The sequence below is a fragment of the Amblyomma americanum genome, chromosome 5, assembly GCF_052857255.1.
Source record: "Amblyomma americanum isolate KBUSLIRL-KWMA chromosome 5, ASM5285725v1, whole genome shotgun sequence".
Taxonomy (NCBI): Eukaryota; Metazoa; Arthropoda; class Arachnida; order Ixodida; family Ixodidae; genus Amblyomma; species Amblyomma americanum.
In genome coordinates, this window is record NC_135501.1 from 64,063,156 (window position 1) to 64,135,244 (window position 72,089).

Here is a 72,089-nt window from a genome sequence, read left to right on the forward strand (position 1 = left end):
AGGTATGTCCTTTGACAGTCACTACCGCTGTGCATCACCCTGATGGCGCAATGATATGGCCCCCTGCGGTGGGAATTTGTGGGCCGCCCCAAGCGGCCATGACTTTCCTCAGCAGCGCAGCGAATTTTCCATCCATCACTGAGTAATTGGCTCCTGTGTCGACGAGAGCGGTAACTTTTCGGCCGTCGATAGTGACTGCTAAGTCGGATGTTCTAGCTCTTGCATTGCACGTCGCCCTCAGCGTCGGGCCGCGGCTTCGTCGTGTGGCCGGGGTTGTCATTTTCTGCGGCGTCCGTGCAGCGAATGTAGCTTCTTCATGAGGCGTAGCGGGTGCATCATCTTCATGGGGCGTGGTCAGTGGAGGATCTTCGGCGTTTCGTTGGTCAGCAACCTCACCTCCAGAGGTTACTGTCCTTTGTGTCCCCTAAGGGGGCTGGGAGACCTTCCTCACACCGCGGCTGCGTAGCTGCGGCGTGGCGACGCAAAGCGCGAGGTTAACGGCGATGGCGAGCGCGAAATGCGCTTCGGCGTGTACTCTTCTCGACCCAGGTAGTCGTCGATTTTCTACAGACGATGGCCGAAGCGTGGTCGTGGGGCGTCAATGACAAATCCTCGAAGACGGATATGTCGGTACGGGCAGTGACGAAGAATATGGCCGGCCTCACCACAATGGAAGCACAACGGCCGATTGTCAGAAGTCCTCCAGGCGTCGCATTTCCTGGGGCTTGAGCGTCGCTCGTAGGCAGGGCGGGCGGGGGCAGAGAGGCGGCCTTCGGGAACAAGTTGTTCATATCGGAAAGGATGTAGGAGTTGTAGTTGGAGTGGAGGAATGCGTACTGCAGCAGCGTAGGTCATGGCCTGGGGTTCTGTTGCCGTCGGGGTGCAGAGTGTCTGTCGCACTTATTCCCGTACCACAGCCATGAGAGTCGCTTCTTGCGGCTGTGGGGAGGATAGCATTAATCGGCGTAGCTCTTCTAGGACGATTTCGCGGATCGCTTTCCGCAAGATCTCGTTGGTGGTGGCCGTCGTGTCCGAATTGATTGCACCGAGAGAGGAAGGGCGATTGTACTGCCGAGCCCGGACGTAGAGGGTCTTCTCAATCGTGCAGGCTTCTTGCATGAATTCCTCGACTTTTTTTGGCGGCTACCGGACGAGGCTGCCAAAGAGTTGTTCTTTTACGCCTCGCATTAAAAAGTGAACTTCCTTTTCCTCGGTCATCTCAGGGTCGGTGCGGCGAAATAGGCGCTTCATCGCTTCGGCGTAACCACGGACGTGCTCATTCGGAAGCTGGATACGGGACACAAGGAGTCATTCGGCTCTTTCTTTCCTAACGACACTGGCGAATACCTTCAATAGTTTCCCCTTGAATAGCTCCCATGTCTTTAGGGACGACTCGTAGTTTTCTTACCACGCGCCCGCGGAGCCCTCTAATGTGAAAAATACGTGTCCAATTTTTGCCACATCAGCCCACTTGTTGAATGATGCCATGCACTCAATTGGTTCAACCATTCTTCGGGGTCTTCGCCTAGAAATTCATTGAAAGTTGGCGGCTCCCGCGGCTGCTGCAGAATGATCGGTGTCGACATCTTCGGCGAAGTTTCGGTACTCGTAGAAGCGTGATTTCACTGTCTGGTGCGGTCCGGCAGGTCCCGAACTCAGGCTCCTCTCCCTGGAAACGTCGGCTAGCTCGCTGAGCAGCTAGCTCGTCCTCAGGTGCGAAGCGCCTAGAGGTGGCGTCACGACTTGTAGAGGGCGTCCGGAACATGGGAGGCTACCCCACATGTCCACCAGATTTCACGAAGTGGTGACTGCTATCCGAGGAGCAGAACGACAGCGAATATGGAGTCTAAATAAAATTTTATTTGGGACTGACTTGCGCCCACAATGGACTGAATCCCTCGGCGGTGGCGTAGCGACAACTGTGCTCGGCGGTCGTCGAACAGAATCCCTGCCGCTGTCGGCCGGGATCAATTTAAAGCTGATAGCGAACTTTCGAAATAAAGCGTACATAGTTACTAGAAGATTTCGGAACAACGTAAAATCAACTCTGCCTGGCTGCGATGAATCGAGATAAATCTAACCGCGTCTTGCGTTGCAAACAAAGCGATAAAATGGCGTGACGGCAGATATAAAGAATGAACAAACACTGCGAAGATTCGCGGCAAGATTCTCACTCTCGTAGAGTTTGCCAAGCGGCATCCCGACCCCGTGGCTCTGCCAAAGATACATTCAGCAACCGTGGCAGGAGGTTTTGTGCAGATGTCCTCACAAATAGGTTTTCCGAGAGAGATCCTTTGTGACCAGGGCTCCTGTTTCACTTCCGAAGTGATGAGAGAACAATGTTCTCTTGGTGGTGAAACATCTGGGCAAGACCCCTTACCATTCAATGTGCAATGGGATGGTAGAGAAATTTAACGGCACACTCAAGCAGATGCTGTAGAAGCTCAGACAGGAGCAGCCCAAAACATTGGATCATTATATCGCTCTGCTTCTGTTCGCATACAGAGAAGTACCGCAGGCTAGTCTGTCGTTTTCTCCTTTTGTGTTGATATTTGGGCATGTGCGAGGACCGCTCGCAGTGCTCATAGAGCTCTGGCCAAGGGAAGAGCTGGGAGAAGACACGAAGACGACATATGGCTACGTTCCCGATCTAAGGGAACGTCTCTAGCAAACTGTGAGAGCGGCACATCACAATTTGTTGCGTGCCCAAGAGTCTCAGAAGAGATACTATGAGAGGAACAGCAAGAAGCCGTAGCTAAGGATTGGAGATCGTGCCCTCATTATTTTGCCGAGTAGCCACAATAAACTCCTGATTCAGTGGACAGGTTCATTCGTGGTTTCTGGCATTATACCCCTCATTATACTTAAAGCCGTTATCTGCCAGACAAACTCGACATTACCACCCTAGTTTTTTAACCCCTATATTCGCCAAAACAGACACCTACAATTTTTCATTTTTCCCACGAACTATAATAGATTGGAATCAAATAAACCAACTATTGCCCCATGAGGTCTAACCAATTAGTGCTATTTCTGTCTATTTTCCAGTGTTATTTCTTTCTTAATTCGCTCACTTGTACGCCCACCCTGCTTGGACTTAGTGTCCGCAGTATTTCATAAATAAAAATAAAAAAAGAATGATATGGGTTATTGGATCGACTTGGGCCACTCTAAGCAGCTCTTCTACATCAATATGCTAAGGCAATACGAATAGCGTGCGCCCCAAGACACTGTGCAGGCGTCATCGTTTGTCGTACTCGAAGAAGGCGACAGGCTCGGAAAACGTAGGCGCTGATTGCATGAGTTGTTTATAAATTGCTGGAGGGTGATACCCAATGTACAGTGCTACTATCCGGTGTTTGCAATTGTTTCCTGCGCAAATGTAAACTGGTACTGTTTGTGGGTTATTTTTCTCTCTACTTCCTTGGTTTTCCCGTTATGAGTTGTTCAGTGTGTAAATTTAACCTTTATGGTACAGACAAGTGCAAACTGTGTCTTGTGATTTTTAAGGCTTCTATATTTTCTCTTGTGCCAGATATATAATGTTGGGCACCATGTTCTGTCTGCGTGCGTCACTATGTGCCTCCATGTGCCACTGTATACAGTGCCTTCGGTGACTTCGGCAGCGTTTAACTTGTCTGTTTACCACATGAACATAAGTGTGGTGTACTCCAACGGCAGTTATTCCTGCGTGAAAAAAACTTTTTCGAAAGGGGGCATATGTGAGGTGCACACCAAATCATCGTGGATTTTCGTACGCAGTGCGTCGACAGTAGTGCGTCGGACAGCGGAGTGCTGCGCGTGCCAGCCCAGCGGTGCGCGTGTGCGCGTGCGAAGGGTGTGTGTGCGAGGCAACGGCGACGAAGAGCGTGGCGAGCACGAGGAGCGGAGAGCTGACGTGTCAGAAAGCCGAGGTGGGAAGGGAGACAGTGCAGCGGAGGTCGTGTCATTCAAGCGTGGAGGTGGCATCCATCGGACGTTGGGTCCGCGTTGCTGTGACCTCCCTTGGATAACCGACGTAAGCCTCCTGCGTTCTTTGCAATTGTGGAGACGGCAGCCGATGGACTGAGGGTCCGTGCTGCCTAAAGGCTGAATACCCTGCTTTAAGCTTCTGGAGTTTCGTGACGCCGTCGGCGGGACCTGGCTATGTTTTCTCTGCTGCTGCCAAGTTCTTCAGGCTCTTGACGGGAGACCACCGGCGTCTCTCTGTGTTCCTCTCCGCTCCTACCACCACCTGGCTCCCTTCCGCCGCTTCCTTCGACGCAGCGCCAGCGACGCGTTGCGCTACAAACACCCGCGTCCGCCCTGTCTGCAAAGCATCCCCGCATCACCTGGGACGCTTAGTACCTGGTAAACACTTTCCTTTATTCTGCAGTGCTGTACGCGTTTTGAATGTGTGTTTTTCTTGTTTTCCTTTCTCATTGGCTCTTTTCCTTTAAATTATAAATACGGCTTCGTTTTGTTTTCTTCGATCTCTTTGTTCTCTTGTCCTCTTGTTCGAATCTGCACGCCATAGCGTTCCCCTTTGGACGGTCGGGTACGCGTTACCAATTCGCGACAATTTCCCCCAGTCAGGTGCTCTGCTTTTCTGGGGTAATGTACTTGGGAAAACGGTCGTAAACCAGTTGCGTTGACGGAGCAGTGTTTTTTTCTGCCCTCAAGCAAACCTAAGTCAGTCTCGAGCGGTAAAAGCCCACTTGTGGCCATATTTTGAGCGAAGCGATGGCCTTGAAGTAGAGCATCCGCCTCTCATGCTTGGGAAAAAGCTGACAGGTGGGTTTTTACCTCAAGAGGCGGATGTAAGGTTGTCCCTCATGCAATGCCCTATATCCGGGATCATTGAGGTGAAAAATAAATAACTAAAGTTTAACAGCAGAATAGATCACTGGCCCCTCAAAACAATTGTTTGGTCGAAGACGCTTTCCCAAGTATCTCACACCGTAAGAGCCGAGCACCAGGCCGGGAGAAATCCTGTACTATTATAAAATACATGGGCACCCGGCAGCACAGTTTATCACACCCATCACCTGCGAGGTGGATGCTCTACTACATAGCCACCGCTTCGGTGGGTAATAGACCGTCGCTATGTATATGCATACACTGTAGTTCGTGCCATAATAAACTAGCCCGAAACTCGCCCATCTGTCAGAAACATCTTTTCTTGTGAAAGTGCCGTCTCTCGCCATGTCTTCGACCTCCGCATGAAAATTTTCCTAAGAAAAACATGGACGATGAAGGGGAAAGCCTCTGCTTCCACAAGTAAGTCAAAGCCGTGTTTATGCTGATGCATGCAACTTCTCTGCTTTACAAGGATGTGTGGCAAGCCAGTCGCTGACCCATGCTGAAAAAGTGCTTCAGCGCGGCCAACAGAGATTAGCGACAGAAGAAACGCGCTAGGTAATGTGTGTTCTTCTGCCGTCTCGAACCTGTTTTCCACGGCCAAGCATATTTATAACCTTCTGTGATCCAGGCTCGAATGAACTGCACCGATAGCAGTTCACAGATAAACCATACACTTGTGCTTATGATCCAAGGTAGCTCGCAAATCCGCTCATCACTCAAATGACTTGATCTGTGCATACGCAGGAAGAAAAAGCGGATTGTCGAACATCTTCACTGAGACTGTGAGGCATCCTCCCAGGGGCCATCATTGTTTACGGGTAAAGAGAGTAAAGTTTGGTCACCGTCACTAGTCTATCAGGGAAGTACGCACCAAAGGGAATCAAAGGATTACTTCCGTTCCTGGATAGTACAGCTAGAAACATAACATAGGCAGATAAGCTCATACGAAACTTCAGGTGAAATAATTGAGGCTGTTCACAAAGAAAACAGTTTAGATCTTTTAATTTTACCACACAGACGCTCGGCTTTTACACCTAGGGATTCTTTACGGTAACGATATTGGTTGCACAGTGCAGTTATTGCAGCCTTCGATTGCTTCTGATCTGAAATGAACTGCGTGCGCAGCAAGCTAACCCCACCACCACAGAGCTCGCAAAAGATCAATAAAAACCAAACTGAAAAACCGAGAAATTCTATTCGGAGAGTAGGAAACAAGCCATCAGATGTCAATCCGAAGCCTCTTCTTCCTGGGATGTTTCAGGAGTCTTTGGTGGGTGATGTTTAGAGCCACCAGCTTTCTCACTATTTAATTGTAAGAAACTCGAGAGTTGCGACCGGCAGCATTGCGTCTCAGCGTGGTCGTGCACTATTTACCACATATGAGCGGTAACGAGGTTTACTTGGTGGCTTACAAGGCTGCAGAGCTTTAGGCGGAGACCCCGTAGAGTGGCACGGCATCTAACGTTTTGTGTTCGGCATTGATGTACGGACATGGCCCAAAGTTTACCAAATGCAGAACAATGAAAAAAAAATGGAGGGGAAACCTATGCCGGGCCTAAAGGATATGACGAGACAGCGTTAATTGGTTAACGCTCATAAATGCAAAATCGGTCATTCTCTACATAACTTTCGTAGATCCCTGGGAGTCCTCTACCACTCCTGCTGCAGTGGTGCAGCGCCAAAAGCTTGCGATGGTAGCTGCCGCCACTGGTGGGGCTTGTGCGCCCCAGGTTGCTCTTGCCGAGCAGCCTCTCGTGACCAGTCATTAATTTAACTATCATCTGACAAGGTGAGCAGTTTGCTCACAATTCGGTGGGCAGGTCGTGATGACGCCACAAGGTTACGTGACATCGGTTGCTCACCTGCCTCCTAGGTTGCTTCTTCGGGATTTTTTGCTCATGGTTAATGACGGTTATTTCTTTTTCAAATTTTCAAAAGCAGCAGAAAGTGATTTTTATTTCAGCAAAAGGTTGTGACCGTGCAAGTATACAACTGGATTATTTCTTGACTTTACAGTGATTTTTGATTTTTTGTAAAATATTATAAAACCTTAACTGAATGAATATGGCAGTGTGTGACAAGAATTTTTGGAGCATACATTTATGGTAAGATACAGTGTTTCCGTATCTATTAATCAATTGCCAATCGTGTGCTGGAAGTGAGTGGTTTCAAGCTTTAATTACATAATTTCTACAAAGACGGTCCTGGGCGGTTTATAATTTCGGTGTGTGACAGCACAGCACCCTTTTTCGCTCAGAGTGCATATTAGCTGGTAACGGTGAAATGTGCCACTGGCAACTTGCACTTTCCTTGGCAAGTTGTCCTAGTCATGGGTCGAAAATGAAAAGAGCAATACTAAAAATAAAATAGTTATTTTGGGCTAAAATTTCAACGAGTTGAAATTCAAACTATCGCAAATATTCCAGGAAAGGGCCTGAATTCGCTGACGAGCAAGAGAGTTTATTGCTTTATAGCGACAACTGTATGATCTTCACTCTAAGTGCTAAGTGCTCTAAGTGCAGAAAAATTGCTAGGATAAAGTTTTTTTATCACCTTCATCACAATATGTTCAATCTGGATTCCAGCTTGTACTTGCGGCCACCCGGAAGATTGTCATCGCGTACTAACCATCTTTATGCAGTTATGCCGTACATGCCGAGAGTGGATGTGTATAAGTTTTCGTTTCTGCCTAAAACAAGTACAGAATAGAATAACCTTGACCGACGCGTATTCGACAAAACATATTCACTTGAAACATTTGTAAAACAGCTGGAACTGTGTTGTATTGACTGTTAATTCAATTGTCACTTTGTAACAGCCCGCAAGGGTTACAGATTTGGAAATAAATAAATAATTAAAAAGTGCTCTTCGTCGGCAGTTTCAACGCAACAAAGCCGCGGTTCATAGAGGTTACACGAACTAGCGAGCGAGGAGGCATGGCAGCCTTGCCTCCTTGAACGAACCACGCCATTATTGCGGCCGCGTTTAAACGGAATGTGGACTAAAAGTTGATGCTCGCTGCCGTCAGCGAACCCACCCAAGCGACAACGACTGCGTCCAAAGAATGCTGCATCCGACCTTCAGTCTAGCGAAGAAATCCTGCTAATACTGTGCAAGATGCGTTTTAACTCATACGCTACGATGTATGCGAAACGCCAGAATTCTTTCCTTATTTTTTTTTCTTTTTAAGCCGCAGCGGTGGTTCAGTGGTTATGATTGCCGGGTGCTGACCCGAAAGACATGGGTTAGATCCCGGCCGCGGAAGTAGAATTTCGATAGGGCGACATTCTAGAGGCCCGTGCGCTGTGCGAAGTCAGTGCACGTTAAAGAACCCCAGGTGGTCGAAATTTCCGGAGCCTTTCACTACGGCGTCCCTCCATAGCCTGAGTTGCTTTCGGACGTTATACCCCCATCAACCATAAACCTCATTTTCTTCTTAGTTTTTGACCACATTATCACTGAAGTTTAATTTTCCAACTGCTCTAGTCTTATACTTAATATTTGAATAACGAATTTGCGAAAACAGAGAAAGGTCTGATAACCCCCGTTACCCTTTCAAGTTCAGCACCGCTGAGATGAGGAGTGCGCTATCTGATCATTTCAAGACAGATGAACCGCTTGCAAACACAATAGAACGCTGCCTGCAGTACAGCCTGCCAAGCCTTTCGTCTCTCGTAATCTTTCTCAAAGTGGGCCTCACACTGTATAATAAACAGGACTTTAAGAAGTTCTGGCAGACTTTGCCTGTATAGTGTTTAACTATCACCGGTACAGGTATATAATTTTTTTTTTCACCAATGGAGAGGTCACGTCTTGATATACGACAGCGCATAAAAAAGGGACAAGAAACATAAACGCACACACGACGAGCGCACTTTGTGTGTGCTTTCAAGTGTCTCGTCCAATTTTAAAAGTCAATACTTTTGTTTGGGAGAGTACGTTCATTTCAACTAAGGTACGTACTAGCGCGAAGATGACAGGCCACAGCGAAGGAACACATAAGAGAAGCTTGTTTACTTATCTGTTTTGATAATTTTAACTGGCTTATTTTATAGAAGCAGCTACAGTTTTACAAGTGACGGCAATCACAAAGATCAGCGTGCTGACTTTCCATCAAAATTACCAAATACCAGAATGTCCAAATTTTCACTCTTCTTCAAAGGTCACGAGCATAACTTCACCGACAAAAGCACGAGATTACTAGGAGAATAACACAGCTCAACGATGGACTAAGAACTGAGGCTTGATCGACAGACGGCCAACCTAGGTTACCAAAATAAGCATGCCTATCAGACGAGGTAAAAAGCAGCACAGATGTGGCGAGTCACCGAAAAATGAAAACACGTTCAAGTCCTCGCAAACAACAAGAGAACTATTTTACCTGACAACTTTACGGGTGCATACTTCTGCTCAGGAGATTAAATTCCTTGTTCGTGAGAAGCAAAAACGGTGTACTGACGAACGCGTCACTGCCTTGCAGCCTTATATGGTAGGCTTCCTGATTTTCCTCTCCTCCCTGTTTCTTTTTTAAGATTTCCAATGACTGAAATGCTATTAAAAGCCGGAACACAGTTTTCAAAATTCCTGCAGTGACTTGGGAGGTTATTTTGATCACACACATTTTTCAGGGAATTTTATGTTTCCGTGCCCGGTCACTTACGTAGCTGCTAGTTCGGATCGTTTGCACCCTACCACATGACGGGTAACTTGTAAAAAACACGAGTCGAACAAGCAGCGATCGTTTTGGCATGCTTCACAGAGAAGCCCATCACAATCTTCCCCTCATTGGCCTTCGCGATTCTTGAGCATAAACCAGGCAGCTTACAAAGTGCAGAGAAAACTGTCATCATGCCGTGCCGCTGTGCCCCTTTCTTCAGGTTATGCGAGACACCGGGAAGATAGCGCACTACTTCAATTTTCTTCCTCTCCAGTTTAACATATCACGAATCCCGTGAATTCTGTTTCTTAATTTTCACCAGCATCGACTCGCCAACTGCAGTTAGCCCGTCAGCCGGACAACCAGCGTCACTTAAACGTGGGACTTGCGGGTGAAAGCTGTCATTCACTGCAAGTGGGCAGCTTTTCTGCAAGGCATTCGTTAAGCCAAGGCTAGCTATGGCTCTTTTCATCAGCTTGGGGTGCGATGAAACATATAGCAAATAGCGCTTTCTTAGTTCTGGGTGAGTAGCTCAAGCAGGTGTGGCCTTCGTTAAACGTTAACATTAAGACTAGAAACCGAATGGCATTGTCAGTAGGAATTTCATGGGTAAAATTCAGTGCACCGACACACTCAGCACATTGCTGACGACAGTTGGAAGCGAATCACCAGGTGCAAGCTTCAGAATGATTAAAAAAATTAATGCGGATTAGCTCAGCTAATGCAGGATATACAAAGCGAAATAATAATAATAATAATTGGTTTTTGGTGGAAAGGAAATGGCGCAGTATCTGTCTCATATATCGTTGGACACCTGAACCGCGCCGTAAGGGAAGGGATAAAGGAGGGAGTGAAAGAAGAGAGGAACAAATAGGTCCGTAGTGGAGGGCTCCGGAATAATTTCGACCACCTGGGGATCTTTAACGTGCACTGACATCGCACAGCACACGGGCGCCTTAGCGTTTTTCCTCCATAAAAACGCAGCCGCCGCGGTCGGGTTCGAAAGCGAGATTGAGGTCTCCACTGACCGGTTGTGCGCCTTTCCTTCCGTGAAAATGAACGGCCTTTGCAAAGTTGTCAACGCCAATGAACTCTATGAACGCCGTCGGCACAGTTGTTTTGTTTGGTTTTCGAGGAAAGGAAATGGCACACTAACAATATCACATATCACGGTTGACACCCGAACCGCGGCGTAAAGGAAGGGGTAAAGGATTGAGGGAAAGAAGATAAAACTGAAAGTTGGATTTTCGAGGAAAGGCGCGGCGCTGCGCAGCGGCGGAAAACCCGTGGCTCGGTGCTACTAGTGGCGCATGCGCAGTAGTGACTAGGGAGGGACATGGAAAAGAAAGGTCAGGCGACGGAGTCGGCGGCGGCCACCTGCGCCGTGCGTGACGTCACTCGTGCTCCGACATACGCCAGCGCGCGCGACGCCCGGTGTTGGCTAGCGTAGTGAAGCTTTTCGCTTCAAAATTGTCAACATATCTGAACACATGAAGAACGTGCTCGTCGGTTAGGCTGCGTCAAAGAGAGTTGTCAAACTTGGCCAAAATAATCTGGCACAACACCGGAACAACATCAGCACCAGAACACGCATGCGTGTTTAGGTGACCTGGGCTAGTAGTCTGTCGATTAAACCTGAGTTGTTAGTCCAGAGTTGTCCTCTGTTCTTCTCCTGGTGGCCTCGTACTTACGCTGGTGATGTTATGTCTGATACACACCAACTAGCCCCCATGGTTACCCTGTTGCATATGTCACGCTTCTTTTTTGTTTACTGTGCGCAGAGCTTGCGGCAATATCTGGGTCATTTTCAGTTTCTTTCCACACTCTTTTCAGCTTCTTTCCAAACAACCTCTGCTATGATTTGATTACCATCATTGGTGTTGAAGACTGGTTCAATATGCGGGAACTGAATACCACTCACCTCGAAAGTAAAGCGCGAAATATACGGTGCTTAGAAGTGCGTGCAAACTACCTCTGTACACAAGTTATCTGGTCAGGGGGGCACTAAGTGAGATAACTGTGACATTCAAGCAACCAATTGTCTAAATATGGTTAATTATCTTTTTAGCGACACCTGTAAGCAGACATATTTATGCAAGGAACTAGGCGGCAGTCGTATTCCCGCACAATTCAATATTTGAAAGTATCCTCCTAGCCCGCTTGTTATCCGAGATATTCGCGTGAGAATTTCCAGCTCGATCCGCGTAATTGAGCGGACAAGGCGGTGATGGTCAAAGCGAAACTCCTCCCGGCGTGACATCCAGTTTCGTCCGCCTACGGCGTGGAGCGACAGCTGAAGCAGATAACCGTTTCCATTTCACTTTCGGCTGTCGAAATAGAAGAAACGCCCGACGTTCGCATCGGCTGCCACATCAGTGCATGCGTATTTACACGAAATTAAGTGGGATCTTTGACGCGCCCTGAACACGCGTACTCTAGAAGAACTCTACCCAACAGAGTAGCCTAGAAATTGGGCTGCCTCTATGTTTACAATATACATATCAACGCTAGCCGCTAGTGTCAACGGTGATGATCATCGCCTGACTTTGTGTCCTTCTGATCACATTGCTTCTATGGAGAAGCAATTTCAAGCAGACCCAGTGCCTAATTTTATGCAATCTGTAAGCTTAATTAAAAATACCCTGTAAGGTGGGCGTTCCATGTCATCAACGCAGCAGTTTAATTTTGAACACTAAATAACGAAACATCTATTACGAGCCGGCGCGGTACCTGAGTCGTCATGGTGCTCGGCTGCTGACCCGAAGGACGCGTGTTCGATCCGAGCCGCGGCGGGCGCATTTCAGTGGAGGCGAAATGGTAGAGGCCCGACTGTTTTGCGATGTTAGCGCACGATAGTAAGCCGTAGATGGTCTAAATTTTCTGCATCCCTCCACTACTGTGTCCCGGACAGCCTGAGATGCTTTGGGAAGTTATACCCCTTTAAAACAAAACCAGAATCAAACGAATATTACGAGAGTTCTGAGGTTGCAAGAGAACGTCCTTCCACACATACACATTAACATACTTAAACTGAAGCGATGCACAATTAAAACGACCTAAATTATTAGACTTTGATCGCAAGATGAGTTTTAAATGTCAAGCTTTTTTTTTAACAATTACCAAACTATATGGTGATAACCGAAGCTGTGGCGTTTTTTTCTCGCGTGCTTCCAAGATTTTTTATAAGCTGAAAACCATGCCATATAATAATGCCCTTATAGTGAAGCAGTGTAAGCCTATTACAGATCTCGCAATCAGCGAAATAGTATTCGTTGCTCCTTTTTAAAGCCTATTTTTCTACCTAAGTTCTTTTTTATATGAGCGATGGTCTTTACAGAGATACGATTGCATGAACATATTTCTACAAAAATACTTTCTCTGTTTTGAAGCGTGCACTGCTTTTAGCTGCAGTTTGCAGCAAACTCAACCAAACATCGACTGGGAACTATGGCTGACCTAAAGTTGCGGACTACAAGAATAGCATGACAGCCACACCTCTGGGGGAACTGTAAAAATGTTCGCTTGAATTCCATTCAGAAGGTGACAAATTGCCATACCAGAGTCCTAAGTCCCATAGACTCAAGCCGCACACCAGCGTGGTTGCGCATGCCTTGCTCTATTCCACCATCGCCGTAGCCTCTCACGCCACCTGTTGTAAGTCGTCGTCGCCTTCGGTTTTCATCCGTTCTATGTGACCAGTTCACGCCATCAGCATGTCATTAATAAAAGCCTCCACGCTGTTAGAAATCTTACCCAGCAGCGTTACAGCAGTTCCGTGCAGTAACGAGTCTTGGTATGCGATCATCCAACGCGTCCACCCTACACCTCTACTACTACCGGTCTTGGTTGGCGTGTAAGTCAACGTGCCTCCTGCAGGAAAGAAGCACTTTCGTACGCAAGGTCGCGGCTGTCTGCAGCAAGGTTGAAATGCACACATAGAGGGCAAGGAAGGGGTTTACGCTTGCATCATCATCATCAACATCATCATCAGCCTGACTACACCCACTGCAGGGCAAAGGCCTCTCCCCTGTTTCTCTAACCCTGTTCTTTGCCAGCTGCATCCACCCTTTGCCTTCAAATTACTTAATCTCTTCCGCCCACCCAGCCATCTGCCGCCCCTGCTACACTTATTTTCTCTTCGAATCCACTCCGTTACACTGAAGGAGCAGCGGTTATTTGCCTTCGCATTGCACGCCCTGCCCTAGCCCATTTCTTCCTCTTGATTTCGACTAGGATATCATTAATCCGTGTTTGTTCTCTCCCCCACTCTGCCCGCCTTCGGTCTCTTAACGTTACACCTGTCATTTTTCTTTCCATAGCTCACTGCGTTGTCCTTAACTTAAGCTGCACCCTTTTCGTTATCCTCCACGTTTCTGCCCCGTAGGTGGGTACCGGTAAGATACAGCTGTTGCACGGCTTATGGAAGTTTAACGTCCCAAAGACACTCAGGCTATGAGGGACACCGTAGTGGAGCGCTCCAGGAATTTCGACCACTTGGGGCGCTTTAACGTGCATTGGCATCGCACAGTACACGGGGCTCTAGAATTTTGCCTGCATCAAAATTCTACCGCCGTCTCCGCGCCCTAACACGCGTCTTTCGGGTGAGCAGCCGAGCACGATAACCACTGAGGCACTTCGGCGGCTTGCAAGGAAGAGGGAGACAGGAAGCACCGGTGATTGGGGAGCATACGGCGCCCTTAACACCATAATTTCGCTTAACGTACCAGGTCTTCTTCATATCAAAAAAAAGCGCAGGCAGAAAGGACGGAGCAAGTAGGGAAGACTGGTGCTGCGAGGATTGAAAGAAAGCTTACCTTGAAAACTAAAAAAAAAAATAGTCTCACGGCCAAGATGTCCTGTGCTAAAAGAAATCAAACGCAAGTGCACACGCACGTGTCTCGTTTCTGGTGAGTGAGAACCGCTTCATTGATATCTGTTGCTACTGTGCCATCATGTTTGCAGACGACTTTCTTCTCGTTTAAGAGTGCAGAGGGAGGGGGGGGGGGCTATATGGAGATTACGACGGTATGCCTTGTAAGCAAGACAAAGTTGGAGGACCGAGCATCTTTTAAAGAACCGCTATTCCCAGGCAGACGGCCACTCATACGCCTTATAGTTTACCCTATAGAGCTCTCTGTCTGTAATAAGGGAGTAATTACTCATTGCATCCACACCAGCGCAGCCATACGGCTGCAAAAGAAAGCTATACAGCTTTCTCAGAAACTTTGTACTTTAAAAAAAATTCGTCCTGGTCCGGGGCTTCAACCCGGGACTACCGCTTTACTGTAGCAGTCGCTCTACCAACTGAGCTAATCGGGACGGCAAGCGTCTGCTGTTGCTGGCTAGTTGAAATTCCATAAGTTCAGTTTTTGTACTGCGTTTACTATCTCTTTATATGGTTCTTTGGCTAATTTCATCATCAAAGTTTTTTGAGTTCTGGTGTCAAGAGCATAAAAATTGATGACGACCAAGAAAAATTCTTTTCGAAATCTGGAATCTCTGAAGGAGTCTTTAAATACATCTTTTTTCTTTCTTAAGTAAACTGTTTTTGACTAAAAAAAATAGTCTGTATGCGAAGAAAAACGGGGTTTGATGTCGGTTTGAAATTGGCTCCGGAGTTTAGTAGCGTGTTGTTATCTTGTGTTGACAAAGGAAGCAGTAATAACTTAGTGTCCGTCCAAAACTAATCTTCCGGTGTATCACGACTTCGCCGGGCGCATGGAAGACATTTTAACGATTTTTGATAATATGAAATACGACCTCAATGTCGCCTTTCAGACACTTCGGGGAATGATCAAATGTTTAGGGGAATCCCCCAAGGTGGAGTAGACTTGTAATAAGGAGTAATTACCCGCACCAGGGCAAATTTTTCTTTAACTGTGAAGTTTCTGTGAAAGCTGCATAGCTTTCCTCTGTAGCCGCATGGCTGCGATTGGGTGGATGCCAGTGAGTAATTACTTCCTTATTACATCAAGGAATGAGCGGAAGTTATTGGAAATAAGATTAAGTGTGACATCAGCGGTCAAACGCCCAGTGGTTTGGCCATTGCCTGTATGATCAATTCGCTCTCCAATACCAACTGCGCCGGCTCATCCTCTCTATTTTCTTAATAAAGGTTTCTCTCTCTCTCTCAACCACCGGGTATCTGTCGCTAGTACCACGGGGCAAGCCGTACCCTGGCATCGGGCTCACCTCCTTAGTGGTGCTAAGTCTCGAAAATTCGTCCTTTACAAAACAACATGTAGACGAAAAATCTTGTGTTTAATAGCATTTTCCGGCCAAAGCATCCCTTCGACCATTAAGATTCATCATCAGCAAAACTGAATATGCAGGAGGGCCACTAGGCCTACCTCTGTCTTGTCTTCGTTCAAATATTTACAAGTCAAGACCATATCTGACAAGTTAGTTTTAATTTGAAAATTAATAGGCAAAGGGCATAGGGTTCTTCGAATAGTTTCATAATACTTACTTGCCGCAAAATTCTCAAAATACTTGTCCTGTAGCCAGCTCGAGCATCACAGACATAATAAAAATGAAAAGATGTCCAGTATTGCTGTACCTTCCCCAAAAGGAGCACCGTTAAATAAGGAGGCGTGGTGTAGATGTTCTCATTTCTGTACCTAATTAGACAGGAAAGTAACTTGATATGAATAGAAAGAGTGTGTCAGGTAAAATATGACTTAGGGCTCCCTTGTGTGCAGGCGTAGTGATAGCCTCCCTGTGCCGTGTCGGAAGAACTATATATGGCTAACTGGAAGGCGCCCGAATATCCGCCAGGGTGAGCGCTGCACTTCTTTCAAAGGCACTCTGTTCTCGAACTTTATCTTGCATTAATAAGAATGCCGTCGTACTCCCCTGATAGCTCCCCCTTGCACTCCTCAACGAAGCTAAAGTCCTCTACGAACATAACGACAAATTAACAACAGAAATCACTGAAGTGGTTCGCACTCACTAGAACCGAGACACGTGCGCATGCATTCGCGTTTGATTTGTTTTAGCGCAGAATCACATGGCCGTGAAAAGATACTTTTGCTTTCTTTCCAGAAATGTCTTCACTTGATTGTAAGCTGCAGTCCTTTGTCCCTGCGCTGTTTTTGTCAAAGGATATATGGCGCGTTCGGTGAAATTTTGGTGTTGGCGATGCCATCCACCAGCGCTCCCCGTTCCCCTAATTCTTGCCCTCTTGGTCTACCTCTCTCCATGCTGCACCTAACGGAGACCTCGTGCGCAAAGGTGCGTAGCTTGTGCGCGACGCACGTCTGACGTACACTTCAACCTCCCCATGAAGGAGAAGAGGTGTAGGCCGGACGTGTAAAATTCCCACACCCCATGACTGGTCACTGCTAGCTGCGCGGATATCTTTATTAACAGTCAATAACACTTCTTTTTGTGTGACACTGGCTTAAGCTTTCGCTCAACGCCGTTGTACTAGGCCTTGTACAAGTGCGCTATACTACTTTTTGCGGACACGTTAACTGCTTAAACTATATATGTGAAGCCCAATAAACGTGAGTTTCTGCATGCTCTCTGCTCTAATAAACCTGAAGATTAAGCAGAACCGTAACCAGCTGACGACCACTGAAATAAATTAAAACAGTATTTTTTTGTTATTTTTGAATCTTAAATTCACAACTTACTGGAAAAAAATTCGTTGCTCACACAACAAATTCGTGTTCAAAAACCCAGCCAAAATCGAACGCCCTTTCCTTCCTCAGACTTCCCCTCCAGGACTACATAGCAAATTAAACTGCAGTAAGGTGTTTGTCTGGGCTAGTCGGTACATGGTACTAACTGAAGGCACAGCGCACGAAGGACGGGACAAGAAAGAGACAAAGACAGCGCTGCAGCACAATGCAGCAAATTGTAATTATACAAGAATTAAATGGTCTACAGGAAACTTTCCCTTGAGTGCGATCTATCTGTTGATGCCACCTCTTTCCTCCAGTGAAGAGGAAAAGTACTGGCAGGTTTTACACGCCGTAAGAAATGTTGGTTATAAATTACCATATGTTTGCTTTAATGAAAGACTGGAACGGTGTATTCTTAAGGTAAGGTCAATCGAACGAAACGTGAAAAAAGTTGTCTTTATTGCAGCAACCTAGCAAATATCGCCGGGCAGAGTATGCATAATGATATTGGAGTGTTCGCATTACGAAAGACTTTCCTAATGCAGGCAGAACGTCTGATAAAGCAACAAAAAACCTTTTGAGAGAACTTTTGCACTCCAACGTGTTTATATGTTTGTCTACCACGTTCGTATTCGAGTGAAAATATTGTAAATAAAAGGACAGAACGAGAGGCCTTCAGTGACGTCAGGGAAAGGTTTTTTCAAAAGATCACTGGGAGGTCGCGTTGTGGAGCGCTGAATGTTCTTTTAAGGGTCAGAAATGCCTCATGAATTCGACACTGCATGCTATGGTAGTGCCGAAATAATAGTACTCGAAGGGCTCTCCAATGCTTCAACACGTTCGCTGGTGGGTTCATTTAGAAAAACATAGTTGACTTCTAAGGTTCGTCTCTATAGCGACCACTTCAGTCAGGAGCGAGGCGTGATGTTCTGCCTCGGACTACAGGCTTGATAGCACTGGCCAAGGCTGGCGAAGTTGTTGGCATTGCCGCCACAGCCACCGTAGGCAAATCCTTGGCACATTCTGTTGCTCACGTCGTAGTAAAATCGTTGAATGAGTCCAGAACACATCCCACGGACCGGGGGCAGTAGGCAAGCCGGATTTGTCAGCACTGGCATGAAAGAAAAAAGCAGCAAGTTATCACAACAAGACTCCATTTATTTTCTTCCATCCCAGCCCTGCAACTTGTGTCGCAAGATACGCGCTCGACGATTTAGCTATGCTTCTATGAGATGGCACCGCAGTTTATGACATGACATCTGACTCGGCTGGTGCCAGTCTTCACTGTAACTACGGCCAGGTACCGCGAGGAGCTCTGCGTTGTTCATGTGAAGTGTTTGTTCTCAGTGAGCATGTGAGCACTTGACACGAAAATGGACCGACAAGTTTTGCGTAGTGATATAATTTTTTATCTGAAGATGTTTATGGTTTATGGTTTAGGGGGGTTTAACGTCCCAAAGCGACTCAGGCTATGAGAGACGCCGTAGTGAAGGGCTTCAGAAATTTCGACCAAATGAGGTTCCTTAACGTGCACTGACATCGCACAGTACACCGTTTACCTGAGGATGTGAAGGGGCTTCGCACACCGAAGGTGAATTCGGTGACGTTCACTGCGCTTATGCGACAGCTTTGGAAATAGCTAGTTTTGAGGAAAGAAAACTAAAAGCATGGGCATGCGTGACAGTAGCTTATGCCGTCGAAAAAGTCAATAGCATCTTCACGAAGAAGCCCTAAAAACGACTTTAAGTGAACTTATAAATCACATGTACAAGCCAAGCTTTCAGGGACATGGCCGCTTAGTTCGGCAAACTGCCACCACGGGCCGCTTCACCCTGAACTCCTTCTTTCTCTTTTCTTTTCCCCTTTCCTGCCTCGCATAGCCGCACGCAGGCAGACGGGAGGGCGCACAGCTGCGGGGTTGGATTGTGCGGTTAACCATTGTTCGGATTCCACACTGTAGGAGGAGGAAGGAGCAAGTAGAGCTTTGCGGGCAAAAAAAAAGTATCAATGCGGCGTGAAGCCTTCGCTGCGCCTGAGGAACGCATGTTCAGTAGCAGGATATTGAGAAAGGCGCCCAGTTAGAAGAGAAAGACGGGACGGAAAAGGCAAGATGGCTGAAGGGCTTGTTGAGGCCGTTCGATAGGGACGCTGTGTGGAGTGAAAACGCGTGGTTCTTTTTGACGAGTGTAAGGTAGAGAAGAGATACACCGCAGCAGAAGCAGGACGCAGTGATAAAGTGTGTTATGTCTCACCGGCGCCGTATCTTTTCGCTGCATTATAACTAGCTCAAAGTGCCAACTTAGTGAAGTCCTGGATTTAGGCTCGTGATTAGAAGCCAAATTAATATGTATAAAAATAAAAAAATCAAGGACGGCGAATGCAGGGATGTCAGATGCTTGTAGAAGAATTTTTTGGGCGAACGCAAAGGAAGCGTCTAAAAGGCCAATCTCAACAATCATTTGGGCAGTTAGTTGCAAGATGCCGTCTTGGTTGTGTAATTTCGGTCGCCTATCTTTGTGGCGGATCAGAGAACCAGCTCTTTTATTGGCGTAATGTCATGTACAGTTTTCAGAAACACGTCGAACTCCTCCTCAGCATGACTATAGTTCGGCGCTATATTTAGCGAAAAGTAACTGTTATAAATTTTCTTTCTTTTTGTTTCCGAGGACGGTTACTGACTGCAATGCTCTCCTTGAGAGAGTGATATCCGCTGTTGACATTCTGAAGGCCTTTGATGATGTATTTTAGTTACTGTATAGAGATATTCTTCACTTTTATTTGTCGGGCATGCTTTTATTACTGACTTATTGTCCTTGTATGCTGTATCTTTGTGCCCTTCCTGCTTGCACCCAAGCAAGAGGTCTGCAGTATTGGGTAAATAAGTAAATAAATAAATAAATATAGGACTTCGTGTCCAGAACTTAGCGTATCTAACATCAACTGGTGAAACCACGAATAGCGGCGCACTCCAGGTTTTTTTTTTTTTTGTGACCGTAGTGAGACACTCCTGTGCAATCTGAGGAGACTGAACGTTCTCTTGGACACCGTCTCTCTCATCGTGTACCCTCAGCGTTCATGATCTGAGCGGCCAACAATGGCTTTGCGGGACAGTGGTAGAAACACATTGTTTAAATTAAGGGGCTCAGATGGAGCAATTGCCGAAAGACCACAGTAAGGGTAATCCCGCATGTACGTTGAAACCACCACCACTGCTCTCCCAACAAGCTGCACAGAGCATGAGTAGGATTGTTTCTTGGTTCTGTTGCGTATTTATCAAATCCATGTACCATTGTTTGCGCTTGTTTGTTAAATTATCCTAGCCCGAAGAGTCGCCGCGGTGGCTAATTGGTTATGGCGCTCGGCTGCTCGCTCGAAAGACGCGGGTTCGATCCCGGCCGCGGAGGTTGAATTTCGATGGAGGCGAAATTCTAGAGGCCCGTGTACTGTGCGATGTCAGTGCACGTTCAAGAACCCCAGGTGGTCGAAATTTCCGGAGTCCTTCACTACGGCGTCCCTCATAGCCTGAGTCGCTTTGGGACGTTAAAACCCAATAAACCAAACCAGACAAGCCCGAAGCAAAAAAAAAAAAAACTAACCGTCCTCACCATGTTTTGTGTACTACAGCTGTTGTACATCGTAATCGGACCGGACAGTTATTCAGAACACTGACTTCAGTGTTGCGACAATATTAGAAGTGCTGCAACGCCATGCGTCGGGTTCCGACTTTATATCCCTCTATGGTTGCCTGTCTAGGTCTCCCACTGCATGCAGTTTGCACATTTGCAGCATAGTTTCAGAAGGGAATCTGTGCATAAAATTGGGACATGCAGCAGCGCAACCTCCCGAAAATAGACACAACGTAGCTATACAGAATACGCGGAGTGTAATACGGCTCTTACCTGCGCAAATGTAACATTTGCATCGCAGTCTCAGGCTGCAAACAATTATTACGTTACGTTAGAACCAGAAAAAAAAATTCAGGGGGCACTTTGTTGAACTAAAGTGCGGCGAGGCGAAAGCCTTTAGCGCGGTGTTGATGCTTGTGTCACTGATGTGGGGCTAAGATGTTAATTAAGTACACAATTCCTTGTGAATCATAAAGGCTGGAGACACTGCAGGGTATTTGGGAGGCATCCATCTGATTCGACGCCCTTCTGCAAACACTCTCCAGCGTCCTAGACAAGCAGAACTACATATGCGTTGGCAGGAAGTAGCGTAGTCGTTAGCACGCTTGGTTGCGGAACGGAAGGATGGGAGAACTACTCTCTGAGTATTTGCATGCTTGCATTCATACTATTATGCTCCTGCAAAAGTGATGAAACCGTTTGCTGTATTAGTCGCCGGCGGCGACACCATAGCAATAAAGTAAAGACTTCGAAAGGTGATTCCTTGTCAATGCACTGCTATCAGTGAGTGTTTGCGACCCGATTTTAGGATAGTGTCTCGCGTGTGAGAAGAATTCGTTCTTAACTCACTCTTGAAATCTTTTAACAAAAAAATAACTAAACAGATAGCCTCACTAGAGAGAATACATGGGTAAGCATTTGCCCTTCATCTCGTTATGAGAAGCTGAATTCGCGTTCTTGCTTGTATCATAGTTTTTGCAAAATTTTTTGCGTGTATATTGAATTTTTTGGTTTTGTGCCTTGTTATGAACGCTGCCAAGCTGCAGACGTGACGGACGTTCATTAATATTGCGTTGGCTGCAGCAAATAGCGCGTGCTTTTTTTTTTGTAATGTATACAGATTTTTTTTTTAAAAGAAGTAAAAGATGCATCGTCGTGGTCCGTGCAGGTGGATTGTGTGCCAAGGCGGACATTATGTCCGTGATAAAGTTCATTTAAAAGACTATTAATGAACTATAAATTGAAGGCTGTAAACATCGAAAGTTAACCAAGTCTTCAAAATTCTTTAATAGATACAAAGTCTTTAAAAGGATCCAATTCCCAAAGTCACTCGCGAAATGCGCCGGTAGTAGCACATCTCCACTTTATGCCATGGGGATGAGTTTATCGCCGCAATAACTAAACAGCGATACTTAATCGTCGGGCCGGCCAGCTGCCTTCTGTGCGCCGCGAGAGATTTGGGGAGGCAAAGCCGCTTGGATAGTGAGAATTACTCGCCCACATTCGACAGTACTAGTATATGACTGACGCGCCTGACAGAGTTCCTGACAGAAACGCACCAAAAAAAAAAAGAGGAAAACCGAGAGCACGGCAATAAAGAAGAAAAAAAATGGCGAATAATAAATGGCGTCGGCAACCAGCAGAAGAAACATGGGCTGGGAATGAGGGGGACACATAGGTATTTGGCTTTTCCCGTAGCCACCTTTGTCGCTTCGACTCAGGCGGCTGGAATGCGCGTTTTGACATGGATGGGTAGCAGGTGCTCGTCACGTGCAAAGCCAGTTTAGAAGAAAAACTTGACGATTCTGCTCATCGGGCCTTTCCCCTTTGACGTCACGCTGTGTACCCCAGGGATAGGACTCTCCCCGCTGTAAAAGAAAGTGACAATGCTTTGGTTTACACAACCGGTTTCGTCGGAAGGTAAAGCAAAATTAAAAAAAGGAATTCTTTCGCGATGTTTAGTTTCCGGGAGGCGTCTTGGGACAAAAGGGAAAGCACGTGAGCCTTGCACGTGATCCCGAATCCTTGACGCTGTTTTATGCTAGGTTGTTCGCTGGCGTAGTATAAATACAGTACCATCGAGATGCTGAACACCATTCGTCGACACCCAGCAACTGCAGCCTCACCTTTCTGCCAGAAGCAACTGATGTACCACTCCGTCGAGAGAGTCATCGCAAAAACGGTAAGTTTTTAACTTTTTTGTTTGAATATTGTAACATTAAAACCTTTTTTTATTTGTAACGCACTGCTGGGTACATTTAGTCATTACCTGTGGTTTGCATTTGGTATGTGCAGCCATATACTTCATCAGAAAAATAAATTGCATTTATTCCATCTGCAGCACTAAGTTTGAAACCTAAGAAATGGTCTTTCAGAGATTGTCAAAAAGGTACCCTGGAAAACTCGCTCCATTTAAAATAACGGCAACGCAAGAACAAATATAATTACGCATAGTAATAGATTATCTGCTTTAAGTGTGGATGATTCATCTATCACCGAACACACAGACTTGTTAAGGACAGTATGCATATGGTAGGGAATAAAACAACATTGAGGGTCACTTATATTTGCTCTGCTCACGCATCATTTAGTCTAATAGTTGTGACTGTTTTCACCCGGTTTAGGAACGAGGTGCAAACTGCATTCCCATATTCAAATGCACTTGCTCCACTTTGCACCGGACTAGTCCCGAGAAAGACAACATCGTATCATTCACAAAAATGTACAAGTTCATGTATATATCGTTTTCTGTAATGTTGTTATAAAAATGTTTGTTGCCCTTCTGTTATAGGTCACAACATTTTCGCGTAGTATTGCGTGCCGGCAAATAGTTGTTCAATTTAGTATTTGATATTAGTAAGTCGCACCGACCTTTGTATACCGAATTTAGTATTATACCCCTGCTACGCGGGCGCTTCGAATGCCTTCCAATCTAATGTCATTCGACTCGACTGCCGAACTTACGCTGCTACATGATGTTTCTCAACGGCATTCGGTTCGGATGACATTCGAGTCGACGGAGCTCGGCGGAGACATTCCAGATTTTGGAATGCCGTCGAAACGCGAACGCAGCCCGAACCGACCAATAGGCGTTGCCGCCGCCATCGCTTCGCCCCGCCCACAGCCGCGCGGGTGCTTTCGGCACTGTGGCTGCTCATTTTGATACCTGCTGCTCGCTTTTTCCTGCTCTTTGCTTAGCAAATAGCTCGTGTTCTGTCTACGTAAGTGCTTGAAGATAACAGTGCACCAAAGAACATTTACCGCGTGAGCATGAAATTTCTCCAGCAGTGTGCCGATGAGGACGCCTGCGCGCATATACTATTGTTTACATCGCTGCGTACGAACAGCTAGCGCTCGTTTGCATGACTTAAAACACATTCTGCGCTTTAGTTCTATTAAATAATCTCATTTTTTGTACTGGTTGTACCCGTGGCTTGTTAAGGCAGTGCGACAATCTGTGGGAGGCTACTGACATCGTGTACGATCGGCGCATGTCGCTAATTGTCCCGACTTCGTCCGACGCGATCAGTAGTTTATTTTAAACTGCTTTATTCAGAAGTATGATTGGGGACCGTTCGCGGTAATTGAAAAGGCATAACTTGTTATCCACAAAATAGCAACGGCGACGACTGCTGCAGGTCGTAAAGCAGTGCTCGGCGGTTTTCGTCACACCGGCGCTTCCCGTTCATCGTATGCGCGCCCTGCGATGTGACCAATAGTTTATTTGAGGTCACTGTTGTCAAAAATACACTCGTCGATCATTTTCGTTGGCTCAAACTTGTGAATTCGCTCTCCACAACCGCCGAATTCGAAGACGTAACCCTGCGGACTCGCTAGGCCTAGTCGTCGCGGAAGGGAAGGGAGTCGCCGTCGATTAAAGTTAATTTGGCAAGCGCTTATAGCTGGTGAGTGTTCGAGTGTGCACATGTGAAATATACCCGTTCCTTTCGCTTAGTAACAATATGGGTAAGGTAGAAAGGCGAATATATTCACACCGTCGCCTCATCAGCGTGTTTTCGCTCAGCCGCCGGCCTGCCGAGGAGGACATGAAGGTTGACAGCCCGCCGGTCGGATTCGTCGGTGTCGTTGGCCTGAAAAACTAGTCCCACTACACTCATATATGCTGCTGTTGACCACGATAGTATCGTTGTCGCACTAGTGTGACCACCGCCGTCGTCGTCATCGTACACTGAAAACGAGCTGAGGAAATTTGAAATGCGTTTGGAAAGTGTCGTGTAGCGCCGCGGAAGTCCGTCGAGTCCGAATGCCATTCCAAGTTGCGAATGTCATTCGACTCAGGTGTCATTCGAACGTGCCCGTGTAGCGCAGGTATTAGCCTTTCTCGCGATTGCCAAGGGCGATTTCTATTAGCGTTTGTCGTGATGACGCTCTGCCGCCTTCCTATTAGCAGCAGCATTTTTTTTTGTTTCATAGAGATAACATGCCAATTTTCCTCGTAATAAGGTGCACGTGCGCTTGCGGATCTTATAAACCTAATAAGTACCACAACAAATAAAATCCTGAGACTCAGTTTCAGTTTACCTACTTTTGGTTTCACCCCCCCCCCCCCCCCTCCCGCTATCTTCAGATAAATGAAATCGTTTCCTAAATTATTGACAAAATGTCTCCATTTGTCTTTCATTTAGCGCAAAGGATACCTGATCCATTGGAAAGGGTACTCCAAATGACTTTGTACCCTGGAGACTAAGAGGAATCTCAACGAGGCCTTTGCGCGAGTTCATATCCCCAAGAAAACCATCGAATCGACGCCTCCAGTCTGCCTCTGAAGAGATCGTGTACGAAATTAAAAAAAAAGCTGTCCTACTGCCGTCGATCAAGCGGTCTCCTGAAGGTGAAACTTGACCAGGACATTTATCGATGGGTTTTTCACGGGAAAGGCCAACCATTAGAAAAAAAATGGCTACTCTGTGAGGAACAAGACTTCTCCAGGCTCCAACTTCCGTCTGCATGGTTGATACGGGAAACGAAACTTGGGAACACGGTGGCGATTGAGTTTCCAATCAGAATTAAGGGTGGGGTAACACTTCAGAAGTCCTGCAAGAGGTTTCCTTGCGGATTTCCTTGTGAGACCTTGCAGGTTTTTATCGTGACAAAGATCATTGCTGGCGCATCGTAATACAGTGATAAGTGTTTATTCCCATGGAGTTATACTTTTGTTCTATTTGTTTTGTTTTAGCGTTATTTTGGCTTGTTTTGTACAATGTGTCACCTGTTTAGCTCACTGAGTGTTACTGTCTCTATTCCACGGCTATGACTTCTTGTTCATCAAATTTTCTAGTTTTTATTTAGTTTGTTGTTTAAGCTCCACGAAATGGCCACGCCAGATAACCATATAATCTTGTCTGCTGTCTTTGACAGTTGCAGTGTCACATTCACGCTGACCAATGAGACAGCTATAAAGACAAGACACGAGAAGGACCTTCTTCCAAAGACATACTTTGAAACTGTGCAATCATTTTTGCCCCCGAATCTAAAGCTTCCCATTATGGGTAAATATTTTGGAGACCTGTTTACGTCACTGTGCAATATTGCGGATAGGCGCTACAGGAATTTGACAGGCCGTGCGAAAGCGTCCTTCTTAAAAAATAAAAGGTTCATAAAGATTCACTTCGAGTCTCAATCTAGCCCACCTGAAACGAATACTGGAGAATCCATAGAGAACATCACAATTTCTGCTCTGCAAAAAGAACTCGAAACAGTAGGAACAGTTTCAGAAAAGGCCATAAATGGGCTCAGAGACACCGTGTCTGCCTATAAGGCTAAGCTTCTTAACCTAGAGCAGGAGGATGAAAAGCTGAAATCCGCAAAAACTACAAGGCTACTGAACAAAGGAATAATGGTCGGCGAGGGGTGCAAAAAAACAGACCGAAGGAAGCTTAATGCCGCTGGATATTCCATCGCGCAAGCACTTGACGCTGTACTGGAGAGCTACGGCTTAGATGCATGCCAGCTTCTCGTAAGTGACTTAAAACGTCTGCTGCATGAAGTAACATTCAAGGAAAATGAAGAAATTATTTGTAATTGCAGTGTAAAAAGAGGTTTCTGCAGCAATGGTCAAGTTAACTACAATGCCCTTTCTTCTCCAAACAAAGAAAGCTTGCGAGAAGTTGCAGCCCTCTTGGACGTACATTTTGTCAGTAACGTTTTCTTGGAGTACCTCTCCCCGAGCGTCCCGAATCTGCCTACCATAAGGCTAATAAATTATTACAGAGAGCACCTAGATAGCAGGATAACTGTCTTCAAGACACCAGGTACCTCACCTGGCGCTCAGGCTTCATTTCAGGAAGACTTGGCGTTAGCTGCGCAAGAGCTACTAGCTAAAGATGTAGGCATAAGTGTGACAGACATCTCCACCGAGGCACTCCTTGTAAAAATAGAGGGTGATGGCTGCGTTGTGAGTAAACGCACGACCTGGACAACATTATCATTCGTCATCATTTGCAAAACGCGGCAGCTACAAAACCATAACCTTCATCGCCTTCTCGGTGTTGCGGAGATCTCGGAGGCTTTTCGGGATTTGATAAAAGAAATTAATGTTGTCGCACGAAGGGGTAGCATATCTGTAGGAAACCACGAGATTCCGATTCGCATCTGTCTAGGGTCAGATTTGAAATTTTTGCTTGTTGTTCAGGGTCTGCAGTCTGCTGCGTCACACTATCCTTGTCCATTTTGTCGAGCAAACGCACAGACAAGGTGCTCAGTTGTGACAAGTAACAGGAGCTTTAATGAGCCTCCTTTGATCCGCACTCTTGAGAACATGAAAGCTGATTGCTGCGCAGAGGCGAACGGGATGAAAAACGTGCCAGTGTTTAACTTCGACTCTGATTTAATAATCCCTGACGTATTGCACATGAAGTTAAGAATAGTTAACCACCTTGTAGATGGATTGCTTTCAGAAGCAGAAGACAGAGATTACCGTGAAAATGTCCGCAACCCACGTTGTTTGACCATACACGTTCAGGACATCGTTGACGCCATAAATAACTGTGTGAATAAATTTCACGTCTGGGAAGCCAATGAAGGAAACAAGGGAAAAACATTCACGTTGGTATCGGGGGGGGGGGGGGGGGGGTGCGATTGTGAGCGCTTGCTGAAGGCTTTGCCTGAAAAACTGGCCGGGAAATCGAACCCTCAAACAGAGGAAAAAACTTTGCTCCTTTGGAAGCTTATGCGGAAAATTTTGTACCACATGGAAAATGATGTTGAAGGTTGCAGCATAGAAAGAGAAACCTCAGAATTCTTTCACACGTTCTTAGAATTAGGAGCCCAAGGTTGCAAAGGCTATGGTGGCGATAGAGTTACGCCGTACATTCATATTCTCGCGCACCACGCTTCCGAAAAGCACGAAAGGTTCAAGTGCCTTGGTTGGTTTTCAAGCCAAGGGTTAGAGAAAAAAAACGACGTGCTAAAGCATCTACACCATGGGAAGTCTAACAAGTGGAATGCAGCCGCTGACGCTCTCAAGCTGGCGAAAAGGCTTGAAATGAGTGAGAATATCAGACTAAGCCGTGCATATAAAAAGCGGGACCAAGAGTATTGGTTTGAGGGACTTTTTCAAGAGACACGGGCGAAGAGGCTACGCTGTGCAGAAGAAAAAGTCAGCGAAGGAAACTGTCTACAAAATGTGGATGACATGGATGCCGGAGAGTTGCGCACGGAGCTTCGGGCTATGGGAATGTCGACAAAAGTCAAATCAATAGAAAAATTTCGCAACCTTGTCAGGAAAGAAAGAGAAAAGCAATGATTGTAGCGATAGGAGGAGATAACAGTTATGTGGTGAGATGTGCCTTTTATTTTTGCGTGTTTCCTCCTATATTTATAGTGCTGTGTTGTACCTCTACTTTAGAAAGTGCATCACTGCTTGAAGATGAAGAGTACTGTTCCTGATTCCTTATGTAACCTGCCCCTAAAGGAGTGTTCGGTGTGTACTAAAAATAGTGTATTTCTATTATGTGACTGTTTACCTGCCATATATTCCCTGAGCAATTTTTTGGTGTAATATAAATGTGATTTGCGTGTTTTGTAAGTATTACCGTTGTCACATTTAAAATGATCTTTTGGCTTGTCTTTCGCGTAAGAAAATTCTTTTATGTAAACAAACCATGGATAACCGATTTATAACGCAATCAGCACAGCTAGAAAACGCTTTTGGGGGGGGGGGGGGGGCGTGCTTTGAAAATGAACATGCACACACGCCTTTAAGTTCTGCGGGGCAGCAGGAAAAAATTTTGCAGCGAATTTAAAAAAACTGATTGGGCGTATCGGGCGTAGATCATATGATACTGGCATCAAGTATACAATGCGCACAAACAGGCTCGAGAAAAGTGACGACAGCAGCACTACGCACATTCAGTGCCATCATTTATGTTCATTTGTATGTCCTTCTTTGCTGACTCATATTGTTTGGCAACCGATTAAATGTTTGCCTTGTTCTTTACTCTTTTCGCAAAGTATTGCTTCTTTTGTATGCCATGTTGCTGTAAAGTGTGTTTAGTTATATTCATATTCGTTACGTTTGGAGTGCATCGTTTTGGTTGTATATGTAACATGAACACAAGGTAATGACGCTATGTGATTCTGACTGTACACATTTTGTTTCCAAATGTTGTATAAAAAGTGTATAATAAAATATTTTATGTCCGCACTATAGCCCTTGTCCTTCCTTGCCTTTTTGCGGGGAAGTTATAACCCCTTTCGCACCAGCTATCAGATAGTGTGACAAGTGCAAGTTTATTGACAGCGACGCCATGAAAATAGACCTATTACATTTGCTCGATTTCCTCCCCAAAGGTGCAAAGGAGAAAAGAAATATAACCTCCAGTGCTTCGAATATTGCTGTAAAAGTAACAGATCACTTCCCATGAGTGTTATCGTTACGAAGGCTTCCCCTTCATTCATGGTAATTTGCTGACATTGTGCTTTCCGCTACGTGCTATAATGACATCCCCGCCTACTTGATATTCTCATTAACTTTGTAACATAGAATGCAATTCGTGACTTATTTTATTGGTATACATTTCTTTTTAGCGTCTGGTTATTTTTGTTGCGCTCTACCTCTCTATTACAATTGTATTTGGTTTGATTTACCTAACGCTGCTGCTTCCAAAGTAAGCGATATTATTGTTCAGTACAGTATAATTAGTTTTCCACGTGACCACAGAAATCAAAGCTGCTGCAGGCAGAGTAACCTGGGAACTGGGAAAAGGTACAATGAAATAATACAAATTCGTTCCATTACGGGCTATGAGGGACAGCGCACTGGAGCGCTTCGAACTAATTCGACCCCCCGGGGGTAAACAGCCGGAGCGTTGTTGCATTTCGCGTACGCTGACATGTGGGCATAGCGGCTGGGTCCTGAGCCGGCCTTACATCACCCGGCACCTTGTGCAAGACTTTGCCACCCCCCCCCCCCACCCGCCTCTCTCTCTCTCTCGTTGAATGTATTTGTGGGGGTGTTTCTCTTGATTTTTATTGGCCGTCCTAACGGGGGGCACTTCTAGTTTTCATTCTTTTAACAGTCTCAATGTAGTATTTGTACTGGCGTGGGCAGGACACTTAGCTGTTTTTTATTTTTCTTCCCCCTCTAATTTATACCCCTTGATATCCTTTGATCTTGCTATTGGCGGTCAATTTTTTTACACGTTTTCATAGCATTTTGAAGAAGATGAATCTTAAAAGCAAGCTGCTTGCGATAACGCAACTCATCTATTATACTGGTGAAATAGAAAAATTTATTGCTTAAAATGATTACAGCCCAGCCTCAAAGGACAGATGCAAACGTTCAACAAAGGAGGCTCTCAAGACAGTCGCTTCAGACGATTGATATGACATCGCGACTAACCCTGTTAATCCGTGGTTAACCCTCTTGCACCTGTCGGCCCTTTGCGATGTCACTGTGGGATGTGCGGAAGAATTAACTGCGGTATCATTACAATCGGCCGACGAAGCAGAGTAGCAGCCACTGGCAGCGTCGCAAATTGCGACAGCCACCATATTTACCATTTATATATACCGTTATGAACTGCTTCCTCGATGACGTCCATGTAAAAGCTCTTTTTCGTAGCACAGAAGTGGACACAATTAAATTCACCAATTTGTTTGCAAAAATAGAAAAAAGTTGGCGGTATCTTGCGGTATCTTTAAAAGCGAAGTTTCGTACCTCAAAAGCGAAGCCTCATTTTTTCAGTTGTGTTACACAGGATGGATCCCGGCAATACATCATGCATGCTTATTACAGAAGTCAGAATGAATGAACAGCAAAAAAAAAAGTAGCCAATAGCTGCAGCAATAAAAGTATGAATAGTGATCATGCGTGAAATTTTTCATTCGTACATTCATACTAATATATTTTCTATAGAAACGAGCACATTTATTAAAATTAGTTGACCAAAACAAAAGGTTCTGAACCCAGGTTAGAACACTAAGTGCAAACTCGAGTCACCATATTCGGACAACGCTAGAGTCACTAATTTGGAAGCATTACAGGTGACGTGACAGTAACAACCTGAACGTCTATCTAGACGCTGTTTGCTTCTAGACTCCAAATTCTGTGTTCTGCCCGGCAACAGCTGAACAGCTTCAGAATGTTTCTGAGTAAAGCTATATCAAATTTTATTAAATAAGCATTAAACGAATAAAATAAACATTTAAATTCGCGATTACTTTTTGATGTCGGCCGTTTGAATGCCGCTACGCTCTTTAAAAGTAACAAGAATAGCTAAAATTCAGGCGAGCTAGCTCTCATACCCTAATATATCATGATCACACGCCCCAATAAACTTTTTAGATAATAGCAAAGGGCTGCCAATTTGTAAAGTTGCTCCACGACAAGCATATATGAACAGCCGCGAATACTTTATGTAAGCTGCGTTAATGCATGGTCATCGTAACAACCTTCTTTATTTAAAGCTCCGGTCGAGACACTGGGTTCGAGCTCTCACATGTGTTCTTGTCTGCAAGGCAAAAGTCACCCGATAAAAAGGTAAGCGTCGAAATGGACGCAACTTCAGCAGTCCGAACCATTTCTGCAGCGTAGCTCGCTACCGGGCGCCATCTTTCATATTTTAGGCAATATCAGGTTTCAATTAAAAGGCCTCAGGAAGCTTCTTGATCAAAGCAATGCCAGATCGTTGCACACCATTTTAAACACCATATATTTGGGTACCTAAAACCGGGAAGCATTTTCGATATCTATCCGTGTTACGGTGCTATACGGTTTCAAAGTCTGGAAAAATGCCAAAGCTTTGGCCCCCTCCCGTAGGCAGCATCGTATAATATTCAAAACGCGCTGGGAAGCTCGTGTATTAATAGCACAGGACTGAAACTTCGGCACATTCCTCAGCTAAGTGTATATTACATAAATCCCCGAAGTATTTTTTGTAGATGCTTTTGTTCACGTTTTACGATTTTTTTGGTACCCTTTCCCATTCAGTTACGCTCCCTGTCGCTGCCACTGCCGGTAGATGGCGCAAGTAGTAGATGTCCCAGAAAGCTGGGCATGCCAAAATACTTTGCATAAAAGAAATCGACATAACTGGTGCCGGCGATTCTCTATTGTCGTTCAAATCACCTATTCAACAATATTTTCGTAAAATGTTGCTTATTTGCTTAACCTTAATTTTAGCACTGTGTATATTGATTAGTGTGCGCGTGGGCGAAACACTCTCCACCACTACAACCAGGGACAGAAACGGCCATGAAGGGGTGCACGCCGCTTGGTCAAAATGCTTTGAAGACAGGTCAAATGATTTTCGCCGGGCGCGAAGGGTGCGGGCACTCTTGCTTGTGCGCTAGTCATTCTTCTCCGTCATAAAAAAAAGCAGCAATTATTCTGTGCTGTTTCAAACCAGAAGTGATAAACAACGTTGTCTGCTGTAAATAAAATATTATCTCTCCTCAATTTGCTGACCTATAATGATTGTCGTTATGGTAAAATTATAGGTGATGACGATGAATCAACATTTACTGATCCCGAAATAATTCGAGGGTGCACGCAGGCACCAGACGGGGTGGTTCCCTAGTTCCGGGACCCATATGTTTCCAGCAGCTCCTGGCCCCTGTCCGTCAGTGCGAGCTGAATATGTAAGGTGGGGCTGAACAACAAGGTCTCCCATCGCTCAAGGGGTTGGGAATTGGGGGTGTTGGCGGGAAGGGGAGGAGGGGGTCTTGAGTTCTGCGCACTCTGCCAAGACGTGCGGCAGGATGCCCTTTTCTCGTTTTGCAAAATGGACACAGCATATCGTGTTGCGTGGAGTACATGCGGTTCATCAGTACGGGATGCGCAAGCGATCCCGCCTGCGCTCTACGCAGGATCGTCTGTTCTTGCCTGGTTAGTTTGGGGTGCGGTTCTGGCAGTCTGCACCTTTCCTCGCGGTACATCCGGGTAATGTCTCGAAAGCTGGTGACCGGGTGCGGTAGCTCTTCCGGCTTGTGCTCGGCCCGGATGGACATTTCTCGGGCATGGTAATCGGCGATGATGTTGCCTGCTACCTGCGAGTGAGCCAGGGACCCACACGAGCTCTATGGCTCTTCCCGGAGGCTTGCACTTGGATAGAATGGCTCGGGCCGCGGAGGACATTGCCCCCCTGCGGAAGTCTCCGTAGGCTGTCTTGATGCCGCGATTCTCTATTGTCGTCGGTGACCACGGTGTTCACGATCGGCTGTGCGAGCGCGAGGGCCACGGCCGCTTCTCCGGCAACTGCGGGGTCTGTTGTCTTCAGGGACGCGCTGACGATCAGCCTGTCTTTTTGACGTAACCACCGCCGCCGCATGGTCACTGTGTTTTTCAGAGCGAGGACGTCCGCGTGGTGGACCCTGGAGTTCTCTTCCAGCTTCCGGGCTATGGCTTTGGCCCACGCGATGCGGCTCTCGTCGTCCTTTGCCCACGGCGTCATGTTCCGGGGAAGGGGCTTGGTCTGAATAGTCGTCTTCCAGTCCTCTGAAAGGGCCGCTTTGATGGGTACTGGCTCCATCCGCCCGTCCTATCTTGCGTAGGAAAGCTCGTCCGTGTTTCGTGTGACTGAGCCGATTCTCTGATCAGAGAGGTGGACTTCGATGAGCTCCTCCACCGTGTTGTGGGCGCCCATGTCTAGCAGTCTTTGCGTGGACGAGTATATGGGCATGCCCAGTGCTTGATTCGTTGCCTTACGAAGTATCGTGTTTTAGGGTGTCCTTATTCGCCTTCGTCAGCTGGAGATACGGGACGGAGTAGGTAACCCGCGACACGATGAACGCGCGTACCGGGTGCATGGCATCGTCCTCTTTAGGGCCTCGGTTTTTGTTAGATACCCTCCGAAGCATACTACGTATCTGTTCGGTTGTAGTATTGATCTTTGTGACGGCGGCGTGTGCCTTCCCGTCGCTCTGAAGTAGTAGGCCAAGAATCCTAATCTGCTGTGTTGGCTTGATGACCGTTCCGTCGATGGTGATGATCACGTTCAGCGGCAGCTCCTTCGTGGATTTTCCCGGTTGGATCATGAGCAGCTCTGATTTCTGGGGAGCACAGCTCAGTCCGCATGACTTTGCGTACTCGTGCACGGTCGTTGCCGCCCGTGCAATTGTAGGAAATTTTAGAAAAATGTCAAATTGTTGGAATTTGGGTTCTGATACCTTCCTGGCACCTTCAATTCTCTCTGAGTAGGCCTTATTTCTTTGTGTTCGAAAAAGTGTGCAGTCTTGTTTTCCGTGAATGCCTTCTTGTTGATATTCTCAATATCACGATGCTGCAAAATGATTCGCTTCTTTGCCGGGAGATGAACACATGGCCGCTCTATAGACTTGTGTTGCCATCAATGTCGATTGTGCGTTACCAGAAAAGGGCGTTTAACTTGCATTTTACCTGACTTCTCAATTAAACTTCGAATCCAAAGTTTCTCAAGAAGGTTTTTCTTTTTGTTGCTGTCCGGTTTAGTAATAAAACTCATTAACTCTACATACTTATACGGGCTACCCGGCCGCTGCCTCAAATGTGTTCCCTTCTTTAGAATTGATATATACTGCAGCCTGAAGCCCAGCCAACCAATTTGAACCTTTATATAGACGACACTTAAAGGGCCAGTGATACCTTACTAAAAACACTATTCTTAGAGAAACAATCAATAGAGGTAGCGTGCATAGCTGCGAGAGGTATGCTGATCGACACTCAGCAAATCTGTCAGATTGTGACGCACTTGTTGACGAAGGGTGCTTTAATACCAAGTAGGAAGAGAGGCAAGGCAGGGCTAGCTGAGGCAGCAATGGCGACCGGTCCCCGACAGCACGAGCTACATCGTCCGTCGTCAGCTATGCGCCACCTGGAAATTATGTAGCGGTGCCTCTGCATGCCACACTCCTTAGGGCTGGGCCATGCCTCAGTGCACTCGGTGATAGTTGGAGAAAAAATATGAACCTCACACCCGCATCGTCGTGAAAGCGCTGGCCCTCTCAGAAGTCAAAGTGTCTCTTTTCGCCTTTCGGCTGGTCCACGCACACCCCCCCTTCCTCCCCACGCACGAATAACTTCGCGAAGGTAGCTTTACCAGTGCAGGTGCCGGCGAAATACTCACCTAAAAGAACGGTGCTCCTACAGTTCCAACATAGATGAGAAGAAAGCAGTTGCAGAACGCAGCAGAGAAGCTATATAATATAGGCGACCAACATCAAGTTAAAACGAGAAACACTACCTGTGAATGTACGGAGTCACGATGGTGTGGGCAGAACAGACTGGAATAAAAAACGCAGCCAACAAAAACGAACCATGAAATGGAAATGCGCTCAGGTTGCCTTATTATTCGTAAACTGTAATATGCGCAGCCTTCCGAATGGGCAATTTTCATTAGGTAGCAGAGCAAATTGGAAGTTGGACACACTAATTGTGATTTTGCACCTTCGGACGAGGCCCCGCCGCGGTGGCTCAGTGGTTAGGGCGCTCGACTACTGATCCGGAGTTCCCGGGTTCGAACCCGACCACGGCGGCTGCGTTTTTATGGAGGAAAAAGGCTAAGGTGCCCGTGTGCTGTGCGATGTCGATGTCAGTGCACGTTAAAGATCCCCAGATGGTCGAAATTATTCCGGAGCCCTCCACTACGGCACCTCTCTCTTCCTTTCTTCTTTCACTCCCTCCTTTACCCTTCCCTTACGGCGCGGTTGATGTGTCCAACGATATGTGAGACAGATACTGCGCCATTTCCTTTCCCCCACAAAACCAATTATTATTATTATTTCGGACGAGCGCGTCATCACTATACCTCTTCTATAATACTCACCTTTTGCAAGTATGAAAAAAAAGGAAACCATGCTATTTTATGTTTTTAAACATATAGCAAGCCTTTACATATCTGCACGAATGCATTTCATCAGCTCAAACACTATCTTAGACACTAAGGCTCAAACACTGAGTAGCTTAAAGGGGCCATGACATGGTCGTTCTTCATATTGCATTCTTTGCGCTTCAGTAACTAATACAAGAGCTTGTTATTCAGTTTCCGAAATTTGGCTGTCATGGACGCGCTCTTTATTCCAAAAAGTGTTATCAAAATTAAGAACGAGAAACTCCTCCCACTGGAAGCGACTGCGCCATATTGAATGCTATCGTGACGTCAGCAGGGAACACGCGGAGCAACGCCGTCTGCTCTCGTTGCTGCAATGTGCGCAGCGAGGTCCCATTCCCCCCTGTACTTTCGCAGGCGATCGAAGTTGCAGTCGTCCCCCATATATGAGTCACTGGGTGTCTTAAAGCGTTAATAAAATTAACACAGTTATTCTTCGGAATAGGTAGGGTCCGGTCACACTATAGGCCGATGCAACGGCGATCGACGGTCGGTGGGCTGGCGGGTATGCAAATGTCGTCGCTGACGCACTGGTCCGTCACGTTAGACCGACAACTACTCCAGCACGACCAACGACATCATTTCGCAGTAGTGTAAAGAGTGAACTTAGTGGGAACTAGCACAGTGTGGTGGGGGACTAGTTGGTATATGACATTCTATAAACTTAAGAACTTTAAAACTTATTGGGCCTGACGCTAGCCACGGTGACATACGCGATGTGCGTGCACCAGCAAAGATGTGCTTTCATTCAGTGCCTGCTCAAAGAACCTATCGGAAGACAAGCGACACGGGCAGAAAACGCCGCACGACGGTGCCGCTCAGTTGCTCGCCGCCGTAGCCTGGGCGTGTGCGGCCGAGCGAAAGCTTCACGCTCGGTGAATAAAAGGCCCAAAAAACTGCGCTTGTGTACCTTATCCGTACTCAAAAAAGCTAAACGAGCAGCTGCATTTCATGTCTTCACAGTTTGTTACTAATCAGCGCGGAACTCTTGGCAGATTCTTGAATTACGGTAGACGGTGGACAGCCGGCCCCTTTCGTGACCAGGCCTAGCGAGTACGCAGGATTCATGTGTGCGATTTCGGCGATTGTGGAGAGCAAATTCTCAAGTTTTAGAGCCTGAAAATAGCTTTCAAGCGTATTTTTGGCTAGTGCCCTCAAAGCGACGACTGTCTTCATCGCAGGGCGCGAGTACAATAAGGGGGAAGTGTCGATATGTGACCCGGTCTTCACAGCATGTGCTGAAGGCAGCCGGCAGCAACCGCCGGCGTCGACCGTGTACAACAAATCTGTTTTTTTTTTTCATTAAATTCAAGTAATGTCGGAACTTATTTTTCGCAAAAGCGATTTAAAAACAAATACGAATGACATAACAGGAAGCATATAGAATTAGCGGGAAGCGCCGGTCCTACGCCAAGCGTTTCCCAAGTAGCGATATATAGAGTCAGCGGCGCTTATTGCAGTGTTTTCATAGTATCTAAAGGAGTAAAACTACAATTTGTGAGCAATACTACGTAATATTTAAGATAACGAGAGCCCACTTCGCCCTTTATGCCAAGCAAACAAGCAGTACTGTTTGCGCACTTCTATGTAAACAACCCCAGCGCGGGGCTGCAGTTGTCGTAATCGTCGCATTCCTGGGCCACAATGCGTACGCAGAGTAAACGCTAAATAGTGTACTATTATTTTCAAGCACTCATTTAGACGGCTGCGACTATTCCTCGGGTGGGCAGTGAAAGCATTCGAGTCGCGTAGGGTTTTGCAAGCGGCTTGGTTCCTGCAAAAGGGTTCTACAAGCCGAAGGGAATGTATGTTCGACTTACAAATGCACACATGCAGCGGGGAAGTCGTCTCAGTCGGCACTTTTCTCTGCTCCTTTCGTGCCTCAAGGTTACTCTAGTGCCACCTTATGGTAATTTGAGTTCAATTAACGAGCCGATGAATAGCGGACAAGAGCTTGATAGCCAGCTGCAAAACGCCGCGGCTTTTACGGCGCACATCGACGAAGGCATGCACGGCACGTGCCGCTTTTCACATACGGGAGCACTTTACTGCTCAAAAGAGGCCACGCTCATAACATAAAATTAACATGTTTCTGAGCGTAAATAATAAAGCAGTGTTCAATCGATTTCTGTTTCCTCAACAATCACAAAACGGGAGCCACGAGCAAGTCCGCTTTCCCAAGGATCACTCAGCTCGCGTACTATGTTGAAGGCTTTCGAAAAGAAAACACGGAAAAATGCTTTTTCTTTCCATAAGCCGAAAAGATAACTTTTCGAGCGACCGCAGACTACGGTGTGCATGCAAGCACATCAAAGGGCGCAGCCGACGACGCGGGGCGGGCATGCCCCCGTGACGTCAGTGATCAGGGGTTGCCAGACCAGCAAGCTGTTCATAGAAGAAACGAAAAAAAAACTCGTTTTAAAAATATTTACCGCACAGAATCAGCTCAAACATGGGGGAATTTTAATTTAACGTGTTCAGAATTAAATGCTTAAATGCGATAAGCAGGGTATGTGTGAAAATAGGCTTTCATGACCCCTTTAAACAAATGCTTTGCTCCGCGCCTCAAATTCCACAAACCAATCGTCTCTTCTGGGGCTATGCTGGAACAGTGGTAGGCACCTGTCGGCACTGTGAGCATCTTCGGGCTGGTTTAAGAGACAAAATTTCGTGTTCAGATATCTCTGATATCTCTGGCACTCCGTAGATACTTTACAAAAATTTTGAGCGCCTAACTAACATTTCGAAGAACGTATATCATCACTCTGTAAGAAAAACTAGTACATTCCGCTCAAATGACTGTCTGCTCTCACATCTCTCATTTTCATTTTTAGAACACAACTCAAACAATACATAACAAAGTAAAAATGAAGCACTAAAACGCCTGTTGGTTTGGCTTATAGGGGTTTAACGTCCCAAAGCAACTCAGGCTATGAGAGACGCCGTAGTGATAGGCTCCGGAAATGTCGACAACCTGGGGTTCTTTAACGTGCACTGACATCGCACAGTAAACGGGTCTCTAGAATTTCGCCTCCATCGAAATTCGACCGCCGCGGCTGGGATCAAACCCACGTCTTTCGGGCCGGCAGCCGAGCGCCATGACCAATCAGCCACAGCGGCAGCGGCTCAAAACGACTGTTTGTGTGTGTAATAAAAATATAAAATACTATGTACCCGCCTGAGAGCTTGTAGTTGCGTGCAATCTGTGTGCTCGACCACAAAAGCTCATTGCCTTATTTTTAGTAGTACGCACTTCACAGAGGGCCTGAACAATGGGACGATTGAAAATATACGCAGACTTTAAACATCTTGAAAAATAAGACACCAAAGGGCAAGAAGCACATTTGAGCAGAGAACCCTTCTTGAGATTCTCAGAGTGTCTATGCGTGAGCGAAACACGCGGACAGATTACAGTGTCATAAAGTGACGCACTGCTCCGGGGTTAACTTAAAATTGAAATTGTTTGTCTATTACAAAAGTGCTTTTTATAGGGTTTTCTGTTCCCATGACAAACTGGGATGCTTGCAGTGCTTGTGAAGGTGGTCCTTAGGGCAAGTGGTGTTTTCACATTAGATAATAATAAAATAGCGGTAACGTAATAGCTTAGACGTGCACCGAACTAATCTATGACTGCTGAGCCTCCACTGAGGAACACGCGAGCCCCATCTTGCTCCGCGCCGTGAAATTGCGTATTCGCAGCACGCGTACGTTGATCCCGCGTGCGTCTAAACTAGTACGCCGCTGCTATTCTTATATTATTCCATTATTTAGTACCACAGCAGCGCAAATGCCATGCCAGTGACGCACATCCGAGCAAAGGAAGAAAACTCCGCACCAGACCACATCAGGGAAGGGACCTGCGGCGGGGACAGGATTTCCATGGGGCCCTCTCGCAACTCCTGGGGCCTTCCCGGGTCATGTGAATCTGCGGAGAATAATCAGGTACGAGAACTTCAGAGACGAATCTTGATTTGGACAGCAGCTTTTTTAGGTGCCGTAGTAAGCTAAAAATTCGTTTTTGTCGCTCGCTTCCTGCTCTGGTTTAGCAAATATTTTTTTTTCTATTTGGTGGCTCACAACCACGCACCATCCGTTTTAAAGGAACCTATAAATGCCATTCCCGAGGTTAAGCGAAGCAGACGAGCGGTAGGTATTCCATTACTCGTCACCTAACCCCTCCATCCCCCCCCCCACCCCCCCGGAAAGAATTTCTGAACCAGCTTCCTTAGCACAGCAAATATCTCCACCACAAACTCATGCAGGCTGAGACACCCACCAGTCTTGAAAGAAGAAACTACTTGAGATCTGCGGCCCGCCCATGAGTACGTCATGGACAGATACATGGTTTTCAGACATCTGGTTATCTCACCCGGTTTCCCGCGCATATGTCTTCGCCTTCTCACACTTACGTTGCTATTTTCTATTCTCTTGCTTCTCCTCCGTCGCTTTAGGCAATAATAGATCCGAAGCATCAGCCGCAGAGGCAATTCGGAATCATGTTCCTAGGAAAGGCTCAAAGGCCTAGCAAGGCGCACTCCCGAGGAGTTCGCGCAGGAAACACGAACAGACTATTTTTGCGGTTACCGGACGTGCGCCTGTGCTTTCGTGGCTGCAGAGAATGGCAGCATCAGGTGGTCTGTCGCTCACCATGTCACCATTGTAGTCCCTACGTATACCGTTCAAACAAAAAATTTCAAAAACGCAGTTATCAATTAGTCCGCGCAAATAAAAATCATGATTTTTAGAAGTTATTAATAAATAGCCAGCTCATTTTCAAGCATTCTTGCTTAGTGTTAATGCTCAAAAGCATTCGTTCTAATGAACACATTTGTCAGCAATCGGCCACCACGGTGGCTCAGTGGTTATGACACTCTGCTGCTGACCCGGAAAACAGGGGTTCCATCCCGGCCGTGGCGGGCGAATTTCGATGGATGCGAAATTCTAGAGGCCCGTGTACTGTGCGATATCAGTACAAGCTAAAAGACCCCAGGTGGTTGAAATTTCCGGTGCCCATCACTACGGCGTCCCTCATAGCCTGAGTCGCTTTGGGACGTAAAACCGCCGTAAACCAAACCAAACCATTTATCAGCAATCCTGGAACCCATTTCCTGGACGGCAAGTGACAGCATAGTCTTCTGTGTGTCTTGGACGTTTTTCTTTTTTTTCAAATTTATTTCCAGAAATCAAACTTGTAAATATATGGTCCTAATCAAGAAATAAAGCGTAAACTAAAATGCAGCGCTTGTGAATGCATTGTCTCTTGTCACGGCTTCGTTTGAGCATTATGTTTTGTTCTGAAGTACCAATTAGTAGGTTGATAAAACGTATTTCCATACGGTTGTATTGGATTCATATCATTCATTTATGTCAGTAACTGATCCGTATGATACCGAAGACAAGGAACAATGCAATGATTAACCTCGATAATCAGGAGAATCTAATAGGACACGAAAGAAACCATTATATCACACTCTCTACCCCTCCCTCATCCTTCTCTGTGGATATAAAAGCACCGCTTTACCGCATGTACGCCTAATTAGGGCCGTCACTACGGAGACCTTCATGAAAAAACTCTTCGCGCTTCATTTCAAGCCAATCAGCCGTCTGGGCACGGCGATGTTTAGAAACAGCGCCTCTTATTTACATTTCCCCTTCTAGCCCGGTAAAATCACCATTCTGGAAGCAGGCTTGCTAGCTCTGAAGGACGGCGCTGTCATGGTGCACGCAACCACAAAATTTTCTTTCATTTGCCGAAGGTATAGTGGAGAGTAAAAACACTAGTTGCAGCCATCGACTACCGGAGAAGCGATATCGCACCTTCCGGCGCTGCAGTTAAAGAACATATCGATAGCGATAATGACGGGTCGTTCGCACTTTCGCAGCAAAATAAAGTAGGCAGAAAACAGCCTTTGCCTGGTGTGCCACTTACCAAGCGTCTGTAACGCCACTTTCCTGATTCGTGTGCTTGTCGGTCGTATGTGAATGAGCACGTTGCCTATCTTTTTAGTCCTAAAGTAATGAGCAGGGATACCGTCATTTTTCACTGTTATATTAATACTACGTTGCAAAGAATCCGTTACTGAAATAAAAAATGAAAGAAACTTCTTCTGACTGCCTGCTCAACTCCCTTTAGACAGGATAGTAGAAATATACTGGCAGCCTCGTTAGCAGCGTATCCCTGAAGATCAGCACCATGCGTTACCAGCCCACCGCTACGGTAATATGTTATGTGTGCGAATAATTTTTACTAGGCATTGTGTAAACAGGGTTTCAGGACGCTGCAGTGAGTGGCTACGGCGAAAGCTTCACGCCCCTAGGACTTTATGCAGCAAAATATTTCTACCTGATAGTTTTATATGTCTCAAACATGGAGTCCAGCAGGCTTTGCAGTTGATGTTGAAGCCACGAACTCGCGTTCTATAAGAGGGCTCTTATATACTGAGCGACCTCAGCGCCTGTTACTGGACAAATGGAAATAAATGTGTCCACGAGACTTATTTAATCTTTGAAGCAACACTACAACGGCACGGAGCTCTGCTTCGACTGCAACCCACATAATTTAGACGGACATGGTGCTGGCATCACTTGCTGACCGGAAACACACCGATCTGCAAAAGTCAAGAAACAAGGTCATTAAATATGGAATGGGTCTTAACTTGCAATTACCACTACCCTCTTTTTATCAATATTTATTGTTCCTCTAGGTCTTAGTACAATATGTCATAGCTATTAGAACTGGTCGAAGATTGCCTTCCAACTGCGACGGCATTTTAAAAGCGAAGACACCGTTCAGGGTGAAACCGATAATGAAACTAATTGTCAGGAGAACATTTCCAGTCGGGAAACGCCCTCTGCTGGTGAAAATTCTGTGGGGGTCCGAGGAAACTTACTCTTCCCAACTCTCGCTCTCTATATCGCTTCAACCAGACAACTCACGCAGAGTGGCTTGGCAAACAGCGGCGTATAAATGTGCCCAGGAACCACTCATGCGGTCTAGCAAGCTACTAGTTCACGGCACTGCCACATTGGGAAGTCTATTTCGTTAAAATCGCCAGAAGTGCTCCCACTATAGCATTGTGTTTTTTTTAGTCTATTCAAGCTTGAACATCATGATAGGGCTGCATATTCCGGCATGTTTTTATGTTCTATTTGGGTTTCGTGCTTGTCGCCATAACGAGGTAACAATCGATTTCTTGTACGCTTATCCGGACTTTTCCTAATGACTTAATGTCAACTTGAATCGATTCGTCTGATGAAATCCTTTTCGCTAGCAAGATGCCCCTGGCACGCTTTTCCAGCGTTTCTTCAGTGCTGTTTTTTTTTTCGTGCACAACTCTTCAATGCATTTTTGACAACAGGCGGGATATCATAGTAAATGTTGCTTTCCTTATGTATTTGCCACACCGTCATTGTTTTATTGCTAGCTCTACCGTCAGAGCTTATATGCAGCAAACAATCGTTCACGTCCACTGTGATTTTAAGGTCGCTCTAGACCGATTGGTAAGTACTGAAACACGCGGGGGGAGGCTGCACTTATTGATATTTCGCCGCGCTAAGCGTGGGAGTGTGCACATAAATAGGGTGGGAGCAGCGGAATCAACAGCATTAACAGTACGCCATACCATAGCACCGCAAAAATTTTCTATGTTGCTTTGGTTTGTTTGTTTCTTTACATATCTGGCTTCATTTTAAAAGTCGCTTTTATGCACTGGGAAGACTCGGTGGTGGTCCCAATACCAAAGGCTGGGAAACCTCCCACAAGCCTACAATTTTTGCGGCCGATCTCGCTAACGCCCACAATTCACAAGATGTGTAAAAAGATAACTGCTACGCGCCTATCATGGTGCTTGGAAAATGAACAAAACACAACGCTCGAGAAATTCGGTTTCCTACAAGCCTTGGTACAGCAATTGGGTTGGCTATACTGGCTGAAGAGGTCATACATGTGTAGTCTCACAGCCACGTTGTACGCAATGTGGTGGCTACCGACGTGGCGAAGGCATACGACAATGTGTTACATTCCAAGATTGTTCACAACAGGGAACTTATGGGCATTCCCCTACAAGTCATAAAAGCAGTGTATATACTGCTCAAGCATAGGACGTTTTCTGTCCGACTAAAGGGACAACAAGTCGTTCATTACATCTCAAATAGATGAGTGCCAGAAGGTTCAGTTTTAGCACCTTTCCTATTTTTATCACACTCATGCCATTGGCGTCCAAATTAACTCATACACCAGAAGTGCAGTTCATTACTTACGCAGACGATGTCACGATTCGGTCTACTCGTAAACAGCTTGAGACACAGACTATTTATCTGCAAGAAGTCTCAAATACTATATATGAGTATGTCCGTAATGCAGGCCTGGACCTGTCACCGCCAAATTTCAGCTACATTGGTGTTGCAAACAAGAATGCAAGAAAGAAATTGGCTACTAAAATAGCCAAGCTAAATATTTGAAATTCGTCATTACAAGAGGTAGATGAGTTGAATTTCCTTGGCCTAGACATACATAATTCTGGCAAAGGAACAGATCAAAATGCAACAGTGCGTTCCTTGAACATGATCAAACTCATTTCACCGGGGAGGGGGCAATTCATGTCCCCTCTGGACAGGAATATTCAGCACCCATGTTTTCATAAGCACACATTGTGTACACAGCTACATTTAGTGTGCACTGGACACATGGTCTGGAATAAACCACGGGGGAGGGGGGGGGGGGGATATCCACGTTGTCGAGGTGAGCCCGGAAAAAAAACAAAGATGGAGGAGCGTTGGGAGTAGTACGAAGAACTAGAACTCATTGATACCGCAGCGGTGGCCTAGCGGTTCGAGCATCCTTCTCGCATGCGGGTGGTGCTGAGTTCGATCCCCAGTTCCGCCGGGTGCCCACAGGTGAAACAATGGATACAAGCTTTCCCCTGGCCTGGTTCTTGGCTTCTTTAAGGTGATATGCTTGAGAAATGGGTCTCTGACCACCCACCTTGAGAAGAAGAAAAACACCTTGTGCCACGGCGCTCTTTGGCCCCAGATGCCCTTGCGCCATAAAAAATCACAATCACCAGCCATCATCATCGAAATCCTTGATATAAAATTTGGATTCCTTTGGACTGTCGCACAAGAAGGTGCAAAACACATGAAAAGCGCGGTACTCTGCAACCAATGGCAAGCCTAATTAGCGGGGATGTATTTCTGCAGCAGTTGCACCCGGAGTTCTACCAGATGCATGCAAAAGACTTTTGTTCTTCTGGAGAAACCCTTACGCACCCTTAAAGATAGGTGTCTGCTTTTACCGCACCAGAGTTAACAAATACCTACGATGGAAGTGACGAATTAAGGTACCAAAGCTCCACCTTTTGAGCGCTGGCAGATCTGCTCGCAGGCCGTCTTGGTGTGGTATTTGTTCTGGTTGCCGTCGCAGCCGCCGTAGGTGAACCGCTGGCAGCGTCCCTTTGTGACGTTGTAGGCCCACATGGGGATGCGGGCGCGGCATGGTCCTCGATCAGCTACTGGAGTGCATTTACTGTGGAAGTTTGCGAGCACTGCAAATGCCAGTCGGTAACAAGACGGGTTCGCAAAACGAGCCCGCGCCATCAAAGGGTAAACTCGGCTGGTATTTTGCACAACAAATTACAAGTACAAGACGAAGCTACCGGCAGTCATGAAGCTGACAGCGCTTCTTTTTTTGTGAAGTTTGATGTTTATTTATTTTTGAAACAACAAAATGCATCTATACACTGATTATTAATGCAGAAAAAAGATCCCAGAGCCATATGCTGTAATGTAACCTCCCATAATAAAATGGATAAACTAATGACAATGGTTAGTACCAGCAACCATGACAACAATGAGTTTAGAAACATGAGGCATCTATTATGAACTATACAATTAAACACGCATAGTGTAATATAAAAGAGATATAATCAATAGAGGAAACACTACACACGCATAACAAAAGAACAAATAACTTGCCATGAAACATGTACGAAATAAACAGATGAAGTTGGCGTTTAAATGACGATAGAGATGAAGCTAGTTTAGTAACATATGGTGAATTCTAAACTTCGCTAATGAAACTCCAACTGTGTTGATTCCAAATCTAGTGCGAACTTCGGACAGCAAAAAATTATTCCTACGTTAAAAGCACGTAAAATTTGGGTTAATAATGTATTTCTTGAGTGTCAATTGCTAAATATTACGATCATCAACTAGCCACCGCAATGGTTCAGTTGTTATGGCGCTCGGCTGCTGAACCGAAAGACGCGGGCTCGATACCGGCCGCGGTGGTGGAATTTCGATGGAGGTGATATTCTAGAGGCCCGTGTACTGTGCAATGTGAATGCACATTGAAGAACCCCAGGTGGTCGAAATTTCCAGAGCCCTTCAGAACGGCGTCCCTCATGGCCTAAATTTAGTTCAGGGTGTTAAACCCCCCAAAAACATGAACCATATGATCATCAACTGTCAATAACCAATTACAATAACATTGAATGTAAAGACGTCATTACTAGGCAGTTAAGCTCGTGATGTAAAAGGTATGTATGAAAGTTCTGATTATCCCATGTGAGAATTATGAGACCTTGATCCTGAATAAGTAGGAGGGACGATGAATGGGAAATGTATGCCAGTAGTACTCAAGAAATTGTGCAAGAACTTAGGTGGCTCTGAATGAAAGCATAGAGAGTGATTAGAGTATGCCAGTAGAAGAAACTACCCGCTTTCGGTAATCCTCTAATTCGAAATGAAGTTTTTTGTGTATTGTTTAAATATGCTGGTCGAATTTAAAACAACACTCTAAAACGATTCCAAGAAACACACAATGTTCAGTTGGTCATAACTCCCGGAGCCATTCACTACGGCATCCCTCATAACCTGAGTTGCTTTCGGATGTTAAACCCCATAAAGCAAACAAAACGGACACCGCTACGTACAAGTTTTTTATGCTCTTAACATATATATATAAGAGAATTGATTTATATCAGCGTGACCCTGGTTTGTTTTCATGCCGGCGAAGTCTCTCCATCGCAGTGTTTTTATTTTAGTCTCGGATAGTTGTGCATGAAGCCAGTCTGTATGTTTTCTCTAGCATTGTCGCAGAATCGTAATGCCAAAACAAAGTGAAAGAGGAGGTCCGTGCCGCATCCTGTAAAAAAAAATTTTCTCCAACAAAACACTCTTCATCGCAATCACGAATCCGGCCTACATAAGCATAATGCTTCAAGCGTTGAGAGCTTTTCCATTCCTCCGTCATCGCCACCAAAATATGCGTTTTGGGGAGAACGTATATCTGTCAGTCACAGTACTCCACCTCGGCCCATGCTGAAAAACCTGCACGGAGTACCTATGTGCCCCGACGACAAGCGCTCGACGTGTCTGAGGCCTCAGGCAATACTTGCAGCTCTGTAATAATGGAGTTCTATACTAATGTACTTATCGCCATCCTAACTATGCACACTGCAGGACAGACTCCTCTCCCGATGACCTCCTAATAATCGTTCTTGTGCTAGCTGCAAACCGGAAATGAATTCTACATTTAAATTGCACTGATGTCACTCTCTTGCTAACCTAAGAAAACAACCTTTCCGGTATGCACCATGCCTGCCTAGCAAGCCTATGCTTTACAGAACGCGGACAAGTATGACCACCGATCCCGTAGTCCAACTTTCGACGGAAGTCCATATGGCCAGGCTGAAGCATTATAGCAAGACAAAGGTTTGTTCACTGACCAAGTCAAGAACAAACGGAAATGGCGTTTCGGGTTTGTCACTGGAAGCCGTCAGTATTTAACTTTGTCAGTGACCTAGTCTTCGCCTTGTTATTATGACCGCAGATCACCATCTTTTCTTTCACCTTTAAGCTCATTTTAGAAAACGCAGGAATAGGTAGTTTTGACGGAGCATAATCATCAACTTAGAGAGTTTTTACTGTTACTATAGAAGAAAAAATGGCAACCTAAATGACGCCACCAGTAAACCATTCCGTTCGAATGCCCCGCCTTATTAAGAACTGCGTGAGGTAATATTTATAGTGTTTAACGTCCCATAGCACCTCTGGCTATTGGGGACGCCATACCAAGGGCTGGAATAATTTCGGCCAGAGTGTTTTTTGAACATTCACTGACATCGCACAGAATATGGGTCTCTAACATTTCGCTTCCATCGAAATGCGCCCGCCGCGGTCAGGATCGAGCCTGCGTCATTCGGATCAGCAGCCGAGCAACAAGACCACTGATCCACCGCGGCTGCTCCTTAATGATAACTAAACCAACGGAAACAGGTACGCTATGAGGCCAATTATCAACTTACATTATCATCCGCCCGATGTTACCCCAGATTCTGTGAAGATAGATGCAGTTAGAGCTAGCAGTGTGTTTTTAAATGGTGCCCTTCAAAATTTACCCTCATTTACCGTCGTTAGTACGCCAGTCTGATCAGTAGGCTATTGTATTTGGGCAACAGTGTTCGGGTTTTAACATTATCAGATCACTCTCAGGCCTGAATAACTGCCATGAATGGCGTTTTGATGCACGTATTGACAAATAGGATCGGTAACAGTGGCATACGTGATACGTCGCTAGTGCGGCTTTCAGTAATTTTGTTTCTACAGTTTATGCAGTGTGGATGTAAGCAAACATTGTTTGGTTCTTCTGCATATCATTGCATGTAGTGACCATGAAAAGGGCCAATTATATTTGCTAGTCCAGTGCACAAAAACAAGGAGAAAATTTTGCACAAAAGTATTGCTAGCGGCTGTGAATGATTTTAATGCAGATGCATTCCCATGACAAATGCAGAGGTAGCTCGAAAGGTGGCACAGGCACTGCTCTGTTATAGTTGCCCCATTTCCGATGTGTTCGCAAGTGCTCGCCCTCACGTTTCCATATTCGTGCGCTCGCACGGCCGCGCCGACACAGTGGCCTTCGTCCGATCATTTATGGCCAACAGGCCGTTTTTCATTCCTGCGTTCAAGTATCACGATTAATATTCTTTATTCCTCTCTGCTCTCCACTTTTCTTCAGCTGCAAGCCGCTCTGCCGTCGAATTGTTAGTGAATGGCAGCCAGCCTTAAAAGCGACACGACCACTATATTTCTATTGAATGCGCATCATCCGCACTTTTTCGCCGAGGTATTCCCTCGAGCAGGCTTTTCTGAAGAGCAGTAACGCCAAGAACTCAAAATATTTTAACAAATGTGGCTATACAAATCCAATTGAAGTCGCTAGTTGCATTTTGTGTTATTCAGGTTTGCAATGTGGTGCGGATTCCCTCTCTTCGAATAATTTATGTAATTTTGTAAAGCTGCCTGTGCCGATGCCTCAGAGACTACTGTCCCATTCTTTTCTACAATTCACAAGGAACATCGTTTTTCATAATCATTCGAGTAATACCTTTGAGATGAAACTTCGGGTCTGCTAACAAAGGGTGTTACATTTTCAAAATTTCAGTGTACTGGGCAAGTTTTTTGCGCTTCACTTAGCTTGTGAAAAGACGGCACCTCTGTCAGTACATAAGGTAATTAAAATAATTGCAAATAAACAATTGCGAAATACTGAAGGGCACACGCTGTCTCTATATTGTAGTAACACTCCAAACACTAGACATCAGCATTGTGTGCCCTTCAACCATATTAACTTTTGTTCAACACTCAGAACCGTTATGGAAGTATTCTGAAAAGGATACTCACCAGCCACAGCGAAGAGAAGCGTCAACGAGACAGTGACCCGCATAGCGTCTGCAGGTGTGATGCAAAGAACTGGCAGAGAGCCCTGACCCAGACAATGATATCCTTCTAAGAGCAAGGTGAGGGGCAGATAGCGAAGCCAGCTCTCCCCACCCTCCTCGTCTTCTTGAGAGGCTTGGAAGACGACGGGCTTCTCTTATCACTCGGATGCCGCAACGACGACTCACGCGGGTGTTTTATCGGGCGTTTATGTCACATCTATGCAGAAGAGGACGTTTAACTTTGCCAAGCTTGTTTTCTCGTCCAACGTTGCAACTTAGAAGGTCATGGAGCGTGAGCTCAGTGAGCACGTGGTGGTATTCTTAAGTCGAGACTCCCGCGGAACCCTGAGGCGGAACCCTGAGAACCCCGCGGAAAACTGAGGCTAGAAGCAACGCTTTGCAAAGTGCGGCTCTCTTAATAGATAGCAAACGAGCTGCTGTCTGTTTTTACATGATATAATAGCGATAAATGTAAATGCGTCCGATTTGACGCTGTGTTGCAGTCCTGCCTATTTCGAGAGCTGTAATAAAGGCTCAACAATTATTTACTTAGCAATATCAGGCAAATAAACAATATGAATCGCAAGAAATAATTGACAGTACTGCGGTGTTGCCTCCACGGCTTGAATTAGATGATCGGCGATGCCAAGATTGGTTGACCTGCATTGGCCGTGAAGCTAGCGACCTCAAGGAATAAGGGTCAGCTTTGTCTGTAAATTGCGCTGCAGAAAGGCGGACATTCTCTGCGAGTTGTTTCTCTGGTTTTCACCCGCTTGGCGTTTATTAGGCATTCTCGCGCTTTGAATCACTGTCAAAAGAACTTTCTCGCATATCTTCAAGAAATTCGCTAATGAGAACAGAGGACACACGGGACCCGAAAATTGGACAGGGCTCTTTATTCAGCCTAGCTTATTCTTTGCATAATACAGATTTCTCGCGTACAGGCTTTTTAAACTCCTCAGTGTAAAATGTTAGCCAAAGCAATATTAAAGTGCTTATCATAGACGACGAGAATAGCAGGTATGCCAAGAATTAGAATTGCTTACCAGCTAGCCGTGTTTTATTTATTTATTTATATTTTATTTATTTATTTGCTTATTTATGTATGTATTTATGCATTTATTTATTTACACTGCGACCTTTTACAAGACAAAACAGTCCCCAAGCTCGTCCACTTTCGCCATGCACGTGCTTGTCGACCTCGAAGCCAGGGCTCTGTTGCAAGTCCTACTATTCGCGCCATCTGATATTTCGGCGGCCTGTGAAGCCGTTTCCTACAATTCTCAAGCCAGCCCTTTCACTCAACCGACAACCGTCTCGAAGCGCCTGACTGCGCCGCCTTTTGAGCATCGGCCACTGGTCTGTCAAGCAGTCCGGTTCAGATTGGGTGCAACAGGCACGCCAGCTATAAAGCAAGCTGAAAACCCCCACGTTGTGACCTCAGTGGTAGGGCGATGAAGAATTCATTAGGCTGAGTCACAGGGAGAAGTTTTGTTTTTGCCAGTCTACCGCGAGCTGCCTGTCGACGGCTCGGTGGGGCTGCGTACTTATATTCGCGTCGGCCTTATACGAGAATCTCTTCTGCCGCTTTCTTCCAGAAATGTGGGCGTGACACTATTTGGCAGTTGTAGCAGTGCAACTGATGGTGAAATTTTGAATGGGCCTGAAAAGAAGCCTTACCGCAGCACCATCGTTAGGTAATCCCCCCCCCCCCCCCTTTTCCTTGACTGCGTTTATACCCGTATTTCAACTTGTCCTGGCCATGATCATGATCAGAATAACATTCCACCGCTAATTTTCTAGAGCATGATTTTGAAGCAACACGTAAACCTATACAGGAGTAAATACTGTAGCGGCGATCTGTTGCAGCTGCCTGCACCTTTAGTCTTAATCTTATGGACCGTTTTGATACTTTTCAGTGGTTCGGTCCTGCCTTTTTTTTCCTCGGAATGCATTTTAGGTATACACCTTCAATATATCTTGTCCGCAAATTTTCGTCTTGCTGTCTACCCGCACCATTAGAAACTGAAGAAAATGAAACCAACCGCGGTAACGCAGCGGTGACCAAGAGGTTTGATCATCGGCTTCACTTACAAGGTGTACGAGATCTTTTTGACTTAAACACCCGCAGTCTATTACGTGATGTCATTGCTAAGTATGAAGAATTGTGAATCCATATCGTAATTTCTCAACAAAAACTAAGTGTGACAGCAACACGGCTTGTTGCTGCTGCCGGACGGCGCCCTGTAAGCCCAATTGTGGCTTTGTCGTGCACGCGTCCTATATTCTACGCCCGATTAGAATACAGCACCATTATTAACATTATTATTATATCCGCAGTGTCACCGGGCACTGACCAGTTTCCAGTAAGTTCAGGCTTACCTCTTGCCCGGTGCTTGTATTTTTGAGGTAAAATGGAAACCCACTATTTGACTCCTCCTTGCGCAGATCAAAACATCTTGTGCCATTTCCGTTTCTGGCCAAGCTACCGTGGCAGCACTCAAAATTCATAACCATCATTAAACATGCCCGTGAAAGGTGTTCTTAGAATTTGAACCCCCTTTTCTTTGTTCCGCAACTGGAAGTGACACAGTTGACGCCGCTAACCACTCGGTTATCTCCGCAAAGTGACCGGTGACCTTTTCATTATTTCTACTTACCTAATCCACTGGCGGCTGAGCGGACGTTTTAAAAATATCAATATTATGTTCGTTGTATTTTATTGCCGTTTATGCTCTCATCGAAGCGCCTTTCGATGTAACACGAAGTGCCCTTCGAAAGGCGATGCTGTCAGCAAATATCAGAGTTTAAGTGGTTGGAGGTTTTCTTACTACTGTGAAAAAGAGTGGACTACAATGATGTAGTTCACTCACTGCAAGGTGACTTCATGGAAAAGAACGTCGCAAATGTTCAGAGCACGGCAGGTGACAGCATTTGCGTTTAGCGGCAGCAGCCCAGGGTGTCGCCACGGTAGACATCATTGTAGGTTTCGCTTCCACGATATGTTCATTGCGAGCTCTCAATGTTCTGTTGAGCATTAGTGTGCGGGCTCTTTGTCTCACTTAGCGCTTTTCTCAAGAGCGGCAACACTTTTTTACTTTTTACCTGTCCACCGAAGTGGTAGCGCAGCATACGATAATTTTCTGTAACAAACCATCCATCCTGTAATAAACCAGCTGGGGCAGTTTGCGTTGCATTTCTTTTTTCACATTTTTGTTGCAAGTGTGTCTTCATTTCTTTCGCAAACGACGCGCAAGTGCCACCCGGAGCATGCAGTAAAGGTGACTGCTTTGCGCACGTGTGTCCCGCAAAAAAAAGAAAGAATCCCGAAACAAGGTCAGCGTATAAGATAGACTTTGAATACAGAGTCAAGAGAGAAATCCCAAAAGATATCACGAACTGGCAGGTCTGGATACAGAAGACAGTGTGTGATTGCTTTGCATGGCTGTGATATCAATCAACCCGCATCGAAAATCGACTGCCGATTGTATTCTGTGCACTGTGTTCTGGCACATGGGAGGGTGTTCACAAGATGGAATGCCAAACGTACATATGCCGACTTGACATTCAGTCTAGACCCAACGATTTTTATCTTGCAAGGCTAAGAAAATGCTACCCTCACTTTCCTCTGTTGTATCCAAGAGCTCAACTTTAAGACTTTGCGTCTAGTTTTAAAGAACCCCTGCCTAAAAGCCCCCTTATTGGTTGGAAGGTAGTCATAGGAACCCGCGACTATTGATCAGTAATTTTGACAAAGTAGAACGTTGAGCCAGTTGGTACTCCATTATTTTCATCGTCAAAGAGCGCACAAAAAACACCGCGACACTTAAAAAGAACTATGTGTCGTTCTTCCTAATTGCCCTGGTGTTTTTGCGCGCTGTTTGACGGCGGAAAAAAAAAAACGAAGTAGTTTGGACGTTCGACTGAGGGTCCCGAAGTTCCAGGATTAAATCCCGACCGCGGTCGTCACATATTGATGAAGGAAGAATACAAATACGCGTGTGTTCTTTGCGATGTAAGCGATATCGGCTTCATCTTTGCTCCATGCGGTTCTAACAATTTCTTGCATAAGTCCTTCGCAGATTGTGTCAGCGTGTTCAGATAGCCGTTGTATTTCAGCTTGCCTATCTCTCCTCTCTTTATTTCGATTCACTCGTCCGAAGCATTAGTTTATCCCTCCAATTCCATCGACAAAATGCTATCATGTTCTATGACCTCCTAGTCACTTTACGACATCGGGTAGAATGAGCGTTTCATTTCATAATACTTTGGGCATTCTAGTGATGTCAAAAGTGGGCTAGCATCTTCCACCATCAGAAATGTCATCTTAAGAGCCTAGCATCATCAGGCAGAGCAGAGCTTCGAAAGGCTGATTCGCAACCTAAAACATCGTCAACATGTGCAACAGACCACGAGCCAAGACCACAAAGCACCCCTGTTCGTTTTCAGACATAAATGCAGTGATTCTCAGATTTCTAACTGCCCATCCATTTCACTCACATGCATAAGATGTAAGCTGTATAAATATCAGCGACAAATATAAAGGGTGTAACTCAATAAAACTGCTTTTGCTCAACTAGTCCATTTTCCAAAGCGGCCGTTGTCGTGACAAACAGTCATTCAAACTGACATCCAACATTAATTTAGCAGTCTACTTTTCATTAACAATCAAAGCCAATGTTTTACTTTTCCTAATACCTTTTGATAAACTAGTGCACAAAATTTTTCAAGTCATACATAACATCCTAAATATCCGCAGTACCGCTATAAGATGTATTACACAATTTCAGCAAGGCCTGACCAATCAGTTTTCATAAATTCAACTGTTTCTCGCTTGACTGACGTCACACCTGGGATGCTGCAAGGCACAGTAATTTGTCCTATTCACTTTATAATGTATATAATAACATTTGTAAAATCTTTTCTTCCACTGTAAGACTATCTCTATATGATTTAACGGACGGTATATAAACAGGCGTTCGATTTCAATTTTTTTGTCATCAGACCTTCATGAGCAATCCACGTGGCCTTAAAAATGGAGGATAGACATTTATATTGCAGAGCAAAATATGTGAGGTTTACCGCTCAGGAGAGGGCGATTTCGGTAGCAAAGTGTTGAATAAACAACGTACTCGTTGGAACCGTACGCACTCATAGACGCCAGTTTATCAACTAACTTAGCACGGCAATACCATGTTCTTCCCAATCACGAGCAAATCGTATCAATCCCTCTTTTTCTTTAAACGTAGTCTGCATCAAACGAACTCATGTGCAAATATTTTGGTAGAACACACTCGTCAGGCTAAAAATGATATATCGTTCATTACACCGGAACTTCCATGAGTCCTACAGACTCAATATAGCTGAGTTATTTCAGAAAGATAACTTGTTCATCATAAGGACATTCTCATGAGAAGCATTATTTAACGTTTCACTCGCAATTTTCAAAAAATTGTTCCCGTTTCATTTCTGTTATTCTAGTTTCATTTCACGCTAAAGGTTCTTTGGTGAACATAGTGTCCTTTGAGGCATGCCACTCTGTAATTTACGAGTTTCTTTCACGGTCCTCATGGAGCTTTTTTTATTAGGCTGCTTAGACACCCTTGACGGCGCTGATATTTAAGAAGACGGTATTGCTTTTCCTCGAATAATATCACTATCACAACGTGAAACGATACTTTGTAAGCCCAGTTTATTTATTACCTGTTAAAGCACCAGCACTGGTATCTTTTTCACCAGGAATCACTTTTTCTCTCGTGTAATTGTGTCATGGAGCCCGTTCAGAATACCACATTACTAAAAACAGCAATGTCGAATATGAAGAACATTTAAGGTGCATGCTGCTGGTCAAAGTCAGGGTGCCTTGTAGGCAATGTTGGAATAGGCATCTTTCCTCAGACCTGATTTGTGCCCGAGAAGGCGTGCTCTCTATCTGCGGAAACCTGTATACCTAGTCTCTGTTGGGCGGCGACAAGTGTCTCCCGGCATTTTCGCTTACACCATGCTTCTCGTCATATTTTCCGGCGACGAAGTGCCTACCATTGCTTACATGGTGAACTGCTATGCCATCGTTGCTATCTCCATGCTCTCGTTCAGCCCGCCGCGACCCCCAAGGACTCCCAGGGAATCCGCACACACAGTCAGCTGCGACGGTATAGTTCCTGTAGATCTTGACGCCGTGGCCCAAATCGTATGTGACCGTGTACGTCTTGGACAGCCCCAGGCAAACGGAAAGAGTGAAGTAGCAACATCTCGTCAGCGCGCACTGGCAGCGCACAGTGGCTATGAGAGGCGGAGTGCGCGTCGGGTCGTAGTCGAACCTGGACTCGTAAGGGCACAAAGCACTCGACCCGGGTTCCATGGAGTACTTATCTGGGTTACAAATGAAGTTCACCCACCGCGAGCCTACCCATGGCAGTAGGGCACTGACCGCGGTATGTACCAACACCATAAATGAGCCTGAGCGTGTTGCAGTGCTGACCATAGTATCATCAGTTTTCAATATTCGAAGCAGAGTATCACACCCGACACTGTGTACTTTATCTCTTTCAAAAGAAGATCGAGAACTTTGTTTCATCTACTTATGTAACCAGCCGGAGCTTCAAGGAAAACACATAAACGACCTGTTTTCTTGTTTCCTTGACAAGTGCTCACACACAGCTCATAACAGTCCCGAGATTACATTTTCATAATGACAGGGACAAGAGTTTCCTCGAAGTTCCGAGACTACGTTGATGAGCGAGAAAAGTTAAGAGCCACAACGAAGCCGGCAATTGTCCGCCTTTTTTCCTAGTTCAAGGCTTGTGTTTCGCTGCTTACGATAGATGCCGAGCGAAACGTGTTGTTCGAACGCGCCTAATTGGATATCGCTCTGGCTCGTTTTAATGCTTTTGTTGGAAAGGCTTTTTTGAGAGTGTTTATTGTGTGTTTTTTCTCTATACGCGACTCTTCTGAAAAGTGGAGAAACCAGCCCCTGTCCAGATGTGCCGTTCCTTCCTCGTATGGTGCAATCCGTAGTCGAGTTATTTTTGAGCAATATTAGTGTTCACTCAGGTTGCCTATAGCGTAACAGACAGCAAAATCTCTAATACTGGATTACAATGGTTTTTAATCCATGAATTCAGCCACAGCAGGAATTTAAAAGTGGTCTCCATTGCCTTCCCCAGTGCCTTCACGTGAAGGGAAATTAGATATAACCAAACAGCTACCCCCCCCCCCCCCAACTCGCCGCTGCTGCTATAAAGGTTGTCGGGAATTCCAGCTTAAGGAAACTTACTAACGGCCATGTTTTGAGATGCTCTGGTTTGTCTGATCTTATGTGTCCGTCTCAATAAAAGATCATTTTTTAACACTGATTAAGAATATCGAATGAAAGTTGAAGTTATAGTTAAACATTTCGTGTTTCCCATCTTACTTATCTTGACGCATTTTTATTTTAGACAGTGGAAAATATACAGAAAGAAAAAATCTCTGATCGCCGAAACCTTGTAACCCTGTGCTCGCTGCCTTCATGGTGAGAACGGTAACATTTCTTCGCTAGAGTGGTAAACCGTGAGCACCAGGCGCGTAACAGCTGCGGTGTAGGAATTGCACTTTTGCATTGTAGACGAAAATCTCGGTAATTCAGGCATTGCTACATAGATTATAACACCAATGAAATTATAAATGCCACCATCCACGCGAGTTTTTACTGTTGAATAGCAAACCGGCGTATGTAGTTTGCAATTTCACTCGCCAAAAACTGAGCGCAATATCAATTGGCCACAATTCATGCGAAATAAACTGTTTTCGGCTGGGTCAAAGCAGAAATCTGGGCCAGTTGGTTGTGATTCATTATAAACCTAAGACTACCGCTTAAGACGTGGACTTGGAAAAGAATCACACAGGTCGAGCTTTTTTTCTGACTCTGTACTTTGTATGCCAGAAATTCTTTGCCTGGAAAAGTCCTTAATTTCAACAAAATTCAATCGACGAAGTGTTTCCGGTTTCCAAATCTGGACAGATATGCCATTCACAGAATCGATCGCGTCAGGACTTCAAGGTTTTGCTAACAGAGGTTTTCTCCATTTCACTAAACCGCGCTGTACACCAGTGTGCCCCACCGGACCTACATCCTCGTCAGCTAGAAACGTGTATCAGTCGCACTGCTCGAACATCTATCAAACATTTTTTTTAATTTCGAACGAAGCACCAATGCGCACAACTGCACTTCGCTTGAAACAGTGCGAACTATTATAGTGAAGTTCCAGCGTAGAGAGAGCAAAGATCCAATTACCAGCTCAAAATAAACTTATTAACCCTCAGGCCACCGACAGTGGTGAGCATTTTGGGTGTCTTGCCATGCGTCTCACTGCAGCGCCAAGGTTGAATCATTTTTTTTCTTACCTTCGGGACAATTGACTTATTGATCAAGATGAGATCATACGAGCAGTTGTACGCCATCACTACCTTTCTTTTACAATATACTTTTTTTTATTTCATGAGTCTTCTGTTTCTAAACCGCTTATCTCGCTTAACTTAAAGAAAAAATATAACACGGCTTCTTTAATGCTACAGAAATTGTGCTCTCTGCTAAGCAGCTTTTTCTTTTCCTGTTCAGATATTTCGGGTGATGGGAGTGCAAGCAGTATTGCCTCAACTCCAATATAAGTTCCCTCTTTAAGACTCTGAAAGAGCTTTCCGCTCGTTCAGACTCGTCGTGATCTCTTCTGCAGATTACTCCCTTCAATTCAATCTAAAACTCTGGTCTCCTCACAGCGCTCTCATTTGGGTTCCCCTAGGACACGTGCCATGTTTTCGTGCCGAGAGTTTAAGTGACTGCTTTAAAGAAAACCTAAGCCCTTCTGACAATCCACCTCACTGCTGTTGAAGATCACCAGCCTGACAGGCAAATACGGCAGACACCTCATCAAGGCTGACGACAGTGCAGTAGATACGTCGTCTAAAAAATGTTTCCAAGAAGCCTGCTTTATATGTGGTATCTTTGCAGCCAAACAATTCCCTAGGTGATCAAAAGAGCAACAAGCCTAAAGACTATCCTTGCAGCGTACGTGCTACCAGAGGAGTTCGTATTCGCCTGAACTGCGTCTTGTAACATTCGGTGCGCGTAAACGACTGTCGGCGACCAGTAAGTATTGGAATATGTTTTTTTTCTGAAAGCCTCTTGGCCCGTGAGGATCATAGCCAGTGGCACTATCCAAGTCTTGTAAAACATCTGTCCCACTTCGGCGTTCGCTTCAGGTGTTGGCCGGGTAGCCGCACACGCAGTCCGAGGTGGTCGTGATGTTCCGCTACGTCCTCACTCCGTGGCCCACGTTGTAGCTGACGGTGTGCGTTTTGGACACCTCGATGCACGTCGACAGTGTAGAAGGACACCACCGCATCGAAGAGCACACGCAGCTGATTACCGTTATCAGCGACCGTGCCCTCTTGGGATCGTATTCATAACGAAGCTTTAACGGACACGCCCCCATTGCTGAGCCTTTCTAGTGTTCGTGACAGGCTTGCATAAATAGTTTGAAGCCTGCGACCCGTCAAGTGTGGTCAGTATACCGAACACTGTAAACAGGAAGTAGGTCGTCAAAATACTTAGCGTAGCCCTTGTTTTTTCCATTCCTACCTCCATTCAAGAATTCTCTGGATCCGCCTTTGTTTGCTACTAAGCATGTAAATGATAGAGCTGACTGGTTATCAATGTCTCGCACCAACAGCAGACAGAACCCATACTATAGACCAGAAAGGTTGACAGTATGCATATGGTAATTTGCCGGATAGCTCGATCCTCATACTACAACCGGCGTCCAGGCTGCGTAAACTTTTCTCGTCCAGCGATCTTTTCCGCTAGCGTGTTCTCAACGCACAATGCAACGGAAATAAAAGAGTGCCTCGATAGCTGCTCGTGCTCGGGTTATTGAGATTCTCCACAGCTGAAATTATCTGATCATTTAAGGACAGCCCAGTATAAACGTGTGTTATCGTACGACAAAGTCCTTTGTTCACTTGCGAAATGCACGCCTGCGTACAGCATAAATAAAGAACCATATTTAATATCGCACCACGAAGATACCAGCAAGGATGAAGGAATGAAATAAAAACTTCATTATTAAGGTTACACTTAATGTACCTGATCCGCACTCCGATGCAAAACTCTAATTTATGAAACAGCATGCAAGTTAAGTTAGAAAGTTTGGTGGAACATACGCGTATCATAAGGACATTTGCAAATTTTTGTAACGGTTATTATGTGAAATGGCGTCGAGGTATGGCTTGCTGGCAGTGATTCCGCCTGCAATCATAGGCTTCAAATTAATAACAGCCGTCAGCCTGTGCTTTGCAGGCACGCCAAAACTCGAGCAGTTTGCCTTCTTCACATCCTTTTTGTGAAGTTGTCGGCATTAATGCAGAAACAATATTAGGCAGAGCTCAATCCAATTGCAAAATTCTGTTCCTGAGGAGACAGTTTCCTATCGAGCAAAATACATCGCTAAAATTAATCTTGCCAGACACAGTGCTCAAACCCGATGTATCCTGACATGAACTGTGCCTACATGGCACTATTTATCGTTATTTTTCTTCGAGCCAAATTACACGTATAAACAATACTGGGAATACAAAAAATAAGCTTATACTGTGCCTAACCGCTTATAATAAACACAATGCAGAAATACAACAATATCTCAGGGAAACAGAATTAGATTTAAGGGAATTGCCAGGACTCACCCAATCTTAGCCTTTCACGAGATCCCATCTCGAACCGGTATGCAAGCATTCTACATCAAAACACCAGCCCACGAAGATGCTCTCCAGCCACAAGTGTCTCACGAGAGAAGAAGCCATCTAGACGCGAGCTGTGAGTCGTTGTTTAGCAGCACACAGCTGTGTCCAATTTCTTGGAGTTACAGGATCCGGCACCTCGTGCACATAGTGCCTCTTTCTTAGTAAAAAAGATCTGAGCTGAGAAATTTTGTTTCGTGTTTCCATGTGACTGAGTTCTCGCGGAAAGCACCGTCAATCGCTCGTCACACGTAAGGGCTGCAAGAATGACCCTCTATTTTTTCTTCTGGCAATTTAACACTTATAACGCGCCACTCACGGATTACCGCGAAAACCAGCTATTATAACTGCAGTAAATCACGATTGCCATTTTTTATGGCACTCCTTAGATTATGCTCACGGAAACTGCCCGTGCGTATTGTGCATGTTAGTAAAACAGTGTAGCAAAACAGGTGCTAGGAGAAAACGGCGAGTCAATCACAAACCGCGTCATTGCAAATGAATATCGGTAAATTTGATGACTAAAATTTTCTGCCTTAATTTACAACAGCTTATCGCCAACGTACAGTAGAAATGTAAAAAAATATTTTCCTTCTGAGCTCTCTCGTTAATCTCAGAAAACGCGCGGTCCCTTTCAGAACTCGAGCTCCCGAAACTTGGTATGTTCCTCACCTACGTATTAATTATGGTGAGCAAATTATATGCCAGCGGCTGCCCAGTTTATTGAATGATCTTTCCAGATGAAATACCGGTGTACTCACTTGTTCTACAAGAAATCTCTATGAAGTGTTTTTGCGCTCATGACTACGTACGGTTGTACTTATACTTGTTTCCTTCTCTTCCGTATCTTTTTTTTCATTAATTTCTGTATATTTTTATATTGTTATATGAATTTCCCTTTGGTCTTTCCTTCTTTTTCTTTTTTGTTTAACAAGTTTCCCTCCTGCCCTAATGCTGCCATTGTAAACACAACTTGGGGCCAGTCAAGCTGCTTTCTTTCCAGACTTTTCCTTGCTTTCCGCCACAGCCTTGTACCTCCTTGTGTGCTGAAAGAAATCAATCAATCAAAATCAGTGAATGAAAGCTGCACTCCTAACGCTGGCCTGCAGATCGTCGAAAAAACACCATCACCGGTTTTCATGGCAGTTAAGATCAGATGTCGACGTACACAAAAAAGAAAAAAAGAACCGTCGCTCACTTCAAACTCGTTTAAGCGATGTGTATTTATCCGGAATATTCATTCGCTACAGAAAAATAAAAGTCCATGGTTTGCTTCATGAAAGCAGAGAACCGACTCCAAAGCAGCGACGCATAATGCGTCCTTGTACTTCATTGAAGGTTCAGAACACGGAGCGCTGTTCACGGACAAAATAAGAAAGACCACTCAAAAGCTATGTGGACGCGCACTCAGGACCCATCCATCAGCTCTTAGAAGCACACGATACACTAATATTTACCTAGTCGGCCTTTGTGTATAGTTCGGCACAAACGTTGTCATTTGCCAGAGTTTCTCAGAATTTTCTCGCCAAGAACAAGAGAAGCAGCGCTTGTGAATGCACGAGGAGCACTGTTTCGTTGAACAGAGCCGACACTTCGGAACGGGAATAATAATCACACGGATCCTACGCATCAGAAGTGGCACTATGCAAATAGCCTTCCCGCACTAACCCTGATGAAGAAGTATTTAAAACTCGCATTCAATTCATTGGCCCCAGATGTCACGTGTCCAATGGTCACGTGACATGCGCAGTGACCCAGTTTAAGCTGGAACGCTAATGAAGTGACTGGAACCTGCTTTTACACAACCTTGTCGAAGAAAAAACAAGAGAGCTTTTCCGCTTACCGAGGCAAGGTTGATGGCGCAGATATCCGTGTTACTGTTTAAAAGCGTTGAAGCTTATGTCCCTCCAGATAAAATATGTGGAGCAGAGGCTTTCATGTGGTCTTATGAGGAGCAGAGAAAGTCTATGCAGAAGCAAGATTAGGAGTGCAGAGCAACCGTGTACTGATGCTTGGACAATGCTGGGTTCGGTAAACAGAAGAAAGTAACAATTAGAGGGTGTTTTAATGCACATGGAATTCCCAATAAATACACCCTGAAAGGCTCCTGTTTATAGTTTTTAGCCTTTTATAGCCTTCTAGAGGCATCTGTCTCTGTACAAAGGACCCTAAATTATTATGAGCCACTTATTTTCATTAGAGATCACTTCCTCTCACAGTCACGAAATATTCGGCAGCAGACGTTTATTGCAACTGCATTTTTATTAGGTTCTTCAAGAACAAGATTGGGATTTAGGTATATAAACTTTATAATGGCATGATGTGTCTGAAATAGTTATTGTATGGAGCACCACATCCGTATCAATTTTTATCATGAATTTGTTGAAGATATCCTTGAGGGCGTCTTTTCCTAGTCCTTATTTAGTTCGTACTTCATACTTTCTGAGTTGAAGGCGGCCGAGTTCATAAATTCCTAAATTATGCGTCCATCAGTGAAACAGGAACGCTTTCAATATATGGCACAAAAAAAAGCTCATTAACCGTATGAAAAACTTCCCATTTTAAGCGCCGCTGTGCTCTTTGGCGCGATGACTAATGCCTACCTCAGCTCGTCCACACTTTCTGCGTGGCAAACTTCATGTGTAAATATTAATATCTACTTTCATGCCGCATTTTCTCACTTTCAAAAAACCTTTGACTGTGCTGGCCGCCCACAGATAGTGCCTTAGCAAATTAGAGTAAGAATAACAGCAGAATACTGAAAAAATAAAAGATTTTCTATATCGAGTCTGGCGTTATCCTCTCAGTGAAGAAGACTGAAGGCGTTGGGGGGAGAAGGGGAAGAGACAGGGGGGAGGGGAGGGGGCATTCGGTTGTGCACACTTTTGCGCTGAGAACGGCGCTAAAAATTGCACAAAAATAAACGAGGACACGTAGGATGCTACGGATGAAAGGAATGTCTACCGCCATTCCTCTGTCATATTTTCTTCACGTTGTTTTTAGCGTAGTTTTAGTGCGCTAGCACTCAAGGCCACAATGACGAAAAAAAACTGCTGTTCTCGTCCTTTTGGAAAGTGACAACCTTCCAACCAGGTTGTGGGCAACGTGGCGAGGTCTTTATACCAAGTGTTTCAGAGAAACCCGCCACTACTTCTTTCGCGAAACCGCTACTTAGGGCGTTCCCAACTGAGAATCTTGTATGAGGCTTCGGAGTTACTCGGATAGGCTCGGGTTAGTAAGGAAAACCGTCGCGTTAGTTGCAGCCGATGGGAGAGTGACCTATAGGGTGACCTTGGCCAAACATAGCATAGCAATAGCCCGTGGAAAAATAAGATAAACATCGCCGCGACGGCGTTTCAAATCCGGGGCGGAGCGAACAAACCAGCTTTGTTAGCCGCTGCACGAGAGTGCAGTAATATCGCCGCAGTCCATCACGCCTTGTGTTGAACTGCAACACTCGCGTGCTGTACCTTGCATATCGTCGTCCTGACCAACGTAAATCTACTGCGTGGGAGGATTAGATTAGATGAGCCTCGATCAGAGCTTAACCTGAGTTTAATATCGTTGCCAGACGTGCCGACGACCCAGCAATGACCCAACCAGGCTAAACATATGCTTTCTCTCGTCTGCTGGGTTGAAGTACGTTACCACCGTCCCACATTAAAAAAAAAAGGTTTTTCAGGTGAATGCAAGGTTCTTGCGGCATAGTAACACCACTATTTGCGGCCATCGAAACACAGACGAAGCATGTTTAATAGCAAAGTCAGTTGCTAAACTAAAGGTTAAAAAGAACATTTAGTAAAAGAAAAAAGGTAAAAAGTTTTTTTTAATTATTTGAGATAGACATAGGATTGCAAATACAGATTTGTAGCCTGCTGTGAGTAATAAATGAATCATTTTTTTGAATTTCGAAAACGCGATTAACCTTGCCGCTGCGGCATAAAAATTTTCAGCCATTTCTCGTGCCATTCGAAAATCGCGCACTGGCGGGAGTGGCGCAAAGCCACGTTAATCAAACCGCGTGACTCCATCACGTATCTACCACGTGACAATGTGTGCCCCGCCCGTACTGCCGTTCTCACCCCTCCTCGCCACTTGGCTGCCTAGCCATATTTTGTTGGTTTGCAAGTCAAGCGCCATGTTTTTTTTTTAAATTACAGCCGGACGTTACTGAGGCACCTGATATATACGTCTCCACGTGTAATTTGCATCTGGTAACATCTGAGAATATGGTTACTTCGTGGTGGAAAAGCTGCGCAGATTTAGGCGTTCAGACAATCTATGATTTTCAATGTTTCATACGTGTCTAACTAATTTAGCGATCACAGATGATCGCTCTCAAAGAACACTTTGATGTGCCACTATAAACACATATCAATATCATGCATAACAAAGAATAACCAGTATAAACAATGCAAAACTAAGGTAAACATTATAAAACTGGTTTCACAGTGCACGTAATTCGCATTTGGCCAAACTACTCAAATCGGCCGTTATTTTTGTCCCTCCAGTATGGTAACGATAGCCTAGCCTCTGGTTAACGCATGTGTATCCTGTTGTTCCAAAAGGCGACATTAATTTGCCGTTATGTTTTAACTTACATCAAGGACAAGAATTTCAGATCCTCCCCAAGAAAGCTTTTCAAAAGTTTATTCAGTGACTTTGAAATCATCTCTACAAGATCAGTCAAAACTTTTCATGCAAAAGGTTCTGTTTTTGAGCTTATAATCAGGCACTTCCGGCGACCACGAAGCTACCAAGGCTCCTAAATATGAGGATGGGGCTCCGCCTCACATGGCACAATTTCGTAGTCGAGGCGGTTGTACATACTCCAATACAAAGCTTAGAATCAGAACCTTTGCCTTTGTAATATTCTTCTAACTTGTGCGGGTGGAATCAAAGAGGTAGACTTGAGAGAGCCGCCTGAATGGCTCAGTGGTTACGGCGCTCGCCTGCTGACCCGCAAGAGGCGGGTTCGGTATTCTCCCAGCTGTCACATTTCGATGGAGGCGAAATGCTGGTGGTCTGTGTACTGTGCGATGTCAGTGCACGTTAAAGAATTCCAGTGATTGAAATTATCCAAAGCCCTCCACTGCAGCATCCCTTATAGCCAGGGTCACATTACGGAGTTAAACCATATAAACCATGGGCTTGAGAACAAAAATTATTTCTTGTTGCACGTCACTGGCTAGTACGAGATCGCTGCCATATGCCAGTTTTTTCTAGCATCTGCTTCGTTCACTTGCTTCCGTGCTGTTAGTCCAGAGCGCAGCCACACCGTATACAATGAAAGCACGAGCACAAAAGATGTCATTTGCCGAGCATTTCAGTACTCTGCAAGTTTCTACTTCAAACAATTATTTATGTTCTGTGTTTAAAACTTTAGATAACTACGTTTGACGAAAAAAGAAATACGAAAAAAATTAGAGGTGCCTACATCGTGTGGATGGCAGTTAAAAGTTATCGCCCGGCCTTCACAGTTACTGAGAATTCCAGCCCTAGCTGTGGCGGTGCCTGAGATGTTTGCTTGCAAAACGAGCTCTTGCTCGGTTACATTACTGGTCCCTTTGTTCCTGATGACGTCTGGGTTGAAATCACCGAGATTAACGATTCGGCAAGATAGACTTCAGGAAGCACAACAGGAGTTATAGCACGGTGCAATCGGCGATCCGTTGCTGTTACGCGGGGTGCCCCTGTGCGTACTGAGGGCGCCAGATGGCTCCACGTGCCGGCAAGCTGCGCGCACGCCTGCCCATCGAGACCAATCGGCGCGTGCGCAATGGGGGCGAGTGGAAGCGCCTCACGGTAGCGAATCGCCGATCGCGCTATACTATAACTGTCTAATGTCACGCTGCTCGGCAGGTACGACTCGCTTAACCACTATCAACCAGCAAGGCTCAGAGGGTAATCTATGACAAACTCATTCAATGAACCAGATGAATCAGTGACCTCATCGGTGCATTTTACTCTAAGGGACTGTGTGCGATGCTTCTTACGTAGTGGGCACGGCGAAACAGCTGGAACCATACCGCTGAACATGAAGTTCTTTTTCGCTTTACAGGCCAGTTGCACCTCCTCTAATGTAAGGACTGGTGGTGTAGCCCTGTTAGTAGTTGTGGCGTGGCCCCACACCTGTCCAGCTGTAAGCATGACTGTTTTCTTGCATGTAAAATGCTGCTCTGTGGTGACGTTCAGCAAAGCCGTGGCCCCCTTTTCAAGATATGTGTCGCAGTATCTTGCAGGGACAGCCTGAAATAGGTAGGAAGTTTCTAGAAATGAGAACACGTACCAGTAACAACGAGAAACTTTTACACGATTTTAATTCGCCCCTACGTTTTGTGAGGAAACTTTTGAAGGAGCTGACCACATATCCTCCACAGACAGCCTCTCTTGTAGAATCAACTACCGCCATGCAAGATATGGCATGGCAGAAGATCAATTGGTTTATCTCGAAGATCGCAGCCGCCGGCCAAACATTGTTATACGTATAGTAAGCCCGCGGATGAAAACGAAGAAACTTGAAGAAATGCCGTTTTTTCAGAGATTTTTGACAAAAATCTACATTTAAAATGCAAGTCTCTTGCTCGCATACATCGTCTTGGGCGCATGGTAGCCGAACGCGCAATTGCGTGTTTTCATTTATATCCATAGCATACCGCCATGCAAGATATGGCATGGCAGAAGATCAATTGGTTTATCTCGAAGATCGCAGTCGCCGGCCAAACATTGTTATACGGTATAGTAAGCCCGCGGATGAAAACGAAGAAACTTGAAGAAATGCCGTTTTTTCAGAGATTTTTGACAAAAATCTACATTTAAAATGCAAGTCTCTTGCTCGCATACATCGTCTTGGGCGACATGGTAGCCGAACGCGCAATTGCGTGTTTTCATTTATATCCATAGCATACCGCCATGCAAGATATGGCATGGCAGAAGATCAATTGGTTTATCTCGAAGATCGCAGTCGCCGGCCAAACATTGTTATACGTATAGTAAGCCCGCGGATGAAAACGAAGAAACTTGAAGAAATGCCGTTTTTTCAGAGATTTTTGACAAAAATCTACATTTAAAATGCAAGTCTCTTGCTCGCATACATCGTCTTGGGCGCATGGTAGCCGAACGCGCAATTGCGTGTTTTCATTTATATCCATAGCATACCGCCATGCAAGATATGGCATGGCAGAAGATCAATTGGTTTATCTCGAAGATCGCAGTCGCCGGCCAAACATTGTTATACGGTATAGTAAGCCCGCGGATGAAAACGAAGAAACTTGAAGAAATGCCGTTTTTTCAGAGATTTTTGACAAAAATCTACATTTAAAATGCAAGTCTCTTGCTCGCATACATCGTCTTGGGCGACATGGTAGCCGAACGCGCAATTGCGTGTTTTCATTTATATCCATAGCATCGAGAAATCATTCATATCCATCGCAAGCTAAAGCGTTCCAAACGTAGCGGTAATCTCAATAGCACTCACCACCTTTTACAAAATGAGCTGGCCTCTAAACTACCCGAAAGTAAGGCTAAATACTTCAATCAGCCGCTCCCGAGCTTTTTAAGGAATAGTCCTGAAACATTCTGGCGATACATCAGTGAAATCAAGAAAGAACCAAATCAGGTATCTGTCAACTGCATCGCCAGTGACGCGATAGTCATTAGGGACCATTTTAATCGATATTTTCACTCTGTTTTGGCAACGAGATGTGACGAAGTCCAGATTGATCATTATCTCTGTGACCTGCCACCCGGTTTCGTAAGGTATGAAGGTGGTTTTTATGTGCTTCTTAACCTAAACGTGAAGACCTCTTCGGGACCTGATAGCATATCTAATGTATTCTTTCGCTGCTATGCGGAACCCCTGGCTCACAATCTAACCCCTTTAGGCCAGTTATCACTTAGTTAATGTGTTCTTCCCGACGATTGGCGAATAGCCCGGGTAATTCCGGTTTTCAAAAAATGTGACCGTCTTAATGTTTACAACTGCCGTCTGATTTCTTTTACGCCGACAACATTTAATCTAGTAGAATATGTCTTATCATTGTTGATGCAATGCTCCTATCAAAGCGGATAATCCCTCTATATACCAGCACCGTGATTACAGAAGTAGGCAGCGTTGCCATACCCCAGAGCCGCTTGTAGGTAAAACCTGGGATTAGGACTCATATGAATACACGGAAACAAAAGATTTCAAAGCCGTTTTCTCATTTCACAGTGCACCGATGATGTCATCTGTTCATGGCGCAGCACATCCGTTAACTGACTGTCAAAGCATGAAATGTTATTTCAGAGGCGATGAGTTCTTAAAACACTGGGAGTCACCCCAAGGAGTGGGGGGAGGTTAAAAATTGGTTTTTGAGGATAGAAATGGCGCACTAATTGTCTCGAATCTCGGTGGAAACCGAACCGCACCGTAAGGGAATCGAAGAAGGTGGGAGTGAAGAATAATGAGGTGCAGTAGTGGAGGGCTTCAGAATAATTTCGAACACCTGGATACATATCTTTAACGTGCCCTGACATCGCACAGCACATAGCCAGCTACACTTTGGGCCTCGAAAACGCGGCCGCTTCGGCCAGGTTCGAATCCCCCGCATCCATTTCGAAGTGTTTTCGAGATACACGGCCATTGAAATGGCGTTTTATACTTTCACGTCGACTTCTATGATGCACTCGAGTTTTCTTTTTTCACAAAAGGGCTACTTTGTTGGTTCACTGCGAAGTAAGAACCTGCGTTAAAAGCTTTTCTTTGCATGTATTTCTATGGGGCCGCTACAATCGGCTACATTTCATGTAGCCGATTGGGTGATCCCACGGTTCCCCCAATCGGCACAGCAAGCCGCAGCAGCCCCTCCGCACCTTGCTGATTTTACAGGCCAGTGCTGGCCCATATATATCGTTGAAGAGAATTGAGAATTATAAAAAATGTCTCGTTGATGTGAAGCAACACATGCAAAAAAGACAAATACCAAAATTTAAGAAACCACAGGCCCTGACCTTCAACATGCAATTGCTAATGACGGTACGCATTGTATAAGAAAAAGACGAAGATCAAAGACGGTGCAAATACGCATCACGTGCGCAAAGCAGCAACGTTGCAGTCAGCAGCCAGAATAAAAAAAACTCAAAATGACTTTTTCATAATTTTGAGCCACCTTTTCTTCGTTGTCGCTGAAAGTATTGAATCCAAAGTTGGCACGCAGAAACTAGACGTTCGGGGGCTACAAGAGCAAAGTGTATGTGCAGGCGTCATCTTGACACCAAATTGCTTTTCACTCACATGAATGCGCCAAGCTTCGATGTTGTAAACAAGCTCGCAATATAACCTTGTTAGTTAATAATACTTCTAAGCGTGCCTTAGCGTTTTCACCACATAAATTTAGGCGCTTCCCTCTGCAACATTTTATATAGGTGGAGAAAAGCAAATTGGACCTTTTTATTTTAATTTCATCGCCCTGATTACCTGTAGGCTGGCCTATCTACGCCTTCAAAGCTTATGCTCTTGTGTGCGGGAACCGTCATATAACAATGTTCACTTATATCTTTTTGGCTTTCAAGGCCGTGTCGCAGCCAAGCAACATGAAAGCAACCCTGATCAGTCATAGGGCGACGCACAATAATTTTTGTAGAAGTTTCATAGGAAGCAGGATACGGACTTCTGACCTCCATCTGCTAAAATCAAATGGTATATCCGGAAATTTTACGGTAGAAGACCAGCTGCCATCGCGCCATGCTCAGATGACCTCCAACTGATGATCGTTGCGGCGTGTCAGGCATATTAAATTTTATAGCTTTAGACACCGGCGTTTAATTCTTCTATTGTCAAAAAATGCGTAGGAGGCAACACAAATCTACTTTTCAAATATCCATTTTAGAATATCATTTATGTACACGCAGAAAATCTTTTCCGAAAATGCTGATTATTTCTTCAGGGAACATGATAATGGTATCATTTGTAGGCTTGAGAGGGTACTAAAAGAGTAACTAACCTAGGGGGTGATGATGCTCATGTTCTTTCTACGGCACTCCTCCTTAATACTTCCCAACTTAGTATAATGCCCCAAGGTATTCATACCAGGTCGTTCTTGTACACCAGGTGGTCAAAAGGAAAGCATGTATTTCGCGGCTCCATCACACATCTCCCCTGTTGAAAGCTACAGCGCTCTAAAAAAGTTCCTGTCTTTCTGCGGATCCTCACATGATACACGTCTTAATGCAGGACACATGTAGTCCTCTTCAAGAATCACTTGTTCTGCTTTCAACGGTCGGACCGTTCAGACATTTTTTCGTCCTCGACAGTAGCAGAAGCAGCATCCAGCACATGACGGTTCTTTTGTGTTATATCGGCGTGCGACGCCGATGAATGAGACGCGGCTGCGTGTGACGAGCAACCCGCACATGATCTCTCTTTATTCAAGGATACGCATGCTTGTATACACAGGGCGACTCTGGTGCCCCTAGCGGCGGCGATCGACAAAACAAAACCAAAACCGAATATACAACATTGTGCACTGAAGGCATGTTAGGAAGCAAGTAGCTCAGCGATCGACACAGCATGTCCGCAAAATGCACAGCGTCGTAGATATAAGCAAGCAGAGTGGAAGATGAAGCAGCAAGGACGAGGAAGCTACTGACGAGGTGTTCTTGCCTGTGGCTTCGAGACACAGACAGCAATAGGAGCCTATTCATTATTGCTTGACCGCCGCGGTGGCTCAGTTGTTATGCCGTTCGGCTGCTGACACGAAAGGTGTGGGTGTGATCCCGGCCGCGGCAGTGTAATTTCGATGGAGGCGAAATTATAGAGGACTGTGTACAGTGCCTGTCAGTGCACGGTAAAGAACCCCAAGTGGTCGAAATTTCCGAAGCCCTTCGCTACGGCGTCCCTCATAGCCTGGGTCTCTTTGGGACGTTAAACCCCCGTAAACTAGAAGCCATTATTGCTTGAGAAACCCCAAACTTCCACTCGCCTCTTAGTCGCGCCCGTTGGTTCATTAGTAATCTACTTCCTGTCACAGTGCTCACGATTTGCTTATGACGGACTTTGGCAGAATAGCGGAAGCGCTCCGAGGCATCCCATACTTTACTCAATTTGACAAACTTTTCTCTGCAAACAAACAAAACAACAGGACGGCAGCGAAAGTGGCGAGCGTACGTGGCAGTCACCGTGATTTAAATCAGACTTAAAGCTGACGTTTGTGCATGGAAGCGATTTTTTGGGGTAGCGGGAGAGTACCGTCGGGAGGACTCCTCTTCATACGGCTACTCCACCTTAATGAAGGCAGCATAAAATCGTAGAAATTTTCACACTGCACCCTCACGAGAGTGCCTTCCTCATTATCTGTAATTATCAGCGTCCATGGCTGAACGTTTACCAACTCGCCCAAAACATTTTTCGAACAGAGGATTGAGACATTCGCTCGCCGAAGGGAATCTGGAAAACAGGCAGCTGCTAACGCAGTAATGTAGCATGGAAACTCACTAAAAGCATAAGAAGTGGGAAACTCTCGACTCCATTGCGATAT

The 72,089-nt window shown here is 45.4% G+C and overlaps 1 protein-coding gene across 1 annotated transcript; it reads right to left on the minus strand.

Annotated features, from left to right (window-relative positions):
• Window positions 1-18,029: 18,029 nt before the first annotated feature.
• Window positions 18,030-49,805, minus strand: LOC144134748 (kunitz-type serine protease inhibitor 6-like). Its single transcript, XM_077667582.1, has 4 exons — window positions 49,763-49,805; window positions 45,433-45,621; window positions 39,915-40,004; window positions 18,030-18,238 (listed from the first exon to the last, which is right to left on the minus strand). The coding sequence occupies exons 1-4, from the start codon at window positions 49,803-49,805 to the stop codon at window positions 18,036-18,038; spliced, it is 525 nt and encodes a 174-aa protein (XP_077523708.1). The 3' UTR covers window positions 18,030-18,035.
• Between the last annotated feature and the right edge of the window lie 22,284 nt (window positions 49,806-72,089).

Excerpts from the sequence above, each read along its gene's own strand:
- LOC144134748 (XM_077667582.1), bottom strand. The coding sequence starts at position 49,805 with ATGCGGGTCACTGTCTCGTTGACGCTTCTCTTCGCTGTGGCTG. Across the intron at positions 45,622-49,762 it reads GCTTCTCTTCGCTGTGGCTG|TGCTCGCAAACTTCCACAGT; the intron begins GTGAGTATCCTT and ends TGGCATTTGCAG. Across the intron at positions 40,005-45,432 it reads GATCTGCCAGCGCTCAAAAG|ATTCACATGACCCGGGAAGG; the intron begins GTGGAGCTTTGG and ends TATTCTCCGCAG.